Genomic DNA, 61,129 nt, shown 5'->3' on the forward strand with positions numbered 1-61,129 from the left:
AGTGATTTTCAGGGAACAAGGAAAGATAACCATAAGGTCTGACTGCCTGCGGGGTTGGGCAGAATAGAACCATATTTTTCTTCTTGCAGAGAGCCTATAAACGGACATGTGAGTAGGAGAGATATCGCTGAATTCTTTTCCCAGCAAGGAATGTTAACAATTGATACCCTCGGGAAAGAATGCATTCCTGGGAGGAGGTCTATAAATGGCCACTCTGGGAGTGTCTGTCTTATGTGGTTGAGATAAGGACTGAAATACACCCTGGTCTCCTGCAGTACCCTCAGGCTTACTAGGATTGGGAATTTCAGCCTGGTAAATTCTAGTCAGACTGGTTCTCTGCTCTCGAACCCTGTTTCCTGTTAAGATGTTTATCAAGACAATACGTGCACAGCGGGACATAGACCATCATCAGTAATCCTAATTTTGTTTTCGCCTTGTGATCTTTATTGCCCTTTGAAGCATGTGATCCTTGTGACTTACTCCCTGTTCATACACCCCCTCCCCTTTTAAAATCCCTAATAAAAACTTGCTGGTTTTGCAGCTCGGGGTCATCATCATGGTCCTACCAATATGTGATGTCAACCCCCAGAGGCCCAGCTGTAAAATTCCTCTCTTTGTACTCTTTCTCTTCCTCAGACTGGCTGACACTTAGGGAAAATAAAAAAGAAACTACGTTGAAATACTGGGGGCTGGTTCCCCCGATAGAAGGCAGGGGCACTTCTAACAGCATGCAATCTAGAGTAAACCCAACTTCCTTAGTCTCTGACAAATCACTCAATCAAAGCCCAAATTCTATAATAGTTTCCTTCTAATACCCTCCTACGGAGATACCTTATAGTGTGTTTTTTTTCCACACTGCAATAAGTAATAAAGCCAACGTGCTCTCAGGAATGTTCCTGTATATTTGTGGAAGGAAGGAAGGTCCTGTGAAAATAATGTTCCTAATGCAACATTCACTAATTAAATACATTGCTATCTACTCAAGGGTTAACTGAATTTAATGGAGCTCTAAGCTGTTTATCTCTACCTTATAAAGTTCACTTCATCGAGTTCTTATTTAAATTTAGTTATAATCCAGCCTCTCCCTGGAACTAGCAGTTAACAAATTTATGAAAATATTGTACCCAAAGATGCCTGTCCAGTTATTTAGGGTATAAAGGTATCCTGGCCTTTCCTTTATCTGGTATGAGTCAACACTGCTCAGAGAGCACACATGTCCAAAGCAAATGTCACTTCACGATGAAACTTGGTAAACAGGCTGAGGCCCCCTTCCCCCTTTCATCTTCTATTAGCTTCGAAGATTAGGTAGATCAAATATACTCCTCCACAATCTGTGATCTACAATCCAAACTTAATACTCTTAATTATAATCATGGAAACTGGCATGAACACCCAAAACTTATTAATTTGATCACTTTGATTATCTGCCATATGCTATCCTGAAGTTACGAGGGATAAGATGAGGTATAAGTCCATTGTTTATTTACTCCAAGAGCTCAGAATATAAATAAGAAGATGCCAGGTTCTATCTCACTATATAATGCAAGAGTTTATATTTTCATTTATGCATGAAAACTTTAATTTACCTCATCTATAGGAAAGAAAGTACCTTCTTTTCTAAGCCCTGAAGGGAAAAATATTCTGCTTCTTGCTTCTCCCTAATCCTGCCCTGGCAAATACCTTAATACAAATGCTGACAGTCTTGCCTATTACCAATTCAAATGAAATGCAAAGAAGAGCACATGAAAGGATATATCCCACTAGAGTTGGTGACAATTGCCCCATTCTCAGGAAAAGTCTCTGGAGGTTGTCTCACCATCCTTAAGTGAAAAGCAAGCTGGGTTTATGTCCTCAACATGTTCAGGTTCTCAGCATTTGTTGGTTGCTTGATTCATTTCAATGGAATGAGGTTACATCAGTGTCATCTGCATTAAAAGGTGTTTATTACCTGCCTCTATTGAGTGCTATGCTGTGTTGCAATGCAGAGCAAACAGGTTTTCTGCAACTTGGAAATCTCTGACAATGACCCAGAATGCTGATATGGACAGATGGAATAAAGACAGCTGAGCAAATATTGAAGCAGTCTAAGAATTAATAAATAATATTAACATTTTGTACAAGTACATAACCTTAACTGGGAATGGTGGCAGGGAACCTTGAGGAGTGTATGCACAGACTGGATAGGCCATGGAGAATTCACAACCTTTTTTCTAATTAATCTCATGCAATATAGCAGGCTGATAAAATAAATCTGACTTTCCCACAGCATATTCTGAACCACTTTGGAGACTTGGAACTTCCCCAGGAAGTCAGGTTCTATGAGAATTCTCAGAGCATGTCAGTTACTCATTGCTGGCTAAAGGCAAAAGCTCTAGCAGCTCTAAGCCCTTTTCACATTAAGGGCATAAAACTAATTTCCCTCCTTCGCCTCAACCAAGCAATCAATAAGAAACAATACTATATGTAAAACATCCTACAATGCAGAAAGTGCTTTTATCCTGTGTCTCACTTTTGAATCTCACAACAGACAGGCAAGACGTATCTATCAACCAATAAATAATTATCTAGTGCTAGTGGTGGCAAGTCCAGCGCTATATACCTATACACAGAATCACATGATCATCTCCAGCCACAGCACGTTTACAATCTTTTTATAAGGCAAGATTGTGAGTGTTCAATAGATTCTTAGAGAAATGAAGATTAATGAGGACAGATCTGGTTGGAGAAGTGTGATCTAAGATGAAACGTGAATGAAATTGGGAAGGATGCCAGAGTTATGGCTAAGAGAAAGTAGCAGGGGCAGTTGGAGAAAGGGTAGAGGAACCCTTAGAAAGACATGATTGTGTTAATGTGAAATCTGGAAAGTAAAAGGGAAGTGGCTATTTGGTCCATGCAGCACCCAGGACAACCCTTAGTAAATATAAGACGTACTCAGTAAAGACAAAACTGAAAAAGGAAGCTGAGCCTTAACTAAGCAGCAAACTTTCCCCAGTTTTAATCAAATGGATAATCACTGGTTCTTCTGTAGAAGACAGAAGCTTCTTCCCCAGTACTTCCCCAACAGAGTGGAACTGTCAGCACAGTTCCTATTTTGTGAGTAGAATAAGTTCTAATTTTTTTTTATTCTGTGAAAAGTGTAGCCATTGAAAATTTTCAATAGGCATATGAAAGCAGTGTTTAAGGAAAATTAATACGGCCATGATATGTGATTCAGGTTAAAGGGAGAATGATGTTAGGGAATAGGGCTAGAACTCAGGTGCATCATCCAGGTGAGAGAAAATGAAAGCCATTGGGGGAGTTTTCAGTGAGGAAGAGAACAGAGGTACATAATAAAATAAAACAATTTAAAAGTTACATAGTTTAAGTTGATAGAACTTGATTATCAATAAGATGAAAAAGAAAGGAAAATATACCAGATTTTACTCTATGATTTATAATCAGAGGAACTCAGAGGCAACATTGTTAGTGACAGAAACGGTGATGAGAGCCAAGGAGGTTGTAGTTGAAAAGACAAGATTTTGGAGGAGGTAATTCTTTCCTTCATCTCCTCCAATGTGAATGACAAACAGTGGCTGGTTTTTTACCATCTTCCTGAAAATAAAAGGCTCTATCTCAAAAAAAAAAAAAAAAAAAAGAAGGAAGACAAATGCCCAGAAGTGCTAAGACACATGGCCAGCAGAGACTTTTCCAAAGCCCTTCACTTGGCTGGACTAGGTTCTAGGCCTTAGAGCTGACTGTGGGTGGATTTGGTGCTTATTACATAGAGTATTTCTGTGCCTGAGATGCAATCACTATCACCTCTACCTCCACACACATGAACCTAGTCTCCTGACTTTAGTTAGGAAAGAAGAGAACAATGCAACTCACAAGAGGAGAAGGATGAGGACAAATGTTTAAAATAATTTTTCAAAGGCTGTTGGCACATTTTCTAGATGATTATTGTCTGGTGAACCTAGTGAAAATAAATACTGTATTGAGATAATCTGTACTGAGTGGATTTATTTCCTTTTGATTTGTCGGAGAAAGGAGGACAGGTAGTGAGCTGCACCCTGGTTTCCGTACTTCACGGTACTGTTTTATCTAAGTTTTAAAAAACACCTCAAATTCAACTAGCTGTGGCATTTTTCTCTGTGCTCATATCACTATGCCCAATTTAAATTTTTTAAATAAAACAGGAAAAGATGCTAAACACATTACAAGTTCTTAAAATTACTCCTTAATATTTATTTTGGGTCAATTTAAAAAGGCTTGTGAATCCAAAGCCTTGAGTTAATATTTAGCCCAGGTGTTAGTCAAATTCTAACTTCAACAGTCACCCGCACTTGTAAATCTTGCCCCACGATGGACTACGTTTCCCAAGAGCACCCCCCGAGTTAATCCCATGAAGCGCATTCTGGGAATTGTAGTCTTGGATGAGCCTCTTTTCTCCCAGTCTTTGACTCACGCCCTGATTCCGGTTGAACCCAGGGGCTACCAATTAGCTGGGGCCATGTCCGTGAGTCGTGGTCCAACGGGGAAAGCTGGTGTGGGAGCTTCGTACGATGATTGGCCAATGAATGACCCCGGGGCGGAGCAATGGGGGCGGGCGGAGAGACCATGGTGATTGGACCAGAAGCCCGCGACGGCGGGCGGGGATTGGCTGGGCGCTGGGTCAGGGAAGCCTGGGAAGGGGCGGAGGAAGGAGACGAGAGCAGGAAGAGCAGTGGCGAGGCGGCGGCGGCTGCTGACTCCGTGGTGGCAGAGGCGAAGGCGACAGCTCTAGGGGTTGGCACTGGCCCCGAGAGGAGGATGCGGGTCCGGATAGGGCTGACGCTGCTGCTCTGTGCGGTGCTGCTGAGCTTGGCCTCGGCGTCCTCGGGTCAGTATCCGCCCCCTCGGGCTGAAGGCCCAGAGCCTCCGCCCCCCAGCCTCTACCGCCGGCGGGGCCGTGGGGACTCCAGGCTCGGGACCCCGTTCTCCCTGGACATACCTCGCACTGGCCTGTCATTCGCTCTTTGGCTTTGCTTGGCCTGTGCCAAAGGGGCTATTTAGGAAGGTGGAGTGGGGTGGAAAAAGAAGGGGCGGTCACCCTGCCCACACCTCTCTCCCACGTAACAAACTTTACGCGACTCTTTCTCACGAACGCGGAATTGACTCCAAAGGAATGAATCCTGATACAGGAGCCCGAGTGGAGCCTCCTCGACCCTGGGGTAGAGGAAGGGTCTGGTCTGGAACTCTGGGCTTGGGAATTGTAAGTTAAATAATTGACAAACCTGGAGCTGTCACTTTGGGGCAGAGGAGGATCCATCCAGACCAGGATGTTGACAGTAGTTTGGTGAGTTTGCTTAACACCGGAGATGGTCCCTGGTCTGTTTGTCTGTTTAAAAACAAAGACTTTTGATCTCATTGTAGCCACTTTCTACTTTTTCGAAACCTTCCTGAGAAAGCGGTGACCTGTCACAGTGTTTCTGAGTTGCCCCATGTTTGTTGACAGTCATTTTATGTTTGGGAAAATCTTGGTTTTTATAAGATGCGTTTTATATAGATACAGAAATTAGTGTGCTTTTGAATTGATTTTACAGTTAGCTAATTTTTATTCTGGTTCTGGTTTTCCCCCCCTTTTTTAATGTTTTAATCTGCCTTCATTTGAAAATTTCCATTTTGACAGTGTTCATGAAAACTTCGTCTTTCTAAGTGTTGATAAAGAAAAATTAGTACAGTAAAACTTTGGAATTTTAATCTGTTTCAGTTAACAGGACAGCTGTTCTGTGGCTTGACGTTTTGTGGGGACAACACAGAGTATAAATGTCAACTTTTTTTTTTTTAAATAAATGTCAGCTTTTTTTTAACAGAAAATTTCCCAAATGGTTATCTGAATCCCCAAATTACCTGTCCTAGTTGTAAATCAATGCCATAACGTCATTGTGCTTCTAAAATAAGAGGCCTAAACCTAAATTCTATCCATGATGTGGTTTGAGATACTATTTCAAAAGCACCAACCCTATGCTAATTACTTTACTGCCAACATCATTCTTTCAGGTCCACTCCCCTCCCTCCAGTAGTAGTCATGGTTTTTGAGTTAATGACCAGATCTTTAGACTATACATAACTCTCGAAGCACTTTTAGCAGTTATTTAATATTTGATCAAAAAGCATGCAATGAAGCTGTTGAACTTAATGAGTAGAGTACCTGCTGGACCATGGACCTCCTGCATTAGAATTCCTCTTATGGGTTTGTTAAACATTTGGTTTTAGGTCTAGAACAGCTCAGGTATACATAGATTTAACAACCTCCATGAGGGATTCTTCACACTAAAGAGAACTACAGTAATGAAAGAGCACGGTGTGTATCCCTCTGAATTTAATTGGCAGAGTTTAAAGAAAATTAAAGCATAGAATTTTTTCTGTCTTTGACTACATTCATGTACTTAGAGCTCCATGCCAGTGGAAAAGATATTTGAAGATCAACAGTTGGGGCTTTCAGGATGTTATAATAAAAGGCTTAACAGTGATATATTAAATCCTTGGGTTGTATTGATGTACGTAGAGGACTGTATTCAAGAAATGTCTGCTCTGATTTCCATCATAGTTAAAGCTATGCCAAAACATTTCAATGGTAAAGGCAAAAGCCTTAGCCAGAACTAAAACAATGTAGATGTGCATGCTAAAAGGTAATAAAGGCAGTACTGTGCTCACATGAAGTTCATATATCATAAAACACCTGTGCGGGCCAGGCTCATGCCTGTAATCCCAGCACTTTGGGAGGCTGAAGTGGAAGGATCACTTGAGGCCAGGAGTTCAAGACCAACCTGGGCAACATGGTGAAACCCCATCTCTACGTAACTCCAGGTGTGGTGGCGCACAAGTGTAGTTCCAGCTACTCGGGAGCCTGAGGTGGCAGGATGGAGTGAGCCCCAGGAGGTTGAGGCTGCACTGAGCTGTGATTATGCCACTGCACTCCAGCCTGGACCATAGAGCGAGACCCTGTCTCAAAAAAAAAAAACAAAAAAAACCCTGTGTAAAATAAAGTTGTATAAATGAAGCTATGGATTTTCAATTGTGATTTTCATTCACAGGATTTCAGCCTCAAAGTTTAAAGTTTTACTCCAGTATAAAAATCAAGTTTTTGGTGATAATTTTGTGTTTGAACATTAGTGGTTACCCAGGGCAGGTCGCATCTGTCCAGGTGGAGTATGGTCAGCCAACAAAGAGAATCTTGATTCTATCGCTGTTGGTAGCTGTTAGCTAGTATCATGTTTTAGAGGCATGTAAAAATATGATATAGTCACATGCTACATAATGACATTTTGGTCAGCAATGAACCCCATGTAAGATGGTGGCCCTGTAAGAATATAATGGAACTGAAAAATTCCTGTCACCTGGTGACATTGTAGCCATTGTAACATGGTAGCACACTTTTTAAAAAATAAATTTAGTGTAGTTTAAGTGTATAGTGTTTACAATAGTGTATAGTAACATCCTGGGCTTCACATTCACTCACTCACTCACCCACAGCAACTCTTAATCCTGCAAGTTCCATTTATGGTAAGTGCCCTAGACAGGTATACGTTTTTTAACCTTTTACACCATATTTTTACTGTGGCTTTTCTATGTTTAGCTATGTTTATGTACACAAATACTTACTGTTATGTTACAATTGCCTACAGTAGTCTGTATGGTCACATGCTGTACAGATTTGTAGCTTAGGAACAACAGGCTACACCATATAGCCCAGGTATGTAGAAGGCTATCCCATTTAGGTTTATTTAAGTATACAAAAGGAAATCGCCCGGTGATACACTGTTCAGAACATATCCTCGTCATTAACACGTGGCTAACATTAGAAACATTTTCTCTTCTCTATTAATAAATTTAAAGGAGGACACTAAAAAGATATTTCTTCGTTTTCTCAGGATAATAGTGAAAAATTTCTTATTTTTGGCAGGAAGAGGCAAATGGCTTAACCTTTTTTTTTCTTTGTGCCAAGCAGTGTTAGTCATTTTAGTTAGGTCCACTTCCAGGTATTTCAGGTAATAATTATAAATTCAGAGAGTAGTTTTCAGATAGCAGAGGATGTTTAATTTCACTGTTTTGGTTGTACCTTAAAATATTATTGTGAGTCAGAGGGACAGAGGTGTTACCCCTTTTGACAGATTGAGAAACAGAGGCTGAGCAAGCCTTTGTTATTGAACCATGTGTGTCAGAATTAACATGTGATGAAGCCAGGTTCCAGACCTAGCTCTCCAGGTCTCAGAATTGAAGAAATTTAGAATCGAGAGCATCTTAGGATCTGTACTGATTTAGAGCTAAAGCAGAGAACAGGATATCTGGTCTGTTTTCACCAAACTCTTTAGACTTTCTGTGTTTAAAGGTTATCAGTCTGTTCAATTTACATGATTAATGGAAAAATGATTTTGTAGTGGTCATTTTTCCCTGAAAGCATATCTCTGGTACTTTGCAGTTTTGTTAGCTAATACAATTAAAATAAAAACTGGTCCTTTTCAAAGGAAGGTGTACAATTAACAAAATAATATGAACCATTTGGATGTGATGCTGATGAGTGAGAAATGCATAACTTAATCCTTTTGCATTTTTTTTTGTTGATACCTGTGTTCTGATGAAAACATTACTATTTGCTTTTTATTTATGCATAACTTCAGTCTCTTTAATCCTTACCTGAATACTACATATCAGAAGTTCCTAGGTTATAAACAGCTCTTTAAAAAGTGTTGTGTGAATGTTTATATCAGTTTGAAAAAGAAAATAGCTTATGCTTTGAGACTACCATCTGGAGTAGGCTTTCCCAGTTTAGTAACTGAGAATTATCTTATTCACCAGTAATATTAGCATATAGTCCAGGTTGCGAAGAGAGAGGGAGAGACGAGAAGCATGATGCAATTCACATGAAATAACCCTGATGTTACAAATTTTTGTCTTGGAGTTGGAAAACACATTTTGCTACTCAAATGTCTAACAGCTTGTGCTGTGTGAAATGTACATCTTTAAGTGTATTTACAGGTGTGTCTATATGATTCATCTGTTAGCTACCTATGTAACCTGTTGTGGTGAGGTACTAAATGTAGCAATTTAGTGATAGTGATTTAGAGTTCCAGCCAATCTAAAGTTTCATTCACTATTTGGGGATATTTCATATACGTTTAAACATTTAATGTCTGTTCTTGATATATTAATTGGTTGAAGTTTGTGATTAATTACATATACTTACAGTACAACTTTGATATATTATAGAGATGGTTTTTTTCTTTATCTAAATATTTGCTGAGAATGGAATTTGAACCACATGTTAGAAATTGGGCTTTGGGTAATACTTGTGAAGAAGTTAGCGTGAAGGACAATTGTTAATTAACTGACATCATTGCCTAATGTTATGGGCGCTGTGGGACTAATATGTGGCATACCCTTCTCTCCACCTGCCGGAAGTAAAACATACTTTGAAGGTAATCTAAAAGTAGGTGAATATGAATAGTAGCTGTAATTTAAATTTTCTTTGACTTGACAGCACTTTCATATATGGCAAAACCTCACTAGTGGACTAGGTTCCTCAAATATTCAAAAGAAATATTGTGAGGTAGTTTCTTGTATTTTGTGCATAATTGAGTTGGTTATACTTCTTAGTCTTAACTCAGTACTTTGATAACAAACTCTAACACAGGTTTTTTGTTATATTTGAGAGTTGCAAATTACAAATGATATTTAGGATATGGCCATATGAAGTGAAGTATAAATGACAACTATAGTAGCAAATTTTCTAGTAAAAAATCACATGGTTTTACAGGGTTTTGTCTGCTGGTTAATTTCTCATACAGCTTATGGAGCAAGTAAAACTGAAACTCACTCCTGAATAAAATCAGGTAATTTTAAGAGCAAGAGGGAAACTTAAAGATGATCTGACAGATTCGCTGTTTTAAACTGGCAAGGAATACAAAAGTCAAGCATTTGCATCTGCACATTGAGTTGTTGCATGTGTTTATGTAAGAGCAGGAAGAAGAGTAACAAGCAGCCAGAAGAGTAATAGTCAGAAAACATAGAAAGAGTAACAGAAGGAAAATTAATGTCATCAGACAACACCAAAGCAGGCTGTGTGAATGTGTAAGCAAGGTGTAACCGGTGGCTGTTTTTCATTGTTTAATATGAGTTATTGATTTCTTACTACATAGCTCTCAATTGAGTTAATATATGATAGGACCATGCTGCTTTTTACCTGCATCTGGTTATTTCTGAGTATAGTAGAACACAAATCCTAAATATATTTGTTTTGCAACTCTGCTATCGAATAATAATTCTTAGTTTCCGTCCTTACTGTAGTAGTAAACAATACAAATACTAATTAGCACTAAAATGGGCTGCTCTAACTCAAGATCCTGAGCAGAGAAACAGAATAGGTGGAAGCCCAGAGTATGAAATCAGAGATTTATTTTTGTGAACTTAGTAACTCATTCTCAGAAATAGACTAAATAGACCCACAAGAATTGGATTGAATGTGAAGAAATACCTGTTTCTGTTGGTGGAGGCTGTTGGTCTTCTACCTTTGTAACAGATGAAGCTGATGTCTTTCCTGGAGAAAAAGAGAAACTAAACCCCCAACTCATTTTTTTTTCCTTTCACTTGATCTTTTCTGAACAATTGCTGAATATAGCTAACTTTAATTCTAGGTTTATTTATCTAATGTTTGATTATTATTTGCTATACTTTTCAAAAGTTTTCTTTGAATAATAACTATAATTTCCCAACAAGAAAGATTACTAAATTGTCTTAAAATTTCTTTGCAGATGAAGAAGGCAGCCAGGATGAATCCTTGGATTCCAAGGTATGTACGAAAATGTGTATTGGCCAGTATTTGCTGCCTGATTTAAAAGCGTGAATTATGTATCTTAGAAAGGATATGAGATCTGCAACTTTTGAGTAACAATTGAATTAAAAAGGACAGAAAAAGACAGATGGTATTAGTATTAGTTCTAGTTTCTCTGGAGGAAGAAAAAATTACTGACCTACAAGAGGGAATAGTAAATACTTCATTTCAACTTGAATGTGCTCTGTGTGTGTGTGTGTGTGTGTCTAAGTTTGAGGATTTAACCTGTGTCATTTGTTTCCACTTTCCAGTTTTCAAAAATAAATCCAGTGAGCTAATGCACTTATTGGTTGATTGAGCTCTCCCATGCAAGTACTAACCAAGCCCAACCCTGCAGTCAGTTATGAGCTCTGATCTTTAGATTTGAGGGAATGTAGATAAAAGCAGGAAGTAGAAGTATAAGGTATGTTGGGGGCATGTGGAGGAAAACCTAACCCAGACTTTGGGAATTAAGGAAGGCTTCTGGGGGAAATAACATCTAAGTTGAAATTCAAAAGGGCTACAAGTTAGGTGATGAAGGAAGGCATGTGATGGACACATGCCAAAGCCTGTAGAGATGAATGAGTGTGGCACTTCAAGGAGCTGAAGGAGATGTGATACCTGGATTAGTAAAAATAGTGGTCAAATAGGGTTGGGGAAAGTCTTGGCATTGTTGATAACTAAAAATACTTTATATTCTCAGACTACTTTGACATCAGATGAGTCAGTAAAGGACCATACTACTGCAGGCAGAGTGGTTGCTGGTCAAATATTTCTTGATTCAGAAGAATCTGAATTAGAATCCTCTATTCAAGAAGAGGAAGACAGCCTCAAGAGCCAAGAGGGGGAAAGTGTCACAGAAGATATCAGCTTTCTAGAGTCTCCAAATCCAGAAAACAAGGACTATGAAGAGCCAAAGAAAGTACGGAAACCAGGTAGTCTGGACATTTTCCTTGCTTTTTTATTTATTTAGGAGACAACTGAAAATTTTAAGCTAATGAGTAAAGAGGCCGAAGAAGACTGGCTTCACTGATTATTACCCACAAATAATATATGGAGTGTAGTTTGGTGAGAATTTCTAGATTTTAATATACCAAAGTTATTCACTTAACAGATTTGACCCAAGTTACATAAACAGAATTCAATAGATGAGATTGCATTTATCTTTTTATTAATATCCTAATGTTTCTTTTTGGACTCTAGTATGTAAATACATTTCTCACTGAGAAATTTTAAAAAATAATCTGTCAGGTTCGCATACAAAACAGAAACTCAGGAAGAACTGTCTAACATGCCACCATGGTTATTTTCAGGATTGTGGTAGGATTATTACTACAATAACCTTGTTGATCATCCTAGGTAATGTGATTTAGGTGTTTATCCCTCAGCTGACGCTTGTGTGTACTTCCATCCTATTCTAACTTTCACAATCTTGAAACCTCTACTTTTCAATTTAAAACTTGACCTTTTTCACAATAGTCTTCTAAATATTAATCCTTTTAAAAATTATTAATGTATCCATTCTACCATGTCTTGCTGCCCTTCTGTCATTTATTATTTCAATGATCACTGCCTTATCTGTTTATTATTCCATTGCTAACCACTCTCAAGAACTGATCCAAATTTGAACTTTTTAAAAAAATAGAATTTTTTTTTTTTACTACAAATATACCATTCTCATGAATAGAAAACTATTTTTTAAAAATTAAAAGTACCTGAATCCCATCAACTAGAAATAACAGCTACTCGCATCATGGAGAATATTCTCTCAGGATTTTTTTAGGCGTATCAGTAGTTTTAAGAAAAGTAAATTGGGTCAAAATGTGTATTCTATGTTGCAGCCTGCATTTTGCATGTAACAGTTTACCATAAATGTTTTTCCATCTCATTTAGCTTTTTTGCAATTTGATAATTAATGGCTATAAAAAATTTTGTATGTAAATATACAGTACCATAAACCAAAATGTTTACGTTTTGCTGGGAGATCATTTTAGATGTATCTTTGTGCCTATCTGTGAAAATTTCCTTAGAATTCTTAAAGTAAATTTGCTGAATTGGATGTAAAAGTTTAAAAGGCAGTTGATACACATTGTTAAATTGTTCTTCAGAAAAGTAATTCTGTTTACTTCCTCTGAAAATACCGTTTTTCCTGTACCTCACCCAAGTGTGTATTACCATTTTAAAATTTTTACTAAATATTATAATTTAATTCATTCTTCATTTTTTAATTAGGAATTTTTTTTTTTTTTTTTTTAGTTTTTATATTTTTAGAGACATGGTCTCACTCTGTCACCCAGGCTGGAGTGCAGTGGCACAATCATAACCCACTGCAGCCTTGAACTCAGGTGATCTCCCACTTTGGCCTCCCAAAGTGCTGGGATTACAAGCATGAGACACTACACCAAGCCTGGGAAATTTTTAAACATGCAGAAAAGTAGAGGGTAAAATGACGCCCCTTACCACCCCTCACTCAGCTTCAATAGACATCAACATTCTGCTGGTCTTTTCATCTTTACTACTCTACACACATTTGCCCTTTTTTTCTTTCCTAGAATATTTTAAGGCAAATTCTGCATGTGCTTTTACCTCTCTGTCTCTCTCTCTAGTAAGAATTTTCTTTTCAGCAAAATCACAAAATTAGCCATTACTCCTTTATTACCTAATACCCAGGCTGTTTAATTTTTCTAGTTGCTTCAAGTGTCTGTTTACAATTTATTTGTTTGAATTCATTTCCAAGCTAAGACCTAGGTTTCTCTTAATCTGTTGCTGTTCTCCCTCCCTTGTTGTTTTTCTTTTTTTTTGAGACAGAGTCTTACACTGTTGCCCAGTCTGGAGTGCAATGGCACAACCTTGGTTCACTGCAGCCTCCACTTCCCGGGTTCAAGAGATTCTCCTGCCCCAGCCTCCTGAGTAGCTGGGATACCAGGCGCGTACCACCATGCCTGGCTAATTTTCTTGTATTTTTAGTAGAGCTGGGGTTTCACCATGTTGGCCAGGCTGGTCTCGAACTCCTGACCTTAAGTGATCTGCCCACCTTGGCCTCCCACAGGGCTGGGATTACAGGCGTGAGCCACCACACCCAGCCCCTCCTTTGTTTTTAAGTGTCATTTTATTTGCTAAAGAAAAATGCAGAGTCCTTTGTGCTATACAGTTTCCCACGTTTTGGATCTAGTCGGTCATGAACTTGTAATGTCATTGAGCTTGTTCCGTTATCTGCTGTTTATTCTATAAACTGGGAGTTAGTTCTAGAGACATGAGTAGATTTGGTTCTGTCTTTTTATTGAGAGTATTTCATAGGTAGGTGGTGGTATGTACTTTCTATTGCATTACATTGAGAGACATGTAGTATCTGATTTTTCCACTTTTACTGATGTTAAGATTAATCAGCGAGGTCAAGTGGTATCAGCCTGATCTCACCATTCTAAAGTTCCTCACTGATCTTTTGCCTAGGGGTTTTGGCAACCATTTATGTTTGTTGCCTGGATCTTTTATTTATTAGGGGTTGCAAAATGATGACTTTCTAATTCTTCCATTCCTCCTGCATTTGTTACCTGGGATTCTCTTATAAAGAATTTTCTCTCGTCAAGTCTTTGATTACCCTGAAATATAGTCTCATTCAGGGAAAGCTAGATAAACTCTTATTTCCTTTGAACTGTTTCAAAATGAAAATTTGGTGCCCAAGCAGTCTCCAAAAGAGACTAATGAGTATGTTTTTGTTTGTTTGTATTTGTTTTGTTTTGCTTTGTATTTGAGCATTGTAAGGATATAGGAAAAACCAAACCAAGGTGTGTTTTTCTTTCTCTTTCTCACTGAGTTAAACACTTCTGACACCAGATATGTTATGTATGTTTCCCCACATACCAAGTAAGCAATCAGTTCTGCAGAGGATTCTCCAGCAGAGACCAGCAGGATGTCTGCCGACTTAATTCAATTCTGAGACTACCTGGAGATAGCATTAGATCTCACAAGTTTAGGGCTCAGTCTCACAAGACCAGTCCCCGCTACTTGAGATGCCAATCACAAGCCCCAGGTTGTCTGTGTTTCTGACAGACTGGCTATAAATCAGGGTTCCCAAAACCCTCTTCTTGGGTTCAATTAATTTGTTAGCACTTAGGACTCTGGGAAGCATGATAAATGGGTAAATGTAAATATAAATTTACATTTATTATAAAGGATATTACAAAGGGTAGAGACGAAAAGCCAGATGGAAGAGAGGCATTGGGCAAGGTATGGGAGAAGGACTGCAGAGCTTCCATGCCCTCTCTGATCTGACCACGACACCCACCCTCCAGGAATCTCCATGTGCTCAGCTTTCCAGAATCTCCCAGAACTCAGCTATTTTGGATTTTTATGGAAGCTTTGTTATGCAGGCATGATTGATTAAATCATTGGGCGTTGATTTATTGGCTCAACTTTTAGCTCCTCTGCCCTTCTGAGGTTGGGGGATGGGACTATTAATTCTAACCCTCTAACCTAATCTAATGGTTGGTTTCCCTGGCAAGCAAGTCCTATCCCAAGGCTATCTAGGAGTCTCCAGCCACCAATTATCTCATTATCATACAGAAGACATTCTTATCACTCAAGAGATTTCAGGGATTTTAAGAGCTATGTTTCTGGAAACGGATGAAGATCAAATATTTTTTTCACAATATCACAAGCATCATTATAAATTCATGGATTCTTACATATAGTCAGCCCTCTATATCCATGGATTCAACCAAATATTTGAAAATATTTGGAAAAAATGGGTGGTTGCAACTGTACTGAACATGTCCACACTTTTTGTTCTTGTCATTATTCCCTGAACAATGTAGCATAACTATTTACATAGCATTTCCATTATATTAGGTATTAGAAGTAGTCTAGGGATGATGTAAAGTATACAGGAGGATTGCGTAGGTTATATGCAAGTACTACATCATCTTATCTAAACAACTTGAGCACTCATGGATTTTGGTACCACCAGGCCAGGTCCTGGACCCAGTCCTCCAGCGATACTGAGGGACAGTCATGTGTCACTTAACAATGGGGATGCATTCTGAGAAATACATCACGAGTTAATTTTATTGTGGTGCAAATATGGAGTGTACTTACACAAACCTAGCTAGTGTAGCCTATATATCAGCTATATGTTATAGCCTATTGCTACTAGGCTACACATTTGTTTTTTTTTGTTTTTTGGTTTTTGTTTTTGTTTTTTGAGATGGAGTCTCGCCGGGTCGCCCAGGCTGGAGTGCAGTGGCGTGATCTCGGCTCACTGCAAGCTCCGCCTCCCAGGTTCACGCCATTCTCCTGCCTCAGCCTCCCGAGTAGCTGGGACTACAGGCGCCTGCTACCACACCTGGCTAATTTTTTGTATTTTTAGTAGAGATGGGGTTTCACTGTGTTAGCCAGGATGGTCTCGATCTCCTGACCTTGTGATCCGTCCGCCTCAGCCTCCCAAAGTGCTGGGATTACAGGTGTGAGCCACCACACCCGGCTGCTTAGGCTACAAACTTCTACAGCTTGTTATTGTATTGAATACGGTACTCAGTTGTAACACAGTGATAATTATGTGTTTATCTAAATCTATCTAAACATAGAAAAGGCACGTAAAAATATGGTATAAAAGATTTTAAAATGGTACACTTGTCTAGGGCACTTCCCATGAATGGAACTTGCAGGACTGGAAGTTGCTTTGGGTGAGTCTGTGAGTGAGTGGTGAGTGCTGAGTGAATGTGAAGGCCTGGAACATTGCTGTACACCACTGTAAACTTTTATAAACAATGTACACTTAGGCTGCACTAAATTTATTTTCAAAAATTTTTTTCAATAGTAAATTAACCTTAGTTTATGGTAACTTTTTTAGTTTGTAAACTTTTATATTTTCGTTTATAAATTTTTTAGCTTTTCGACTATTTTGTAGTAACACTTAGCTTAAAATACAGACATTGTACAGCTATACAAAAATATTTTCTTCATAATCCTTATTCGATAAGCTTTTTTCTATTTAAAAAAATTTTTTTTTAACTTTTTAAACATTTTTGTTAAAAACTAAGACAAACATACATATTAGCCTGCGCCTACACGGGGTCAGGATCATCAATATCACTGTCTTCCACCTCCACATCTTATCCCACTGGAAGGTCTTCAGGGCCATTAACAGGCATGGATCTGTCATCTCCTATGATAATGATGCCTATACTTCCTGAAGGACACACCTAATGCCGTTTTACAGTTAACTTTTTTTTTTTTTGTTAAGTAGGAGTACATGCTAAAGTAAGGATGAAAAGTATAGTAAATATGTAGACCAGTAACAGTTGTTTATTATCACTATCAGGTGTTATGTACTGTACATAATTGTATTACTACACTTTTATACAACTGAAAGTACAGTAGGTTTATTCACACTAATTTCACTACAAAAACACGAGTAATGGATTGTGCTACATGTTATAACGACTAGGACATCCCTAGGTGATAGGAATTTTTCAGCTTCATTATAATCTTATGGGACCACCGTGGTATATACAGTCTGTTGTTGACCAAGAAGTTATGATGTGTCACGTGATTGTATTTGTGTTCATTGCAATCATTCTTTTTTGTTGATTGCTCAGAATTTTCCTCTTTTGGCCATTGGTAATCATTCCTTTGTCTTTTTGACTAGATCCTGGTGATCTTTCGTAACTTTTTTTTTTCCAGGCAGAACAAGGATGTCCTAAACTTATTTTCTACATTTCTTGACCCAGAAATGAATGTCAGCTCTTTCTCCAAGGAACCCAGATTCCTTTTAGTGGGTTAGATACTGTAAGCACCAGCCGTCTGCATTGCTAAATTTTCATTACTTATAGGTCTTTTTGGTGCATTGGGTTAGGAAATGTATCTTTCATACTGATAACTTCCAGTTCAAATTAAATATTACAGGCAAGATAACAAAAATCAGATTGACAAATTGAACTTATAAGAATCGGAGATCCTAACCTACTATCAAGCTTGGCAAATGTTTTCAAAGATAAAATTATCATAAGACGTGAGCAGGATGTAGAGAAGTCTGTGACTGCCGGAGCGGGTCCTATCTTTCCTCAATTAGACTGTGCTCCAGCTCAGAGTTCAACACTCGAGGCCTCTAAGTAATGCCTGTAGAGTGTCAATTCCATGAAAGAAAGCTGTTTCCGACATGAGACATCACTGGTTTCTTCTCTGATAATTACATAGTGTATGTGCTATTTTCTAGAGAGTCATGCCTACATACATCCCAGGTTTTTGTATAATGAGCAGTGTAGACAGATCAAGTTCATCCTGCTGAAGCATTTCATAAGTAATGACTCTTCCAATAGTAAATACCTTCGGTGTGTTTGCCAGAGGTCTCTCTTTACCATGTTTCTAAGGTGATTTGATGATGCTTGGAGAGAGGTATCTGCTCACTCTGTTTTGGCCCAGTAAGAAGAAAGAACAGATTGCAGGTCTGCTGCGAGCCCTTTCCACCTTATCAGAGTTTTTGCTTCTTTTTTGTTATCTCCTTTCACGGGTGCTGAAAATCTTAGTACCTAATGACATTAATGTTACTTTGTTTTATCATAATAAATATGTATATATAGTTTCAAAATAACAGTGGCCCTTACCACTAACTGTGGGACCACTGAATGCAGCCCAAGATTCCTTTATGGTCCTCCTTCTTCTCAGTATATATTTTGCTAGGGATTTGTAGTAATACAGTGTTTTAAAATCACTAATAATTCTCTGGCTATATCAACAACTTTATAAACATTTAGATTAATTTGTACCAGTTTTCACTTTTCAGTAACGATTTATACTTGTTTTTAATTTATTCTTAATACGTGAAAATGCTTATGTACTTATGCATATATAATATATAACATAAATTGCATATATATGGCTCTGTGTACAGTTCCAGCTACACTAGAACTGGTTATGTGACAGTTACTCTGAAACTTTTGCCCTTTGTCAGCCTCTCAATCATGTTGCTACCATATTAATCTTTCTCAAACTCAAATTTGACCCCATAACTCCCCTGTTTACAGGTCTCCATTACTTCCCTGTTTGCCTGGGAGGTGAAGTATGCAGTCCTTAGCATGATTCACAGAGCCTTCAGTGTACCCCTCCCCTAAGAAGCCTTTTTCAGCAATACAAAACCCTTTTCTGTTCTTCAAACACAACATACAGTTTATGCCCCTGGGCCTTTGTACAGGTTCTCCTCACTGTTTAGGATGCCTTCCTCATTCCCTTGCCCAAATCCACTGTCAAATTTCTGTTCATTCTTAAAAATAAACGTAGGTTTGTCCTTTCTGAAGTGGTTCCTGAACCAAAGTGTTTACTATATGTAAGAGCTTCCTATCTGGCCTTCCTCCGTTTGCTCTTTCCCCCACTGTCAGTTCCCTAACAGCAGCCAGACTGAGACTTCTTCCTGCTGAGAAACCTCCTTTGGCTTCCTGTCCTACTCAAAATAAAATCCAAACTTCTTCTATTAACAAGGCCTGACATCAGGCCCTTCCTGTCTCTTTAACTAACTCTTCTGCCACTTCCCTTTACGTGACTCCCGCCATAGTTGCCCTCTTGCTATTTCTTGAACATTTCACACTTATTCCCAGTTGTGTTGGGGAACCCCAAGACCACACCCTCAGGTGCAGTAATTTGGTAGGAAGTGCTCCTAGTAAATCTATGCTGACTCAAAGGACTCTGTAGAGTTGTGTTCACAGCTATAATTTGTCACAGTGGAAGACTAGAAGGCAAAATCAGCAAAGGAAAAGCATGGAATGAAGTGTAGGGGAAACCAGATGTAAGCTTTCAAGGGTCCTCTCCCAGAGGAGTCACACAGGGAGTTCTTAAATCCGGCAGCAACAAGTTAAGATAACGCATGTGAAATGTTTTCTACCCAGGTAGCTTATAGAGACCTAGAGTTTTTATTGGGGGCTGGTTAAGCTGGCAGTCTCTTCCTGGCATGTACCAAACTTGCAGAAGGAAAGCAGGTGTTCAACATTGTAGAGTTTGGGTGAGCCACTCTTATCTGTAGGATGGTGGGAACTCTCCAGAAATCTAAATTTCCAGATGCTAACCAAGGGCCAACCTGGTAAGCCAACCTTCTCAAAGAGAGAAGTTTATGTCTGTTTTGTTAAGTCTTCTCTGCACAGTCTACTCCCTAGGTCATTGGCCAAGGCATCTTTATAGCAGAGTTACCAATAAGACCTAGATGGTAGTAAGACCAGCCTGCAGTGTTGATTTTAGGTATGCCTTTTAGGAGGCCTGGACTTAGCCAGTTAAAACAATTCCCATTTATCATAATGGCCTATCTTAGAAAATCAATAGGCTTCCTCCTTAAGTTCTTAAATTAACCTTTCTAATCTTTTCACCTTTTTTTTTTTTTTTCAGACGAAGTCTCGCTCTCGTCCCCCAGGCTGGAGTGCAATGGCACGATGCACGATCTCTGCTCACTGCAACCTTTGCCTCCCGGGTTCAAGCGATTCTCCTGCCTCAGTCTCCCAAGCAGCTGGGATTACAGGCGCCTGCTGCCACGCCCAGCTAATTTTTATATTTTTAGTAGAGATGGGGTTTCACCATGTTGGCCAGGCTGGTCTTGAACTCCTGACTTCAGGTGATCCACCCACCTCGGCCTCCCAAAGTGCTGGGATTACAGGCGTGAGCCACCGCGCCCGGCCTATCTTTTTTAAAACACATTTTACCTATTATTTGTTTTTGTACGTGGTCTTAAGTTTCTGTATTAACTTTCTTTTTTTTTTTTTAAATCAGCCGCAGCACAACTGTGGCCTAGTAAGTGGAAGCTGACCTAAAAGCTTTCCAGGGCTGAATCAGTCTGATGAGAGTCAGAGTACAAGAAGTTCAGTCCCAGGCCGAGCACAGTGGCTCACGCCTGTAATCCCAGCACTTTGGGAGGCCAAAGCAGGTGGATCACTTGAGGCCAGGAGTTCAAGACCAGCCTGGCCAATATTGCAAAACCTCATCTCTACTAAGAATATAAAAAATTAGCCAGGTGTGGTGGCATGAGAATCGCTTGAGCCTGGGAGACAGAGACAGAGGCTGCAGTGAGCCGAGATCATGCCACAGCACTCCAGCCTGGGTGACACAGTGAGACTATCTCAAAAAAAAAAAAAAAGAAGTTGTTCAGTCCCAGAGGGTATGCATGGTAACCCTGGAAGCAAACCATCAATTACAGATACTCTGTTTCCAAAACTCAAAAGAGTTCAAATTCCAGTCCTCTCTCACTGGCAGCAAAAAGCAAGGAAGTTGTGTTCCACTAACACATTTTTTTGCAGCTTCCCCTGATCAGGATTATTCCTCTGGTATTTACAAAATTACAGGTGTTTAACATTTTATTTTAATTTTTACAATACGTCTAGATGCAATAGCCACAAAATATAAAGCCATTTTAAAAATTTTCTTCTTTTTTTTTTTTTCTCCCTACTGCAGTTTACTCAGCCTCCTAGCAGTAAATTCAGTGTTTGCACTGTTAACATTACAGCTGCCAGGGAAGACCCTGGAATGCAGTGGAGGAAGGGAGGCGAGGGAGGATATTGTAGCAAGAGCAGCAGCCAGGCTGAAAAAAACTGCTGGATTGTTACCTCCCCCAGTTTTTTTGTTTGTTTTCTGGTTTATCTAAAATTTTGTTCCAGACCAGATTTAACTTTTTAAAGAGAGCAGTTCAAACTTGTAGCATTTTTGGTTTGGCCCATCCTTGGGAATTTGGGGGTCCTTTCTCTTCCCATCTAGAAGAGAGAACAAAAACTACAGGCCTCACCTGCAATACACTGCCTTTTCCCTCATTTTAGCCAGCAGGACTAAAAGCAGTCAGGGGCATCCAGCAAGCCAGCTTTTCTGGAGCTGGATCTGTCACTTTCAGATTCTATGGCTCTCAACAAACAGCAGCTCAGCTACTGCTTCATACCATGGATGACTCCATGACCACTCAGGCCCCAAAGATTGATCATATTCTGCCCTTTATCCTTCCTCTTCTCAAACAATGCTTTCACCATATATCAGTGAGTCAGGGTCATTCTAGCAAATCCCACTTCTGATGCATCTGTGTCAGGGATCCCCTAGACCATCCCCAGGTTTAATGATTTGGTAGGGGGATTTGACATATAGTTGCCTTCACAGCTATGATTTATTACGTCAAAAGGGGGCAAAGCAAAATCAGCACAGGTGCAAGATACATGAGGGGAAGTCTGGAGGAAACAAGGTAGAAGCTTCCAGGGGTCCTCTCCCGCAGAACTTCTGCAGGATGCACTTAATTCCCCCAGCGGCAAATTGTAACAACACATGTGAAATGTTGTCTACCAGGGAGGCTCATTAGAGACCCAGTGCCTGGAGTTTTTATTGAAAACTAGTTTGTAATCACCCTCTGCTAGCATGTACCAAAACTGTAGAATCCCAGAAGAAAAATGGGTAGTATTGAGTGTAAACCACATGTTTGTACGGTTTGGGCTCCATACACTTTTATAAGTTAGAGTAGTGGTGTGTCCAGAATTTGTTCCTTCTAATGCCCAGACTTCAGGGTTGATTCCCTCCTCAAGCAGAGGACAATAAATGGGTAACTTGTTCCCCATATTCATGTAGATAATAGCTCCAGCTTTGGCTAATATATCCCTCCCTAATAAGGGTACTGGGACTTCCAGGCATAACAAAGGCATGTGAAAAGAGCAAAGTCTCCCAATTACAACTGAGGAGGTGGGAGAAATACCTGGTTACAGGCTGTCCCAGGATTCCTCAGATGGTAACGGTCCTCGAGGACAGTTGTCTGGGACAGGAGATTAACACTGAGAAGGTCACGGTGTCCAGGAGAAAGTCAATTTCCTGGTCCTCAATGGTTAAACGTACCTGGGGCTCAGTGAGGAGATGACATGAGCTGGCGCCTGCCCTGGGCACCCTCAGTCCTGTTGTTGGATCATCTGGTTGGGGGCTTTTGGCCCAGAGAACCTTTGTCCTCTGGGACAGTGCACCTTCCATTGATTGCCTCGGCATAGTCAGGCGAGGGGGCAGCTTGTTTCTCATTGGACAATCTTTTAAAGTGTCCTTGCAAACCACACTGATAACAAGCCCCACCAGGTGATTGGCCTGCTCCATTTTCTGTCCTCTTTGAACGACCAAGGTTTGTTTGTCTGAGGGCCATGACCAAGGCTGTGGCCTTTCTCTGATCTCACTTTTCCTTTTCAGCCTGTTCCTCTTGGTCCCTATTATAGAACACCAAGGTTGCCAGGTTTAGTAATGCCTCCAGATTTTGTTCAGGGCCCAGGGCTCGCTTTTGGAGCTTTCTTCTGATATCTGTGGCTGATTGGGTAATAAACTTATCCTTTAGAATCAGTTGACCCTCAAGTGAGTCAGGTGACGGGAGTATGTTCTCTTAAGGCCTCTTGAGGAAGGCAGAAGGATTTTCTTCCTTTCCCTGAGTTATGGTGGACATCATTGAATAATTCATGGGCTTTTTCCTAATTCTCCCTGGTCCTTCTAGAACACAGGTCAGCAGATGTTTATGACTCCATTCCCCATGATCTGAGTCTAGATCCCAGTGGGGATCCATACTGGGGATGGCTTGCTGACTGGTAGGGAATTTGTCCCTTTCTTCGGCTGTCAGTCTATCATTTACTTGACTAAGATACCAGGTATCTCCAAACTCTTGGGCTGCAGCTAAAGCTGCATTCTTTCCATTAAAGGCCAGGGTTTGATCTAGCAATAACATAACATCTCTCCAAGTGAGATTGAAGGTTTGCCCTAGACCCTGTAGGACATCTATATACCTATCAGGATTATCTGAAAGCTTCCCCAGGTCTACTTTGATCTGCTTTAAATCAAAGAGGGAGGAGGGGACATGTACCTGGGTTGGGCCAAATTCCCCTCCCCCTACAGCTTGAAGGGGACATCACCAATAGTCCGGGGGCAGGGGGTGGGTGGTTGTGGTCCTTTGGAGATTTCTTTGCTTGTTTCTTTCTGGGCAGGGGAGATTAGAGGAGGCTTATCATTAATAGGAAGGGGAGCTATAGGGAGGCTAGGATATGGAGGTAAGCTGAGAGGTCCTCCTGTGAGATGTAAATTGTAAGCTTTGCATAGTTGTGGATTCTCCTTCAATGAAAAGAAAGCTTGGACATAAGGTATTTCACTCCATTTGCCTTCCCTCTTACAGAAAAGGTCAAGCTGCAGGATAGTACTGTAATTGATACTTCCCTCAGGTGACCATTTTTCCCCATCAGAGAGAATATTGGGGCCAGGCCATAGTGCAGAAAAAAATGAGCTGCCTCTTTTTCAGGGTTTGTGGGTCAAATTGGTCCCAGTGGCTTAGGATGCATTTCAAGGGTGAGTCTATTGATGCCTGTTTCCCATCTGAAAGAACCGCCTGTGGTTTTGGTTTGTTTGTTTCTCTCCCTGCCCAAGAACCCACAAGGGTCCCTGGACCCTCCTGATCGGATAATTGCACTCACTGACAAAGCAGCAGAAACACTAGTTTTCCTCCTAGACCACAAAGAGGACCAAGGAAGGTCGGATTTAGTGGCCCTTACCAACGCATTCTCAAAAACCTGCACCCTTGCCTGTTCTCCTAGACCACAAAGAGGACCGAGAAAAGTCGGATTTAGTGGCCCTTACCAATGCATTCTTGAAAACCTGTTAAGAGTCCTAAGCATTCTCCTGTTAGTAGTGGGACTTTACCCATGTCCTATAAAGATGTTATGCCCCAAAAATGAGGTGGAGGGCCATACCCTAAGGGAGGGAAGGGATCTCCAGAGTTGGAAGAGTGATGCCTTTTGTCCTCACTTGAATAGGAAGGATATCATTTCTGAGGCTTCCCATATCCTGGCTTCAGGAATAGCTTTTGTTAGGCCTGCTAGCCTGAGGAGGGATCCTAAAATTCCAAATAAGATAGTCCCCTGCCCTGATGGGGCTTTGGGCAAAAATTGTATCTTTCTGATTAGTGAGCCCAGGTGCCTAAAGAAGGGAATAGAGTCCTGGAGTATATACTAGAAATCATTCTCATAGGAGAAACTAGAAAAACACCAGAGACAGGGAGTGGTTTTTAGAAGCGGGACTAGCCTCAGACAAGAGAGGTGAGAAGAAGTTTGTCTGACAAGCATTAGGACCCAGGGGGCAAGGGTCAGGATAGATGGGCCAGTCTCACTTGGGTGATGTGACTTTGAGAGTTCTGCCCATGGCCGGAGGGTCAACCAACTTGTTATCGGAACCCCAGAGCTGAATAGCTTTCCTCTCTGTCGACCCTCGGCTCAGCCCAGAAGTACAGGGAAAGCAGAAGCTGGTTCCAGGGAAACCAATGCTCCCAACTCCGAAGAGTTGGGGGTGGTTAGAGAGCTCTTTCCCAGAAAGCCTGACATCCATGTCTTTATTCCGGCAGCCGCACTGGTTGCTTTTAACTGGCCAACAGGTGCCGGTATTTAGCCCCTGAATTCTAAGGAAAAATAGGACAGAATAGCAAACAAAAGGGGTCCGATGGTACTCACTGCTTGGTGATTGTCCCTTCGTGGGTGCCAAAATGTGTCCAGAATTTATTCCTTCTGGTGGGTTTTTGGTCTCGCTAACTTCAAGAATGAAGCCACAGACCCTCACGGTGAGTGTTACAGTTCTTAAAGGCGCGTCTGGAGTTGTTTGTTCCTCCTGTGGGTTCGTGGTCTGACTGACTTCAGCAGTGAAGCTGCAGACTTTCGCAGTGAGCGTTAGAGCTCATAAAGGTGGTGCGGACCCAAAGAGTGAGCAGCAACAAGATTTATTGTGAAGAGCGAAAGAGCAAAGCCTCCACAATGTGGAAGGGGACCCGAGGGGGTTGCCGCTGCTTGCTCGGGTGGCCAGCTTTTATTCCCTTATTTGGCCCTGCCCACATCCTACTGATTGGTCCATTTTATGGAGCACCAATTGGTCCATTTTACAGAGAGCTGATTGGTCTGTTTTTACAGAGAGCTGATTGGTCCGTTTTTACAGAGTGCTGATTGGTGCGTTTACAAACCTTTAGCTAGACACAGAGCACTGATTGGTGCATTTTTACAGAGTGCTGATTGGTGCGTGTACAAATCTTCAGCTAGACACAGAGTGCTGATTGGTGTGTTTACAATCCTTTAGCTAGACAGAAAAGTTCTCCAAGTCCCCACCTGACCCAGAAGCCCAGCTGGCTTCACCTCTCAGTGGGAACCCTTCCAAAATCTAAGTTCCTAGATAGCAGCTGAGGGCCACGTGATAAGCGGTCTTTCAAAAGATAACTAGTCAGGCTTGCTGTGCTAACTGTTTTCTGCATATCATCTAAACATTTGTTGATCATGAATGAATAATTAAATGGCCATCATAAGGAGAATGATTACATTGTGGTATTCCCTATTATAGAATACTCATAGCCATTTTAAAAGGAATGTGTTTTGTTGTAAATAAAAAAATCCATCAGACAATGGCAGAACCAGAGGTTTATTTGGCTCATGTAACTAGAACTCACACATAGGCAGTTCAGGACTTGTGCCATCAGAGACTCCAGCTCTCCCTTTCTTCCTGTTCAGCTCCTCAGTAGACTGGCTTCATCCTCATGTTTGTTCCATGTGGTCAAATCTCATAGTGGCTGCACCTTCAGGGCCTGGGTCCTCAGGAAGAAGTGTTGCCTGCATCAGAAGAGCAGAAGCATTTTCGGAAAACACTAGGAGAATTCTGAAACTATCACCTGGGAAGAGGTTCCAAATCAGTAATGAGGCAGTCTGCCCTGTCTGCCACCTACAAGAATGTCAACGATATGTAAAGCAAAAAAATGTCCTATTGAAAAGTAGTTCAGTTAGTATGATCCTCTGTTAGTCACAGTTTCTCCAGAGAAACAGAACCAAAGGCCATTTGCTTGGAGAATTTCTTCCTTATAGGGTTCAGTCTTCATTCTGCTCAGTCCTTCAACTGATTGGGCGAGGTCTGCCCACATCATGGAGGATAATCTGCTTTACTCAAAGTCCACCAATTTAAATAATAATTTCATCCAAAAATCACCATCATAGGAACATCCAGAACAATGGTATACTCAGTATCTGGGCACTATGGCCCAGCCAGGTTGACACACAAAATTAACCATCACAAATCCTTTATGTGAAAAGAAGCGATTTGTAAAAATAAGTTTACAAATGAAAAAGGTCCAGAACTTTTTTTTCACTAACTGTCATTACCTCTAGACAGAAATAACTTGAAGTGATAGGTAAAGATAACTGTCATTTTTCTTTAATTTTGTATACTTTCTTACTGTTTGTCTCTGCAGTAAACACATCCTTATAGCCTTAAAAAAGAAAAATAGAGTAATCGGCATCTTGGTCTATCTCAAATGGCACAAAAGGAACTAAGTTTAAACTGACTACATCTTGCTTAAAATTGGGTTCTGAAGCAAGTTGTTGAGCAATAGAATGGCATTTCTACTTAATTGTTGCTTAAGTGGGGATGGCAGGGAAGGAATGACCTTTAACCTAGCGATCATATTAAACAGAAGATAGAAGAATAGTCATTGCCTGCAACAGGTCCTGACTTTCATGAAAAGGCTTTTTTTGTTATTGTTGTTTCTTTGGTTTGATTTGGTTTTACAAGAAAATTATTTGTGCAAGGAAACTCATTTAGGAGACCATCCTTATAGATACCAGCCACACCACAGCTTTGAAAACTCACCTGTCTTTAAAGCCATTGTTTAGAGAAACCCACTGTTCTTAAATAGCAGCTTTCCTGAGCAAGTTTTACTCTGGATGGTTTTTGACAGTGCCTGTCACCTGATTAACATGAAGTTTGCCACTTTATTCTGGTCACATGGGCCAGTGATTGTGCCGCTTTCTCATTGTATTTTAAAATGATTAGTTGCTTCTCACAGAAAGAGCTGAGCTTTGTATGAACCCTGATCTTAATGTTTTGTTCATTCTACATATGAATACGTCTTCTGAAAAATACATTTTAATCTGTAAAGCGGTGGCTTTCTTCATATAGTGTGTGTTTATTTACAAAGATAGTTTCTAGACCTTATTTAGAAGTTTTCAACTTTCGGTGAAAGCAGTCTGTAGCACATTACATACCATTGGTATTTTCCCCAAAATATTACTACAGCATATTCCCAGACAGCAGTAAAATATTGCCTATATCATTTGGCCTATATCACCTACTTTGAGTCAAGTACTTTGTTTCCTTTAAACTGTATGTGCTGGTACTTTGTTCTTAGTCCTTGGGAGATTTTTTTTGGTGACAATCGTTTGCTTGGTTGAGCTTTTATCTTGGTGTTTACTAAAATTGATGAACACTATGACAGTTGTCTTGAGGTTGGTAGCTTTTTAACATTAAATAATGATTTCTCAGCTATCTTTGACTACAGGTATATTTGATTCATATGCTACTTAGTACTCTATGTTTGGAAGTACCAGATTGTTTCAGAGAGACAGCATGATTAAATAGATAATTTTCTTATTTAAAGATCACCTATGTAAACTGTAAAAGTTCTTAAAATGAGAAATTTGCAAAGCTAAATTATTTGTTTATCTATATAGATCAAGAAATTAACTTTTAGTTTTTTGTTTTGATTTTACAATTTAAAGTGAGAAAAAGATGTGCTTATATTCCCCTAGCCTTTAATTCAGTAGAGAGAGAGAGAGAGAGATCAGCATTCTAGCTATGTTTACCTTTTTTATCTCTTGGATTCTTTCCTTCAATGTTCAAGCATGCTGTAATATCTTATCTCTTAAAAAAAAAAATATTGTGTCCCTTAGTCCCCCTCCAGCTACCATCCTACTCCTCTACTCCCCTTTATAGCATAATTCTTTGAAAGGGTTCTCTATAATCACTGATTTCCCTTTCTCTCTTCCTGTTCTGTCATCCAGCTCCAGCAAGGCTTGAGCCTCCTCCAGACTACTAAATCTACTCTTCTCCACTAGTCACATTCTAATTGCTGAATACCTGGTCGGTTCCTGATCCTCATCTTAACCCCTCACTAGTATTCTTTTCCCTGAAGATACTTTCTTCAGTTGGCTGCTGGTTCCTTAGAATTTGTCTGATCTTGAAACATGAGCTTGCCTCAGGACTCAGCCTTTGATCTTCTTCCCTGGCTCCACTACTCTCTAGGGACCTTTAATTCCTTCCATGTTGGCGATGCCCCGGTTTTCGTTTAATGGCTGCCCCATAGTGTATTTACCCAGTTTCCTATCAGTAGATCTTTGAGTTCATTTGGTTTTATGTTTTTAAAATTAGGATACTGTACAAGTATTCTCTTGCACATAATCTCTTTGTGTGTTTATGGGAGCATTTTTTTAAGTAAACATCCTGGAAGTAGAAAAGCTGGATCTGAAGGTATGGACCTTTACATTCTAATAGATATTACCAAATGCCCCTCTTGAAGAGATTGTATTAACCTATACACTTGCTAAGAGTATGAAAGTGCCCATTTACCCATCCTCTGGCCAACACTGCATATTTTCAGTTTTGTTTTGCTTTTTACTTTTTCTTACTTTCTTGACTGATTTTAATTGACTTTGCAAGAGCAGATTTCTACTAGTTGAAGTGTAAAGCATTCTGTTCATTATTACAATAAGTTCTGTACTATAAGTATCTTCCTCTTGAGGTCTAAATAGATTGGGATACTGTGTCATTAATTGTAGAGCCAAAATATGATTCATTATCTAGAAAATGTGAATTTTTACATGAAGCTGCAGAACTGAGAACCCATTTTTCTCTTTCATGGTGTGAGATTTGATTGCTGGTTATCGCTAATTTAAATTGCATAACCTGTCAGCTTCATTATACCAGAGCAGTGATTGTTTTTAAAATTGATACTCTTCTTGTGGAGGTTTTTAAAAGGATGGCTTTGAAATTATTGCAGGATTTCTCCATAGAAAGAAAATTAACTGAAATTAAAACTATTGTGAGGAGTTTCTGTTTGAGATAATCAATTTGAAACTAGGGAGTCCCAATCAATAACTTTTGGAAGATTTTAAAATAAGTTTAAAAAGTGGTAACACTTTTGATATTGTGATTTCCCTTGGAGAAGGTAGCTGAGAGAAACAAATTTTCTTTGTAGTAACTCACTAATGAATTATTTTGACAGGTAGCAGTTTTGACTAAATTGATGAAGCAAGTGCCTCCTGGGGATTCTTCCTCCTTATATCAGTGCTGAATCAGCAGTAGATGAAAACCTTTTGTTGTCAAAAAATTTTTTACTCTCTCCAGTTTCTTTTCTGTCATATAGTTCATCACATGAAAGGGAATTATTTCATATATTTGAAACATTTAGAAAATATAAGTTTTGGCAAACTAGGATTCCTATGATAAGCTATTTGTTTTTAAGACAAAGATTTCTATTATAGAAGTATTAATTCTTTTAAACCATCATTTGCTATTTAATTTGAAATTCAGGTTTACAAACTGCAGTTCCGCAGATGCTTTCTTGGCTCACTGCAACCTCCGCCTCCCAGGTTCAAGTGATCCTCCTGCCTTAGCCTCCCAAGTAGCTGAGACTACAGACGTCCACTGCCACACCCAACTAATTTTTTGAATTTTTGGTAGAGACAGAGTTTCACCATGTTGCCCAGGCTGGTCTCGAACTCCTGGGTTCAAGTGATCTGCCCACCTCAGCCTCCCAAAGTGCTGGGAATTACAGGCATGAGCCACCGTGCCTGGCTTTCAGACAGTGTCTTTCTAAAGCAGCGGCCGATTTGTATCTAGTAGCAGTGTATAGGGATGTCCTTTCCAAATTCTGTAGTCAGAATGACTCCTCTGAAGTTGTTGCTAAAGGATTTCTTGCCTATACATTGCATCAAAGATCCTTTCTTTAAAACATAGACAAAGCAAAGGTAAAAAAGTTATTTGCCTCTTATTACCAGGATGATGAGTGACATTTACTTGGTGTAAACCATTTGAAATTCATTTTGTCTTTCATAGCTTATTGAAAATATGTTTTAAATTAATATCATAGGATATGTCTTTTGTTTACACTGGAAAGAAAGAAGGGATACTTTCTAGCCTTCAGAGCAGGGGTGCCCATAATAATAATAGCAGCTGTCATCTCTTGGACTTTTATTACCCAAAGTGATAGGCACCATAATGAGTCCTTTACATGTATTATCTCAGTCAGTCTTTGCAAACAACCCAATGCAATAAGGACTGTTATTCCTATTTGGAGATAAGGAAGTTATCTCTAAGTAATCTTAAGAGATTAAATAATTTGCTCAAAGTGCACAGCTAATAAGTGGTAGGATTTGCATCAAATATTCTGACCCCAGAACCTATACCCTTCATGACCGAGCTCTGCTACCCAATTAAATTCTCCATTTAAAAGCAACCCAGTGGAAGTTGACATGGGCTCATACCTATTGTGTATGGTTTTAGGCTTAGTCCTGGACCTCTGGTCTTCTCATATACCTCTCATGCAGCATTCTTATGCATACCCTTGAATTCAAGTGTTATCTGTGTACTGGAGAATTTTTTTTTTTTTTTTTTTTTTAGCTATGACTGAAAAATGTTTAAGACATTTTCACTTGTGATTTTTTGTTTTTGCTGTTTTTTTTTGTGGGTTTTTTCTTTGTTTTTTGTTTGTTTTTTTAGTAGCCACCTTGAATGTAGCAGTACCTACCCAGTAACCTACTCCTCCTTTAGAATTCTGTATCTTAGTAAGGGCAGCCATCTATGTACCCCTAAAGCACCTGGGTGTCTTCCTTGACTCAACTTTCCTCTTATCCACACATCTAGAAAGTGGTACCATATCTACCTCCTTAGCATCACTTGATCACATCCACATCTTCCATTCTATTCCCCTCTCCGGGCTACCATTGCCTTTCAGACTACAGTTACAACCTTTAAACTGGTCACCTTGCATCCAGCCTTACTTCTTACCTACTTTCCACTCTTTTAATAAAATGTGAGCATGTCACTCCTACGCAAAACTTTTCAGTGAGTTTCCATTTTTCTCAGGATAAAAGTTCAAACTCCTTATTAGGACGTGTAAGGTCTTCCCCAGTATGGCTTCCTCATTGCTGCTTTAGCCTCTTCTCTTGTCCACTTTGCCACTCATTTGATTCTTGTCACCTTAGCACCTATCTGTTTGAGTACTCCTACCCACCCCACCCCTGAGCCTTTCATTCACTGCTACTCCTGCACGCCCTTCAGGTTCAATTGAAACCTCAGTTCCTGAGAGGGGAGGCTTTCCTTTCCATAGCATCCATCACACATTTGCTTAATATCTCTCTTCCCGGCTAGGCAGTAAGTTGTGTGTAGCAAAGATCTCTGATCCACCTCATTTCTAGCACCTAGCATAATTTTCAACACGTAAGAGATACTCATAAATAATTTATAGAATAAATTACAGATGCAGTCTCTACCCTTAACAAGCTCAAAGTCTAATGGGAACTAGAGTATGGTAAAGAAGTAACTTCCATACATGTGATAAGTACTCTAATAAAATGCCACAGGATTGCAGAGGAGTGTGTGAGTGGTTAACTTTGCCTTGGGGGGAGCATTTGCCCTATGTAACTCTGTATTACTGAAGAAATTGACTTATGGCATTCAGAAACAAGGAGAGCTGTGCTGAGCAGTAGAATTGATTCACTTGCATTTTGCCTTATTTTTTGCTTACTTTTTGGGCAGGAGTTTTACAGTAGACCTTTAATATTCTAAGGTTATATATCAGGAACTTCAGAAAGTCTAACCTAGACACAGGTGCTAAGTAGTCAGCTAGCCATGCTCACTAAATTGACTAAACCAAGTCCTCCCTAATCAAAATCATTGCTAGCCCTTTTATGTTCCCAGTTACAAATCAGGCATCATGAATCTTTGCTTCAAATTCTAACAGCCAAAATTGATGGCATTGAATCCATGAATACCAGAGGTGTTGTTCATGTTTAGATTTTTATTTCTTGTCATTCCAGCTTTGACCGCCATTGAAGGCACAGCACATGGGGAGCCCTGCCACTTCCCTTTTCTTTTCCTAGATAAGGAGTATGATGAATGTACATCAGATGGGAGGGAAGATGGCAGACTGTGGTGTGCTACAACCTATGACTACAAAGCAGATGAAAAGTGGGGCTTTTGTGAAAGTAAGTATTGCTCAGTAGGAGGCAGATCTGCAATGTTTTTAAGGCCTTTTTCTAGCCATCCTTTTCCACATTGGTCAGAAATGGCCAGCGTTGCTGATGTTGTTATAGCCTTAAAGAGTGGACTTAAGAGTGGGAAGCATGTGGTGTATTTATTTTCAGGCTGTCACTCAAGTTACCCTCACGTTTTATTTAGAGATGGTTTTCCATTGGTATATACAGGTTGTTTTGTTAAACCCTTCAGGCAGGCTGGTAAATTAATTAACATAAAACTTTTGGGGGGCAGTAAAGGAAACTGGGCCGTTATGGAGAAGGTTAATAGTGATTAGAAGAAAAATAACTAACTTTTTAAAAATACTTAAGGTGAAATTTGCTATGCCAAGGTAACATTTGACAAATATAGTATATTTAACCATCTTTAATATAAATGTCATAAAGATGCTGACCTCTGAGGAAAGCTATTTTCAGGAAAAACTTTCTAACTATGAAAAAACAACAGAAAATCTTGAAAGTTATAAATGCCAATTTTTTAAAAAATAATGCCTGTTATAGAATATTTGGGCAATCCTAAAAGAGCACATCAAATATAGTCCATCTTTAGATATAGGCCAGTGTGACTGGGTACTCCAGTTAATGCACCAGAATTTTTTTATATTATAAGAAGAATTTGCTTCTGTTTCTATATATACTGGTTCTAATGAAATATGTTTCTTTTGATGAGTTCTTACAGTTTCAAAATAACTTTTGAAAAATCTATAACAGTTCTATGATTTTCAGTGCTACATCAGTATGAAAAATTGGTGAACTTGAACATTAAATCAGTTTCTATATTTAATAATCAGTTTTTTACTAATTTCTATTATATAGTTAATCGAATATTTTCTCCTTGTAAAGATATACAGTATTTCCAGTAGAGCTAAAGTGTCCTTTGGCTCCAACAGTATTTTTCTGACTACTGTGTTCTAATGTCTTGACCTTATTTTAGCTGACGTTGGCATATTGTATTAGTCCATTCTCACGCTGCTGTAAGGAAATACCCGAGACTAGGAAATTTATTAAGAAAGGAGGCTTAATTGGCTCACAGTTCTGCAAGCTGTACAGGAAGTATGATGCTGGCATCTGCTTGGCTTCTGGGGAGGCCTTGGGAAACTTACATGTGAGATGCAGCCATCTCGTATGGTGGGAGCAGGAATGAGAGAGATGGTGAGGAGCAAGGTGCCCCATACTCTCAAATGACCAGATCTCGTGAGAACTTACTATCACAAGAACAGCACCAAGGGGATGGTGCTAAACCATTCATGAGAAACCATCCCTACGATCTAGTCACCGCTCACCAGGCCTTACAGGTGAGCGAGATTGTAATCACCAGGGATTACAATTCAGTGTGAGATTTGTTGGGGACACTGATCCAAACCATATCACATATCTGAAATTTTAGTTGAATTATATTTAAAAAGTTAACATTACTAACAGAAAAGTACCCTCTGAGAGTGGCTTGGTATTGGTATTTCTATAAGAAAATGATTTCAATGAATTATATATATATATTTTAAGTTTTATCTTGTGTCATGTAAAGGCCACACTTAAGTGTTTTTAGAATCATATTTGGGAATAGTGAAAGATCATTCATTATGTTTGTATGACTGCCCAAAAGAAAGAATACTGATGATTGATAATTGATGTAGAATTAAAATCCATTTAAATGCATCTGACATTTTGTTTTTAGCTGAAGAAGAGGCTGCTAAGAGACGGCAGATGCAGGAAGCAGAAATGATGTATCAAACTGGAATGAAAATCCTTAATGGAAGCAATAAGAAAAGCCAAAAAAGAGAGTAGGTAGCACTGCTAAGTCCACTTTTCCCCCAAGACAGGCCACTACTGAGACAAATAGCAACTACATTCTTTAAAAAATGCACTGCCAGAGACACAGAAGATTTTTTTAAGTTCCATTACAAGAAAACGTAATATGACTTATGGGCATTAGTAGCATTGCTTTTACCACACTTTAGTTTGTTAAGGTAAAATTGTTACACATACTAATTACAGTAACAAACAGTGAGTAAAATGGCAACGATTGACTCAAGTTGTAGTAGTTTCTAAGAACCAAGAATGCATATACTATTTAGAATTCAAAATGACATAAAACAAAAAGAATTGTTGTCAAGTACATTTTTGTTTTTGCTTTGTAATTTTTGACTGGAATTTAGGAATTTGTGCTTGGAAAAAACAGAACAAGTGATTATCTGGTAACATCTTATGTCTTTTTAATTTCAGCTGACATTTTTATAGTCTGCAAAGATTTAAAAAGAAAATTGCAACAGTTATTATTAGATCATATACTGGACACCATCATATTCTCTTACTGCAAATCTGGTTAACTTTAATAGAAGCTTTTAGAATTACTGTTAGTAAAATTAGACTATTTCAAGATATTAGGATAACAGGGAGAACTGGGACCTTATATGAAAAACAAAATAGCTAGCCAATCTGGGCAGCATAGTGCAACCCTGTCTCTAAAAAAAAATTTAAAAATTAGCCGGGCATGATGGTGCACACTGTGGTCCCTGCTACTTGGGAGGCTGAGGTAGGAGGATCACTTCAACTTGGAAGGCAGAGAGGCTGCAGTGAGCTGTGATCGCACCGTTGCACTCCAGCCTGGGCAACAGAGGAAGACCCTGTCTCAAAAAAAAAATACAAATAAAAATTTAAAAAAAGGATGTTTTTTACATATAAAAGTAATATGACTGAATAGAAATAACATTATCAGAGGGGGTGGCTAGGCGCAGTGGCTCACGCCTGTAATCCCAGCACTTTGGGAGGCTGAGGTGGCCAGGAGTTCGAGACCAGCCTGACCAACATGGTGAAACCCCGTCTCTACTAAAAATACAAGATTAGCCAGGCACGGTGGCGCACGCCTGTAATCTCAGCTACTCAGGAGGCTGAGGGAGGAGAATTGCTTGAACCCGGGAGGTGGAGGTTGCAGTGAACCGAGATTATGCTATTGTACTCCAGCCGGGACAACAAGAGTGAAACCCCATCTAAAAAAAAAAAAAAAAAAAAAAAAGATTATCAAAGGGGTTTTGTAACATAAGGAAATTATTTGTGTTGCATTTTAGTAGATCAAAAAAACTTAATGGCAGTTTCAAAACATTACTGATTTCGTTTTTAATTGTTTACATTTAAAGAGCATATCGGTATCTTCAAAAGGCAGCAAGCATGAACCATACCAAAGCCCTGGAGAGAGTATCATATGCTCTTTTATTTGGTGATTACTTGCCACAGAATATCCAGGCAGCGAGAGAGATGTTTGAGAAGCTGACTGAGGAAGGCTCTCCCAAGGGACAGACTGTAAGTACATTCTCAGTGAAGAATCTCTCTGCATGTAACACTTGTTAGTTTTAAAAGCAATTTACTCTCTATCTCCTGACTTCTTTTAAAAAGTCAGACTGGAAGATAAATACCAATTTTGTGGCTGACCATTTTATCAGTCTTCTTGGACAGTCTTTTTCCTTAGTCTAGGAACATTTATGGTCATGGAAGACCTTTTTGCAGTTGTGCCTTGCCACAGTTACATTTGTACTTCTCCAAATTAGATCTGTAGAGAATGAAATTGGAAGATAATTACTTTTTATCTGAAATTACTCACCATTGCATTTTTCCAAAGTTCAGATGTTGCAGCTCATGTTAATCTTGATGTTTTTTTTTAAAAAGTATTTTATTACAGAAGCAGTACATGTCCATTATAGGAAACTAGAAATACAAACTAACAAAACTAAGAAGTACACATCACATATGTACCACCCAAATATGAGTAATAATATATTAGTGTATGCATATCCTTCTGTAATCTTTCTGTTTGTGTATGTATACACGATATTTTTATTAAAATGAGATATCACTGTCTGTTGTTCTGGAACTTCACCTTTTCATCTCAGCACATTTTAAGTCATATAACACCCACACTATGTTCATATGATGTTGAACCCAAAAATTTTCTTTATACCTGTTTTGTCCAAACCAGTATTCAATCCAGAACTCTACCTTACATTTGGTTGTTATCTAGTATACCCCACTGCCTTTTTTGTCTATATTACAGGTAGGGCCAGTTTTTCTGCAGAATATCCTACCTCAGTTTGTTTTTTCATGGTGGCTTTTAGTTTGTTTCTTCGTCACCTGTATTTCCTGTCAATAGGATGTTACAGCTAAAGGCTGATGAACACAAGTAAAATATTTTTGGCTAGACTGCATTACAAGGGATGTTCTGTATTCTACGTTGTATCACATCAGTTGATAACATATCTGGTTGTTTCCCCTTTATAATGCTAAGATTGACACCTGGATTTTGGGGGCCATCATATTTATTTAAAATTCCTTCAATAATTCAAGTTTATTCAAGCCATGAGACTTGCTTAAAGATAAATGAAATATCTAATCACAAGGAAAGTCTGTTTTCAAACTATATAAACAATAACAGGAGTCATAATGGTTGTTTTCTTAGAACTGAATACCTAACCATTCTGCAGCTCTTTCCTCGGTATTGTATTATAAACAGATTATGTCTTAATTGTTCCCCTTTGTTTTCAAAGCTTTTTCTCTTCTTTGCGTGAATCAGTTTATATAAAAACATATATCTTCTTTTTTTCAGAGGTATTCTGCTCTGAAGAACGGTTTTACTTCATAAGGCATCAGTTCCCTCTAATATTAGAACCTTACAAAGCCACAGCACTTTATATGTTGCAAAGCACTCTCTCCATGAAAATTAATTCTAGTTGATGCAACAGACAAAACCCGAAAATCACAGTGGCTTAACACTACAGAGAGTTATTTCTTGCTCATGCTAGATTTGATGTAGCTCTCCTGTTGGCATCACTCTTTTCTGAATTGTGACTCCTGGTCATAGGCTGTTTCTATTATGTGGCTACACTGATTGCTACACGGGGCTTCCACACCATGATGAAGTGAGAAAAGAGAGCCTCAGGATTCATTAGGATGTTTTCAGGCTTACATCCCTGACAGCCATATCCCAGGCATGTGATTCTACAGAGAGGCTGGAAAATGTAGAGGAGCTCATGATTTCAGTGAGCACTCCAGTCTCTGCCACAACTGCCTTTGTCACGTTAGCTTATACTTTCCTATCATCAAGGGTGATCCATAGAAGGCAAAGGGTTGAAAGGGTTGAACTTCACCCATGCATTGTTTGTTCCATTTTTTTGTTTTTATTTTTAGAAAATCATGTGTGCTCTAACATTGTAGAGCAGCCTTTCTCCCTTGACCTATTCAACTTGACCCCTTGCTCCTCTTTTTATATCTGAGTTAGTTTATCTTGGTAATTCATATCTTGTCTGTTTTCATAGTGTATTCCTCTCTGCATATATAGAGAAATATGCTGATGTACCTATAACAAGAGTTGTCTTCATAATGGCTGTTCATAAAGATAAAGTCATGTTTACGTGTATTCAGCTTTGTCTTTCTAGTTAATATTAAATTGTCCTCAAGCTAAACTTTTTGTCTTGTTTAAAGTTACATTTGGCTGGGCATGGTGGCTCACGCCTGTAATCCCAGTACTTTGGGAGGCCAAGGCGGGCAGATCACAAGGTCAAGAGTTCAAGACCAGCCTGGCCAACATGGTGAAACCCTGTCTCTACTAAAAATACAAAAAGAAATTAGCTGGGCATGGTGTCAGCACCTGTAATCCCAGCTACTCAGGAGGCTGAGGTAGGAGACTTGCTTGAATCTGGGAGGCAGAGGCTCCAGTGAGCCGAGATTGTGCCATTGCACTCCAGCCTAGGCTACAGAGCAAGACTCTGTCTCGGAAAAAAATAAATTAATAAAAATAAAGTTACATTTAATTGTGGCTGGGTACAGTGGCTCACCCATGTAATCTCAGCAGTTTGGGAGGCTGAGGTGGGTGGATCACTTAAGGTCAATAGTTCGAGAGCAGCCTGGCCGACATGGTGAAACCCTGTCTGTACCAAAAAGTACAAAAACTAGCCGGGCATGGTGGCATACGCCTCTATGTAGTCGCAGCTGCTCGGGAGGCTGAGGTGGGAGAACCACTTGAACCCAGTAGGCGGAGGTTGCAGTGAGCCAAGATCATGCCACTGCACTCCAGCCTGGATGACAGAGTGAGACCCTGTCTCAAAAAAAACAAACAAACAAACAAAAAAACCCACAAATAAATAAAATTTTTTTAAAATAATGTTACATTTAATTTAATTGTGTAATGTGTAAAACCCTGAATGCTTTTCCAGGGCTCTTTAATCCATGTTTGTACATACTTGAATTCAAATCTTTTAGCATTTAAAGACTCTTGCATTTTTTCATAGTATATAAAACTGTGTCTGTCTGTGTCTGTCTTGGATAAACCTTCACCAAAGCAAGATTTCTTATTTTTATCATTTATTTCAGGCTCTTGGCTTTCTCTATGCCTCTGGACTTGGTGTTAATTCAAGTCAGGCAAAGGTAATACTGTTAAAACTTTATTGCATATAACAATTTGAATTGAATAAATGTGTGCCTGTGTTCAGTTAAACATGTTTTGTTCTTTCACAGGCTCTTGTATATTATACATTTGGAGCTCTTGGGGGCAATCTAATAGCCCACATGGTTTTGGTAAGTAGACTTTAGTGGAAGGCTAATAATATTAATGTCAGAAGAATTTGTGGTTTATAGTGGCCACAACTTTTTCAGCTTTGATGATCGAGATTTGCTTGTATTAATTAAGACCAAATATTCAGTTGAATTTCCTTCAAATTCTTGTTAATGAATATAACACATGGAATCTACATGTAAATGAAAATTGGTAGAGTCTACAATTTTTCTTTAAAATGGTTAGTTTGGCTGATTGCCCCTAAAAAGAGAGATCTGATAAGTGGCTCTTTTTAAATTTTCTCTGAGTTGGAATTGTCAGAATCATTTTTTAAATTAGATTATCATAATTTTTAAAAATGTTCTTTAGTTTTTCAAAATCTTGTAAATGGTGGCTACAGAAAAAGAACATGAAATATTGGCCAGGAGTGGTGGTTCACGCCTGTAATCCCAGCACTTTGGGAGGCTGAGGCGGGCGGATCATGAGGTCGGGAGATCGAGACCATCCTGGCTAACACGGTGAAACCTCGTCTCTACTAAAAAATACAAAAAAAAGTTAGCCGGGCTTGGTGGCGGGCGCTTGTAGTCCCAGCTACTCGGGAGGCTGAGGCAGGAGAATGGCGTGAACGCGGGAGGCGGAGCTTGCAGTGAGCTGAGATCTCACCACTGCACTCCAGCCTGGGCAACAGAGCGAGACTCCGTCTCAAAAAAAAAAAGAACGTGAAAGAATATTATACATTATTTTGCAACAATGCCCTAAGAAATGTTAAAGTTCATGAAGTTATTTGTGCAGAATGACTCCAGAGAGCTCTACTTTCTGTTTTTTACTCTTCGTGATTAGCTGTCTTCCCATTTATTCTGGTCATTTATTGCTAGTGACACTGTGCCTGCTTCCAGTAGTCTCATTTTCCCTATTTTGCTAATTTGTTACTTTTTCTTTGCTAATTTGGAAGATTAACTCATTTTTGATAAAATTTTGTCTAAGATTAAAACTGGTTCTAAGCAAAAGCCCTTATAATTTTTCTTACGAGTAAAATGTACACACTTCAAAAATAAAGTTTATGACATCTATTTTGATTGCTCTAGGAACTATATTATTTATTTTCTTGTTCTGAGCTATGGCCTTCTCGTTGAAGTTGCTGAATAAATTACCTCAAAACCTAAAACTTAGCATAAATAAGGTGTTAGTGTCCTTGGATCAAATGACAGCAAAATTCTGGGTATGCTTAGCTTTATTTTTTCCACGAAGAATGACACTGAGATACGTGAAACTGCTGCCTCCTCACGTGAAGTTGTTTTACAGGGTTACAGATACTGGGCTGGCATCGGCGTCCTCCAGAGTTGTGAATCTGCCCTGACTCACTATCGTCTTGTTGCCAATCATGGTATCTATGTTTCCCCTTTTACCTTTTAGGGAAAAAAAAATAAATGGAATTAACTTTAAACATTTCTGTTTTTATTGTTCTATTTGAAGTATTATAAATGGCTCTTTTATGTGGACTCATCTTTAAACTAGTTGAGGTTCAGAAGTACTTTTTTCTTTATATAATTTTGCTTTAGGTTCTATTTATGTTGTGAAAAAAGTTAATTTATTAATAGATTACTGATTTGCGATCTATATAGACTACTGTAAAAACAGCTTCCTTTAGCATTGTGTTTGTCAACGTTTGGCAGCTAGAATTGTACTTCTCTTTCTGGAACAATTCTTCTGATTTTCCTCCACCTTATTATTTTATCCCTGTATTTCAGTTGCTAGTGATATCTCGCTAACAGGAGGCTCAGTAGTACAGAGAATACGGCTACCTGATGAAGTGGAAAATCCAGGAATGAACAGTGGAATGCTAGAAGAAGATTTGATTCAATATTACCAGTTCCTAGCTGAAAAAGGTGATGTACAAGCACAGGTACGTGTTTAAACATCTCACCAAATGTCTTTACTGCATTGTATATTTTAATCTGTGGGGGACGGGAGCAAGCACTTATATCTGTAAGTTGCGTTTTCATTGCCCTGAGCAATTATGAACTACATATTAGAATCACCTGAGTCCCTTAAAAAAATACCAAGAGTCTCACACTCTCAGGAGATTCCATTTGGGTTAATGTGGGATGGGGCCGAGGCATTGAGGGTTCCTAAAACTGTCCAGGTGACTCTCCCGTGTACTGCCACTGAAAAATCACTGCTTGAACAGAGCAGCATTAACACCGATGATGAAGGCTGTTACTAGAGTCACCAATGATGAAAACTGTCACTTTCTCTAAACAAGTCCCTGGAATATTTGCGATATCAGATGCTCTTCAGAGCTATTTGCCATTCATGTTTCTTTTGCTCATCTTAAATCATAATTTCCTCAAGGTCAAGAACAGAAGTAAGCTCGTTTAATGGAAGTTGTATAATGTCCATCAAAGTACCATGTGTGCACACACGTTTCGTGGCTTCTTTTGATATTAAAATAAAAAGAACTTTAACATTTATATTTTTTTCCACTAAGTTTGCAATTATTTCTAATTTAGGACATGTACAGATGAGCATTAGATACTTATTAAGAACGATTGGTTTTAAGACTAGCAGTGGAGTCTTAAGGAAAAAAAAAACAGTGAAAGGTAGATCTAAATGTTAGCTGATAGGAATTATAATAAACTTGTTCAATTAAACATCTTATTTTTACATTAATGTAAAATTTAGTTTACTTAAAATTTTTCTGTTTTACTTGCTTTCTGTGTATCTTGCTTTTTGTGTTTACTTTTCTCTCCTTTCTTGACCTTTTTTGGTTTGAGTGCTTTTTCCTGTTGTATCTCTTCCCCTCTGCCAGCATGATACTACTCTTGTAGTGGTTATTTAGCGATCACAACATGCATCCTTGACTTATCAAAGTCTGGTACAATGAGCACTTTTACCGTTTCCAGGACAGCACAGAGATCTCAGAGTATTCTGTGTGTGTTTGATTTTATATGTTTTGGTACTATGAGATACTGTTGTTTTGTACAGTCCATATTAGTTTACATTTATTTTCAGATTTACCTTTTCATTGCTTTTTATTATTATTTTTTATTTTTTGAGACAGATCCTTGCTCTGTTGCCCAGTGCCACTATCTCGGCTCACTGCAACCTCCGCCTCCCGGGCTCAAGCGATTCTTGTGCTTTAACCTCCCTAAGTAGCTGGGAATGCAGGCATGCACCACCACACCCAGCTAATTTTTGTATTTTTAGTAGAGATGGAGTTTCACCATGTTGGCCAGGCTGGTCTTGAAGTCCTGGGCTAAGAGTTCCCGCCCACCTCAGCCTCCCAAAGGCTGGGATTACAGGCATTAGCCACCACACCTGGCCAGCTCTTTATTTCTTACTGTATCTCCCAGCTTCTAGTAAGTTTCCTTTTTTCTGAAGAGCACCCATTTGTATTTCCTTTAGAGCACGTTCACCGGGGACAAATTCAGTTGTTTTTTTTTTTTTTGAGACGGAGTCTCGCTCTCGCGCAGGCTGGAGTGCAGTGGTACGATCTCGGCTCACTGCAAGCTACGCCTCCCAGGTTCATTCTCCTGCCTCAGCCTCCTGAGTAGCTGGGAGTACAGGCACCTGCTGCCATGCCCGGCTAATTTTTTTGTATTTTTAGTAGAGATGGGGTTTCACCATGTTATCCAGGATGGTCTCAATCTCCTGACCTCGTGATCCGCCCGCCCCGGCCTCCCAAAGTGCTGGGATTACAGGCGTGAGGCACCGCGCCCAGCCCAAATTCAGTTTTAATTTATGTGAAAATGCCTTTATTTCACTTCTACTTTAGCAGGATACTTTGTGTTTTTGTTTTTTGTTTTGTTTATTCATTTGTTTTTTGAGACGAAGTCTTGCTCTGTCGCCCAGGATGGAGTGCAGTGGCACGATCTCGGCACACCTTAACCTCTGCCTCCCAGGTTCAAGCAATTCTGCTGCCTCAGCCTCCCGAGTATTTGGGATTACAGATGTCCACCACCACGCCCAGCTTATTTTTGTATTTTTAGTAGAGACGGGATTTCACCATGTTAGCCAGGCTGGTCTTGAACTCCTGACCTTAGATGATCCACCCACCTCAGCCTCCAGAAGTGCTGGGATTACAGGCATGAGCCATTGTGCCTAGCCCGTTTTTTGTTTTTTTTGGGAAAACAGCTCTCTCTGTCGCCCAGGCTGGAGTGCAGCAGCACAATCACAGCTCACTGCAGCCTCGACCTCTCCAGGCTCAGGTGATCCTCCCATCTCAGCCTTTCAAGTAGCGGGGACTACAGGCATATGCTACCAAGCCCGGCTAATTTTTCTGTTTTTTTTTTTTTTTTTTGTAGAGACAGGATTTTGCGATGTTGCCCAGGTTGTTCTTGAACTCCTGGGCTCAAGTGATTCACCCTCGACCTCCTAAAGTGTTGAGGTTACAGGCGTGAGCCACCGCACCTGGCCGCAAATGGTACTTTGCAATTACAAGTACACGTTTTTACTTTTCAAAAATTTTTAGGTTAATTAAAGTAGCATAGCATTTTCAGGAGTTAAGACTAAATCTTTTAGTTTTTTGAGTCATGAACAGAAAACCATTTTACGACCAAATCATTTCTTGTTGGTCTGATTTTAATTGTGTGCCAGATGGTACCACTTACTTTTGCGTTGTTGATGATCATTTTCAGGTTGGTCTTGGACAACTGCACCTGCACGGAGGGCGTGGAGTAGAACAGAATCATCAGGTAACTACCCTGTTCCTAGGGCTTTGCACCTCAGTTATAGCAGGAAATGATGTTCCCAATATATTTCTTGCTAAGTCAATGCCAGTATCAAACTTCTGTCATTTAAACACCCATCACAAATGAGCTTTCAAGATGTAACCAACCCCTAAGAAAGCTGAAGAATACAAATATTAGTACCTACTATGTGCCATTCACTGCTAGGCATTCACCATGCAATATTGGACAAAATAGTTTTGGTCTTTAACCTTTTGGAGCTTTAATAGGAGTATTAGATATTTTTTAAATGATCACACCAAATATAAATTGTGGTTATTCTTACAAAGGAGATTTAAAAGATACAATAATTGCTTAATGGGTAGGAGGTACCACTTGCCAGGGAAGACTTCTGTAAAGAGAAGTAGCAAACATTTAAGTTGACCCTGGAGATAAGGTCCTTCCAGGCCAAAAAGAATGGTATGTGCACAGGCCCAGAGACAGGAAGGAATATGGCTAGTCTGCCCATACTACAGGAATATGGCTGGTCTGCCCATAGTACATGAAACAGAACTGAGATCATATCAGCATATCCCTGCAGCACTTCAAGGAGCTACAAAGATCAGCATGTTCAGATTTGAAAACAATGGCTTTGGCTGCAGTATAGAAAATGAATTAGAAGACCCTAAGAATAAAATCAGGCAGATCAGGGAGGGGAATATTCCAGAAGTTCAGGTGAGAGAGAATGTGGCTTGGACTAGAACCACGGTAATGGAAGATAGTAGTGGATTCAAGATGTATTTGGTGGTAAATGTAACAGGACTTAGGGATGGATAGGATATAAGTGAAGGGGAGCTGATACCTTAAGCAACCAGTTAAGATGGTATTGCCATTTGCTTAAATTGAGCTGCTGGAGGAGAAGCAAGTTGAGGCCAAGAAGAGAAGATTTTAGGGGTATGTTCAGGCATTGGATAGTGTGTTCAGGGTAGTTGAATAGACTGGATTGAAGCTGAAAATATAAATTTAGGAGTTGCCATCATCTTGATGGTGTGTGAAGCTATGGGAGTAGATGAGATTGCTTAGAGAATGCAAAGTGAGAATGGAGTCCAAAACTGAGCCCTGAAGAACTTTAATGTTCAGAAGTCAACTGATAGAAAAATAACCAGCAAAGGAGACTTAGGTGGTACAAGTAGACTTAGGATGGAAACCAGGAGAGTGTGACATCTTGTTAGCCAAGCTAAGAGTCTGTCGAGAAGAAAGCCATGATGGACTCTGCCAAATGTTGCAGAGAAAGGTGGAGTGAGGTGAGCTGAAATTTAGATTGGCAATATGAACATCATCACTGGACTTGATGAACTGTCTTTTTGATGTAGTGTATGGAAGTCAATTAAGACTAGAATGCAGAGTGAATTGAAGTGCATGTCACCAATTTATTCGAGAAGCTTGGCTGTGAAGGAAAGTAGCTAACAGAACAGTCATCATTGGAGAGAAATTGGGGGTCTAAAGGAGATACATATCTTGTGTGTTTTGGTTTGAGTTTTATTTTTTTTATTTTATTTTATTTATTTATTTATTTATTTATTTATTTATTTATTTATTTATTTTTTATTTATTTATTTATTTATTTATTTATTTATTTATTTATTTATTTATTTTGAGACAGGGTTTCACTCTGTCACCCAAGCTGGAGTGCAGTGGCGCAGTCTTGGCTCACTGCAACCTCCACCTCCTGGGTTCAAGCAATTGTCCTGCCTCAGCCTCCTGAGTAGCTGGGAATACAGGTGCATGCCACCATGTCAGGCTAATTTTTGTATTTTTAGTAGGGACAGGGTTTCACTATATTGGCCAGGCTGGTCTCCAACTCCTGACCTTAAGTGATTCGCCCGTCTTGGCCTCCCAAAGTGCAGGGATTACAGGTGAGAGCCACCGCGCCCTGTTGAGTTTTATTTTTTGATGATGAGATTATAGAATGTGGTTGAGGGGGAACTGGTTCCAAAAGAGGGAGAAGTTAAGTCAGCAAGGAAAAGAAGAGGAATAACCAATGGTACAAGATCCTTAACAAAAATGGGCGGCAATACAGTTGAGAGTGGTGATAATGAATTTCTGCTGATGCTAGTGTGTTTACTTAAGTGATTTTTAAGTAGGGTCAAGAATTTTTCTCTAAACAGTACAAGAGGAATGTATTCCTTTAGACAACAATGAAAATATGCTCCATGTTTTGGAAAGACTTCTTAGTTTTTCCTTTCTCCCAGGTTATCATTAGAGAAATAGACCAAAGAAGTCAAGCTGCTCTTAAATGTCTTTTAAGCAGGCTGATGTTCGCTTTGCCTGTAAATAACAGGAGCCTTGTTGGACCTTAAGTTTAGGCAACACAAGAAATTTCTTTGCATCTATAATTATGCAGTGACTTAATGGTAAATGGTACTATTATTTGGTAAAATAAAACTTCTAGGTGTACTGATTTCTCTTTCAAAATATTGGCAACTGGATATTCTTGTTTTTAAAGCACTGTATTATAACAAGATTTTTTAAATGTTCCTGAAATAATTATTTTGGCTGAAAGTCAAAAGCAGATTCTGTTAAAAACTAATTATTTTAATAAATTCTTTTCTCGTAGAGAGCATTTGACTACTTCAATTTAGCAGCAAATGCTGGCAATTCACATGCCATGGCCTTTTTGGGAAAGGTACTGTACATCCTGTGAATGTTTTATGTAATAGCAAGAGGTGTTTGCATAATTAGCATGTATTGTGTTCAGGATCTACAATTTACCAAAAATAAATTGGAAATAAAATTTCTAGTGCAAGACTATTATATCTTAAAGTGCTGTTCTGAGGCATTTTCTTAGGCAACTTAAATATAACATAGTGTTTGCAGCCGGGTGTGGTGGCTCACGCCTGTAATCCCAGCACTTTGGGAGGCTGACGTGGGTCGATCACGAGGTCAGGAGATGGAGAGACCATCCTGGCTAACATGGTGAAACCCCATCTCTACTAAAAATACAAAAAATTATGCGGGTGTAGTGGTGGGCGCCTGTAGTCCCAGCTACTTGGGAGGCTGAGGCTTACAGTAAGCCGAGACCACGCCACTGCACTCCAGCCTGGGCGACAGAGCGAGACTCCGTCAAAAAGAAACAAAAAAATAGTGTTTGCTCATCAGTATGTTAATTCTTCATTGAAGTCAGCTCTCACTGAGCTCCTACTTTTTGTGTATTGTATGCAATAATGAGGAATGTATTCTTGATGCTGTGCAGTTTTTTGCTAAGACTCTCACAGTTGTCTGTTTCCTTCCATGCTGAATGGAGGCAATTAGAGTTTGTTGAAATTTATTTGCAGAGTTTTTAATTGTCTTAAATGTGATAGCCATGACCCACCTCTTCTCATTGTAGCTGTGTTCTCAATCAAGGGAACAGAACATTTAAGTGTAGAAACTTTATAAATAAATTCCATATGTCATGGAAGAATCTCAAAACTTTTTCATTATTTTGAAACATAGTATAAATCAATGGGTATTTTCACTTACAACTAAATCCTAAAGTAAGGAAGTTTAGATGGACTGTATCACAAAGGTTTTTATAATAGGGAAATTTCATCATGATTTGCCTCGTGATCATACTAGTAGTTGGGGTGTGGTAACTACATTTAAATATTCCAGCGGTTCCATAGCATAGAACTTGGTATTTCCCTCTGTTTTTGTTAAGCATTTAAGAACGTTTCATTCCTCCTCCTTTGGTTCTTGCTCTGAATTACTGTCACTGTCTTTAAAAACTATTTTTTAAATTTATTGTTTCTTTCACATGTATGTGAATAAAGACAGTCTTGACCAATCTGTTTTTCTTTCTCTTGGCCCTTTATCATTCTCCATACCTGATGCTCTGATTGTTTAGTGCTTAAACCCTCTTCAAGTAAACCTTTTAGTTACTTTGTTTCCTGAACTTAAGACCCACTTGTGATCTTATCCTGGGGAAAGTAGTGGTAGAGGAGAAAGAAGAATGAATGCTGCAAGCAGCTTCCCCTTTCCTTGTTGAATCACTGATCTGATCCTAAGCAACTTACTAACTAACCATTTGACTGCCCTGGAATAGAGTGAGAAAAATGATTCATGTTGGGCTTAAAGATTTCTTCTGAGACTAATATATGAGCTGATTTTATGTATTCATGTTTACAAATAAGTCATACATTTGAGATGGCAACAAAAGATATAATTACTAAAATGTTTGCTTTTAAGAGTTTGCTTTTAATTCTTTTGTTTTTTGTTTTTTGTTTTGATATGAGGTCTTGCTTTGTGGCTCAGTCTGGAGTGCAGTAGCAAGCTGTCAATTCACTGCAGCTGCAGCCTCCTGGGCCCAAGCGATTCTGCTGCCTCAGCCTCCCGAGTAGCTAGAATTACAGGCACATGCCACCACGCCTGGCTAATTTTTGTATTTTTAGTAGAGACGGGGTTTTGCCGTATTGGCCAGGCTGGTCTCAAACTCCTGACATCGCGTGATCCACCCACCTTGGCCTCCCAAAGTGCTGGGATTACAGGCATGATCCACTGTACCCGGCCTTTGCTTTTAATTCTAAAATATCCCATGGGGAATTCTAAATTTTTTGGACAGATTTAATGAGATCTGACAAAACCCAAAGGAGATGAGAAAGGAGAAAAATGTAATTGGAGAGAAGGTTACAGCTCTTACTGAAATTGGGATCTGTTTTCCAGATGTATTCGGAAGGAAGTGACATTGTACCTCAGAGTAATGAGACAGCTCTCCACTACTTTAAGAAAGCTGCTGACATGGTAAGGCTTTGTCTCAGTGTACTGAAATGTGTACCATATTACTAATATTTTAATAATTTGTTATATTAAAGGGTTAATCATAACCAACTCATGCTATACATTATTGAAACTGCATATTAAGTATGATTCATGTGAATGTATTAATTAAACAAAGCCCTCCTGATAAAAAGCAATTTTTTTAGGGACTAGGTTGTTGATTTTTAGTTGTTAAGTTTCACTGAGAAGCTTCCTAATTGGGGAAATACTGATTTTTAGTAATGGAGCTTGAACTTACATAATCTACCCTATTTGTATCACAACATGAAATTTAAAAGCTTACATAATAGGGTACTTTTGATAATCATAGTACATAATTTAGGCTTTCTTTGGCTCAGAAAACTGCGTATGAGTACCTAAAATCTTGTATGTCTTCAGTATGTACACTTACCTCTCTGTCAACTATTATACATGTTACTGTAGTTCCAGATATCACTTGAATGCTTCCCAAAGGAATGCTATGACAATCTTTTTAAAGATGTCTTCTGTCTCTCTAAGTTTAGGCAGATTCTAGATTTTTTTCTTTCTAGTCCCAAAACAGTGATTCTCTTTGTTCCATGACACTCCAATAATCCTAAGTATATCTTTGTCACCTGATAGCAGCATTGCTATTATTACATGATTATGCTATTATTACAAGATGTTCCATGATATCTTCCCTCTTTATTGGGGTGGGATGTTACCAATGAAAAACTGCAAAAATTTGACCTGCCTTTCATTTTGATGAAATACTTTAGTCATGCTTTATGTCATAAATTCATGGTACAGATGGTCATAAAGTAAAGAAAATTTAGTTCTAAATGAATTTACTATTTACTCTTTTTCAGCAAATTACCCAGAGCCCCCAGATGTCTAAAAGTCAATATTATGTTTAGTCTGATGAGAAGAAGAAAGTTTTGTTTTGAATTGAAAAGTACTAAGACATGTTTTTGAATAAGCTTATAAATGATTTATTTTGCAGTTATTTATTCTTGCCTATTTTTGAATGCTTTTCAGTCTTTTGTCTGATTTCTCTGCTTTGCAGGGCAACCCAGTTGGACAGAGTGGGCTTGGAATGGCCTACCTCTATGGGAGAGGAGTTCAAGTTGTAAGTGTTCAGTCTGACATTCTCTCTTTAATGAGCAGGCAGCTGGAGAGGTAGGGACGTGTTCCTTAATTAGCTTCCAGTCAGCCCTGGTGGGGCTATTCCATTGTAAGCAAAGCTGAACCTCTTCCTGTTTTCTGAGTTTGTCTCACTACCACCCCACACCCAACAGACACCATCTCAACTGTCTTAGAACAGCTCTGTGTCTGGCACTTTCTCCCAGAGATGTGGAGCTGTTTCTTGTTCTTCCATCTCTGCTCTCTACCCCACCTGCTCTAACCATTTCTCAGGACTTAAACATCTCCTTGCCTACCTTTTTATTCAGGCCTGACAAAATGCATAACTGTCTTCCATTAAGGAGGAGGAAAGCTTTCTGTTCTGCCCTTTGCCCCTTCTAGCTACCACCTGTCTTCTCCCAGCCCTTCACTCAGAGTCAAACTAAGTTGCTGCCATTCACTCTTGAGTTCTTAGCAATCAAACTTCTGCTTCATGGAACTATACTCTCTGTACAGATCACCAGTAACCGCCTAAATGTTGGTCCAATTGACATTTTTTGATTCTACCTCACTTGACCTCTTGCTTCCCTGGTGTTCTGTCTGTGTCTGGGTTTCCTTGGCCATTGCATCTCATCCTTCTGTGCAGCCTCCTCATGTTGGATGTCCCTGGATTCACATTGCGGTTTCCTTCTCTATATGATCTTTCCAAGTAATATGTCCTTTTAATTTGAGGCTGAAACTAAGAGCTAGGTTTAAGAGCTAGGTTTTTAATATCTATAGGTATTCTCTAACACAAAAGACAGTGATGTGTTCTCATTTTGAGGCCTTCCAGTCATTCTAGGACACTAAAATTCAATAGTAACCTTTATTTTAACTTTTCTTCTTGGATACATATGACCTTTGAAGTATAATAATCATGTAGTGTTTGGTAAGGTACACAGGGAATAAATGAATAAGGAGAGAATTTTCTTTCTTTAATTTTAGGAAAATTGAGGTTTAAAAAGGATTAATTGGTTAGCAGAGAAGATTGTTTCTTAATTCCTGGTCTGATGTTCTGCTAGTGTTTATGCTTTCTGAGAGCAGCATACAAATTGTTTCACAAAAACTCTATTTGCTTTTCTTCACCACCTTAAATATTAATCCCCATAGGACTTAATGTGTATTACTATGTATTATAAGAATTAGAAAGTGGCCTTTTTAATGGCTCTTCGGGAATTTTTTTATATGCTTTGTTCATTTTTTTAAATAAATCTCTTAACTTTTGAGTATGTCTGCCTTTTGAACTTTCTCATCATATGACATCTTTTTCTACAGAATTATGATCTAGCCCTGAAGTATTTCCAGAAAGCTGCTGAACAAGGCTGGGTGGATGGGCAACTACAGCTTGGTTCCATGTACTATAGTAAGTAACACTGGAATTAATGATGGATACACCAAGATCTAAATTAAGCTGTTTTCCACTAGATGGCATTATGATATGGATATGGGTGTTATCAAATTCTGGCTGGTTAAATGTTCTCCCAGTTCAATGATTTGTATATCTTGTTTTTTGCTGTAAATTATATTAATTTGTATCAGTATGTTAATTTGTATTAGATTCACATATTTACTCAGTAAGAATTCTTTCATTAGAGTTTTATTCCTCATATATAAGCCTTCTCTGATACTTAGCTAAATCTTAAGTCTATTATCTCGTGTGATTTTTTTTTCTTACAGACGGCATTGGAGTCAAGAGAGATTATAAACAGGCCTTGAAGTATTTTAATTTAGCTTCTCAGGGAGGCCATATCTTGGCTTTCTATAACCTAGCCCAGATGCATGCCAGTGGCACCGGTGTGATGCGATCATGTCACACTGCAGTGGAGGTAAGGTCTTTTCTACCAGCTTGTGTGTAGGGAGTTGATCTGCCCACCAGGAAAGTCTGCGTTTGTAATTCTGGTTTTCTTTGTTTTCTTCTATAGTTCTAGACTCAGCCTACCTAGCTTTGATATACTGAGGGAAGACTGAGGTGTCTGTGTGTAATTATTATACTTACTTATTCAGTCTCTCCCTATTAGAATCAACTGTATAAGGGGAGATATTGGTGTCTGCAGTATTTCTAGCATCTAAGACAGTATCTGATAATAATCAGCATCAAAAAAATATATAAGCTGAGCACAATGACACGTGCCTGTAGTCCCAGCTGCTTAGGAGGTGGATGATGGCTTGAGTCCAGGAGTTCAAGACCAACTGGACAACATAGAAAGAGCCTATCTCTTAAAAAAAAAAAAAAAAAAAAAAAAAAAGAAAAAGAAGTAAGTTGAATGAATGTTCCAAAAAGGAATGCTAGTATCTCCTAATTGGAAATTTTCCTCTTAGCTCTCTCTTAGACCTGGCACTTTAGAGTGACATTGATAAATGCTTAGCAAAGTTTCTAAATCTGTGCTTTAGTTTACTCACTTGTCAAATGGGGCTTTTAACAGGACTTACCTCCTAGGGTGGTCCCTCATGAACCTCATGGGAGGATTCAGAATGGTAATAGACATAAATCATTACAACAGTGCCTGGGCAGAGTAAATGGTAATTTTTGTAGTACAATAATTGTGTACTGTTTTTTTTTTATAAACCTGTTGACTTCTAAAGAGTAAGTGAAAACTTTAAATAAGTATCTCAAACTTTTATGTCTATTCAAGAAAGCTGCCAGAAATTGAAGGAACAAGCTTAATAGTTATCTGCAACCAATGTGCATAAGTGATTTTCTGGTATATCTTTCTTATTTTCTTGTACTGATTTTTTTTTCCCCACCTCACACAGTTGTTTAAGAATGTATGTGAACGAGGCCGTTGGTCTGAAAGGCTTATGACTGCCTATAACAGCTATAAAGATGGCGATTACAATGCTGCAGTGATCCAGTACCTCCTCCTGGCTGAACAGGGCTATGAAGTGGCACAAAGCAATGCAGCCTTTATTCTTGATCAGAGTAAGGTTCATTTTAGTCCTGCCTTAGGTTTAGAATGTACGAGTTCATGCCAGTGAAATGTTTAGTGTATTCAAAAAGAAAAGCTATTAGGAAACAGTCTTTATTATTGTAACTGGAACTGAACACACAGGCTTAAGTTATTAATATTTTACTTTAGCCATCAAAGTTTTATAACTAGAGTTGACTGTAGAAATGGATTTGACATTCATTTTGAAATTAAGCACTTTGCATAAATGTATTTTTCAAAATACAGTGGATACAAAAATGCCATTTTCCCAACACTGTGTAGAAAAGTGTCTCAATAGTCTCATGATTGGTTCTATAGATAAAACATGTTTCACAAAGTAGTGCCTCTTGCATCCAGTGATTGCTTTTAACTCACTATTTTAGTTCAGTAATTGATTTCAGTATTTGTTTTAATTCTTATATCCTAATTCTTGTTTAACTTATGCTTCACCTATCCTCCCTGCTTTGCAAATGAAAAATAAGTCTAGTGCCTTTTCTTAAATGCCTGATTTGTATTTCATTTCTTTTCCTGTAGGAGAAGCAACCATTGTAGGTGAGAATGAAACTTATCCCAGAGCTTTGCTACATTGGAACAGGGCCGCCTCTCAAGGTGAGTGATTAATTCTAAGATAAGAGTTGCACCCAGGGACCTCCTTATGTTATTTATCTCCCATGAACATTAAATCATGTCATTCATCACCTTTAAATTAAGCAGAAGCCTGGTAGGGTGGCTCACGCCTGTAACCCTAGCACTTTGGGAGGCCAAGGCAGGAGGATCACTTGAGGTCAGGAGTTCGAAACCAGCCTGGCCAGCATAGTAAAACCCTGTCTCTACTAAAAAAAAACAAAAAAATTAGCTGGGCATGGTGGCAGGCGCATGTAATCCCAGCTAGTCAGGAGGCTGAGGCAGGAGAATCGCTTGAACCTGGGAGGCAGAGGTGGTTACAGTGAGCCAAGATCATGCCACTGCACTGCAGCCTGGGCGACAGAGTGAGACTCCTCAAAAAAATAAGCAGAGATACTGTGACTTAATTTGTTTACACATTATTGGTATTTATTCTTAACATAGAAGTTTCTAGAGCCAGAGTTTCTAAATTGGGTTGTAAAGTCTTTGTACTACACATTTCCATCAAGCTATGATTCACTCTTTGGTTTCCAGTTTGAGGACAGTATACTGTGTGAAATGGCAATTAAATAGAATATATGATACAACATTAGTCTGAAACCTAAGAGACTTTTCTTTTTCTTTTCAATGTTTATTTTTTATACATTTCCTTTCAACATTCTCTGCCTGTTCCTTCTCCAAGCCTAAATAGTCAAGCTGGACTATTTTAAAATGTAAATAACATTATAAAGTAGAGCCTGATCATTTACATAGGAGTGTTTGTGAAAGAAGGGAGTACAGGTTGAGTGTCCCTTATCTGAAATGCTTAGGACCAGAGTGTTTCAGATTTCGGATGTTTTTTATTTTTTTGTGTGTTTGGAATATTTGCGCATACATATTGTTCGAGCATCCTTAATCTGAAATCTGAAATGTTCCCGTGAGCGTTTCCTTTGAGCATGACCTTTGAGTGTCAAGTTTCAGGTTTTGGAGCATTTCAGATTTCAGCTTTTTGAATTAGGGATATTAAACCTGTCCCCCTACACACACACCAACTTGGTTTTACCTCTCTCTATTCCAAAGCCTTCTGCAGAAGAGCTACACTTCTAGTTTAAATTTTTACTGGACTTTATAACTTGGCTGAAAGGATTTGTTACAAAGTTTGTGTACTACGAATTAAAATTCTTTGTTTTATGTAAGCATGTTAACAGGAGGAGAAAAAAGTTTCGTCTGTTTTAAACATTACTTATTGGCAGTTCTGCATTTAACTTTTGTTTAAGGCTATACTGTGGCTAGAATTAAGCTCGGAGACTACCATTTCTATGGATTTGGCACCGATGTAGATTATGAAACTGCATTTATTCATTACCGTCTGGCTTCTGAGCAGCAACACAGTGCACAAGCTATGTTTAATCTGGGATATATGCATGAAAAAGGACTGGGCATTAAACAGGTGAGTGTGGCTTCCAAACACGTTTGAATCATATAATTGTGATTGGGGAAAACACTTGCATTTGTATAGAAAATAGACTTTCCGTGACATTCTGTTGGATTTCAGGCCACTAAATTATGGGACTGATTTGTAATATTTCAGAAGACTGCCCTTCCATCTCTCATCTTCTAGCACCCACAGATACTGCTGTCCACGCTGTTTTATTTAGGGATTAAGCTGAAGACAGACTCATGAAAATGGAAGTGCAGTGCTTCCTCTGCTGATAACTACTTGTTTGAGAAACTATCTGTCCATCTTCAGCCAAATTCTGTTCTTTTCAAATTATTTTGAAATGAATTAAACGTATTCTACTGATAAATTTATTTCTGATTCTTATACTTTCCTAATGAAGTCTGACATTCTCTGGACTCATGACTTAAGGTTTTTCCTGTGTGCCCTCAAAAGAATTTGGAAAAACTGTGGACCCCCTTGTGCATTTTTAAGCTGGCGTTTAAATTTTTTCTTAAGTTTCAAAGGGTCTAAGTTCTAGCTATTTTAAGCATTAACATTTTTAAATAAAATTAATTACCCTTAAAATATCCAATAGAATCTAAATAACAATAATTTAATACCCACCTACAATTACTAATTTTTTAGAAATATACAAGCAAGTTTTTTAATTGAAAGTTACGTCTTTTCCTGTTTCCCTCAATTTATGTTTTCTACCACGACTTCTGTGGAATGTAATACTAATGTATTTAATGCTTAGGTCTTTTATTGATTACTCTATCATACTTATCTGAAACAAACAAGTGTATAAATTCATTTTGAATTTTATTACCAGTGATCTAAGCGTTAAGAAAAATTCATGAGATATTACTGGTCACAGTTGGTCAGTTAATGCATTGTTGATCAAATCTACAAAATACGTTTTGATAAAACTTTGCTTTTTGTATTATTAATTGAAAATGCATCTTTTAATGAGATAAATGGAGTATTTGTTAAAAATTGAGTAGATTTAGCATTAATTCTGTTTTTCATTTTTTTAAATGTATGACTAGAATGTCATTCATATAAATATGTATATGAAAATGGGAAGAGTTTCACTATAGCATGGTCACTTAATTCTTCAAACTGCCTTAAGAGTTAGATGCCAAAAATCAGAGTGACTTGTCATTAGAAATTATTTTTAATGATCAATCCCCTGACTACTTGATAGGTCCCTCTTCAGTTGTGTTGAAAGCAGAATTGGAAACCAGAGACTTGTGAAAGCATGCATTCCCTGACACTGGAGCCTTTCACTTTTCTCATTTTCTAGGAAGAGTACAAAAGGCTTTACCAAGACTTATGAAATAGGCTGTTAATTATACTCACTTCCTGTGTCACTTAGAGGCCCTTTGTTGACCTGAGGATTGAGGGGAAAGTTAAGTTCACTTTTGCTAATGCGGTTATTTTCTTGACAAAATGCTGCTGCTTTGTTCACATTTGGACATTTTATTTTAATTTCAGTATGTAAATGTTTATATTTTAAACTTACCTTAATATTTAGAATATTACTAATATTAGATACTTAAATATAGTTCAGTCAGTGCTCAGGAGCAGCAAACTCAGTACATTCAACTTCTGGAAGATCTCTGCCACTTAATGTAGTAATTGAAGCTTCTCTTTATTGTCAAACCAGTCATCCAGTGTCCCAAATTAGACTTAGCTTCTATCAGAAAGGCTGACAGGTTTTTGTCTTTTTTTTTTTAAATGGAGATGGGGTACCACTATGTTGTTTAGGCTTGTCTCAAACCCCTGGGGACTGAAGTGCCTTGGCCTCCAAAAGTGCTGGGATTGCAGGTATGAGCCCCTGCACCCAGCTGACTTTATTTTTAATTCAAGTGAAGTTTAACATGTCTAATATAAAGATCACATGCAAGTTATGGCTTTCATGGAGTACATCTAGTAATAATTTACTGACTGTAGTCAAGATTAAAATGATATTACTAATCTGTTTTTATAATAGGTTATAAAACAAGAAAATGTGTTCTTCTAATTTAATTTGTAATACAGTGTATAGCTAATAATAGAAATTCTTGTGAATAAAGAATATGATAAAAGGCATAGTATTCCTTTGATAAGAGTAGGGGGAGGGAACTTTTGTTTAGCTTTTGAGAATAAATAATCATGTATAAAAATCAGTAACTCCATTACTTTGTGTGTGTGTGTGTGTGTGTGTGTGTGTGTGATGGAGTCTCACTCTGTCGCCCAGGCTGGAGTGCAGTGGTGCAATCTTGGCTCACTGCAACCTCCGCCCTCTGGATTCAAGCAATTCTGTCTCAGCCTCCCACGGCTGCCATCATGCCCAGCTAATTTTTGTATTTTTAGTAGAGACAGGGTTTCACCATCTTGACCAGGCTGGTCTTGAACTCCTGACCTCATGAGCCACCCGCCTTGGTCTCCCAAAGTGCTGGGATTACAGGCATGAGCCACCTTTTTATATAAGACATTGTGATCACCTTTTCCGTTTTTTTTCTTTTGAGGTTTAAAACATTCATGCTACTGAAAACAATCAATCCCCCATTTAATATAGTTAGGAAAATATTAAATATGAGGATTGACTATAATTGGAAAAAATCATGATATTATTTGATAAATTTTAATTACACACTGTTGAATCTATTTAATTACCGTAATGAATCATCCAGTGTATGAATCACATGAAGTTTGATCCATGATCTTGAAAAATACAGCAATCCAAAAAACCATTTCAGTTATATTTTTCTAAAAACTCAGACACTAACCATACTGTTACCATTATTTGAAGATGCTCTTCTTTTTAAATAATGACACACCTTAAGGACAAGAATAAGGAATAGCTGAAAGTAACTGCTTATATTTAAATATGTTGGGCAGGGGCAGTCATTTTTGGTCTTTAGCCTTTCTCCCTCATGTCTCATGGAATTCTTTCTTAAGAGTTTGGTATTCTTTGATAATAGGGAGTAGAAGTGAGATTTTTAAGTGAAAATTCCCACCATCCCATTCTATTACATATCTGAATTCAGAACACTCCAAACTGGGCCAAAATTAAGAATGACTGGCTTCACCCTTTACAGAAATATATCTAACACAGGGAAACACAAGATGCCCTAATAAGGGTTTATAATTAGTCAATAAAGGAGCCTTCTCCAGAACCAGTATTTTAAGGTATCTCTTTCGGTGGTAGCCTCTGAGGTGTTTACACCCCAAGGCAATGTACTTGAGGAAAGAGTGCGGTAGATAAGGACTGTGCCTTCCTTTCGCAAAATGGAGAAACTTTGCTGTGTGCATAGGCCTATTCTCTACAGATCCTTTTCAGGAAAAAGCACATATGGAAGCTGCAGAACTGCAGAATCGAGTCCTTTAACATGTCCATGCAAGTACCTCTTGTAAAATCTGTTTCTTTTTTTGGAGACAGGGTCTCACTCTGTCACCCAGGCTGGAGTTCAGTGGCACCACCTCAGCTCACTGCAACCTCTGCCTCCCAGGTTCAAGCAGTTCTCCCACCTCAGCCTCCCAAGTAGCTGGGACTACAGGCAGGCGCCACCACACCCAGCTAATTTGGCTTATTTTTTATAGAGACAGTTTCACTATGTTGCCCAGGTTGGTCTTGAACTCCTGGCCTCAAGTGATCCTCCTGCCTTGCTCTCCCAAAGTGTTGGCATTATAAGAATGAGCCCACTTTGGGAGGCCAAGGCGAGCAGATCATGAGGTCAGGAGATCAAGACCATCCTGGCTAACACGGTGAAACCCTGTCTCTACTAAAAATACAAAAAATTAGCTGGGCGAGGTGATGGGCGCCTGTAGTCCCAGCTACTCTGGGAGGCTGAGGCAGGACAAAGGCGTGAACCCCGGGGGGCGGAGCCTGCAGTGAGCCGAGTTCGCGCCACTGCACTCCAGCCTGGGTGACAGCGAGACTCCGTCTCAAAAAAAAAAAAAAAAAGAATGAGCCACCGTGCCTGGCCTCTGTTGTAAAATCTTGAGTGTCTCTACCCCACTTTGAAGATCACGGTCCCAAACTGAAACCAGACGTTGCTAACACTGATTGAAGTTTTCAGTAGCAAGAAATTAGTGTGAGTTTCAGAAGTCGCCCTTGGAAATCTCTAGGTTAACAGTGTTAATGCATAGATATATGGCTGTATCCAGTGTATCTACACAGCAAATGAGATGTTATGTTGGGGGAAAATTAGTTTTTTAATGAAGTTTTTCAATATTAAGCAGTTAGATAATTAAACGAATTTTACCCAACTAAAGCTTGGCATTTTTGTTTAGGTGAGGGAAACTCATTTTAAAATGAAAACTTCAAAGGTAAAATAAATTTGTCTAATATGTTCACTAAATATTTTTACTTATTTTGACAAGAAATGCATTTTTGTTTCTTACCTATATTATAGGATATTCACCTTGCAAAACGTTTTTATGACATGGCAGCTGAAGCCAGCCCAGATGCACAAGTTCCGGTCTTCCTAGCCCTCTGCAAACTGGGTGTTGTCTATTTCTTGCAGTACATACGGGAAACAAACGTAAGTGGTCCGTGCCTCTTTTTATTAAAATATAAATGATGGAAGGTCTGTCCTGGAGGTTTGTTTTTCAAAAGTTGAGAAGCACAAGGAAGAGTGTCCTGCAGGTATCAGGTGTTCCCTTCTCAGCTCAGGTACCAGAGGACCTTATCAGGGGAGGGATAAATGCAGGCATAAAGCAGCTACTGCAGTTTTTAGGTAGTGTTTGACACTTCTTAACGCTAAAGCATTTTTCATGGAGGCAGATGTTTTCTGGTTTAGGGAAAACTGAGACTAACTCATGGCAGTTTGAAACGGTATTTAATTCAGTAAACATTAAATCAGATGACTCAAACCAGTCCCTTAAAAAGAAAAAGAAAAAAAAAAGAAAGAAGAACCTGAGAACCTGCCCAGGTTGTCGTACTTCAGATTCTTCCGATAGTGAAGCATTAAGTTGAAAACACCACCCGAATTTTCTTCTCTAAAAATAGCGTGAGTTATTTAAATAGGCTAATGGGAGAACCTATATAGGAAGTGGGTTACCCAGTTTCTTCAAAATTACCAACTTTAGTTGGCAATACTGGTATGTAGGTACTCTTGGGTTCTGCCAGCTTTATATTTTGTTTCCAGTACTATAGTTCCTAGAATGGATTAACTGGTACAGCATTTCACTCTGAAAGCCCTAAGATGTTCAGAGCCCTTGTTTCTAACATAGGCTTATTCAGGACAAGAAAAGTTTCTTCAGGACCAGAAAAGGATGATGTTTCACCCTTTTGTTAATGTCTTTCAGTTTTAGATTCAAGAACGGGCTTTCCCTCATGTGTGTCACAGGTATAAATGTAGTCCATGCTGCTCCAGCATCAGTGAAAAGAAATGGACTTGTCTAGTCCATGCAGCTGAAGTCCTCCACAGATAGGGCTCCAGAGCACTGGTCTTGTGGGACTCTAGCCTCCCAGTCACTTACACATGTGTAATGTCAGTTGCTATAATTTCATGGTAGTATGAGTCAGGTGTGCTGTAACCGCTGCCAATTGAAACAATCTTTGTTCCTTTAATTAAAAAGCTGATCATGTGGCAGCCTACTCTTTCTCTTTCAGTACCATTTCAGACCCTTATCTCTCACAATTTTTATTACTAGCTGTTGGTTATAGTCTAGGACTTCATCTTACAATATGCTGTACTGGGTATATTATATCTTTGCTGGTTTTTTTTTAATACAGAAGTATAAAGAAGACAGTAAAAACGCCCCATCCTACCACCTATCTATTCCAACTAAAAAGGAAAAGAGAGTACAAGACTAATAAGTATCGATCATAAGAAAAACAGTACAGAAGAACACAAATCTCCCATCCCAGATTCTTCCCCAGAGAACACAATTAGTGGTTTCTTGTCATTTTTTTTCCAGAAAAATTTAGCACCTGTACCTACAAACGTGTTATAGAGATTTTTCGAATGTAATTTTATTTAAAAAATTATACCCCATGTTTACTTTCTTAATGGGTAAGTATAATAGAAGTCAGAAAGTATCAGTGATACTAAAACAATTAAAATATCATAGGCTAAGAACATAACTTTCAGATTTCAATTCAGATGTTAAATATTTTGTGTTTTAGTTAAATCCT

At 38.8% G+C, this 61,129-nt stretch overlaps 1 protein-coding gene across 3 annotated transcripts; it reads left to right on the forward strand.

Moving 5' to 3' along the window:
- Positions 1–4,672: 4,672 nt before the first annotated feature.
- On the forward strand, positions 4,673–59,693 carry SEL1L (SEL1L adaptor subunit of SYVN1 ubiquitin ligase). Of its 3 annotated transcripts, none has more exons than XM_032180026.2 (20): positions 4,673–4,858; positions 10,770–10,807; positions 11,532–11,763; positions 32,737–32,841; positions 34,565–34,670; positions 36,024–36,186; positions 39,247–39,300; positions 39,391–39,450; positions 40,730–40,811; positions 41,176–41,330; positions 44,065–44,121; positions 46,712–46,780; positions 48,796–48,873; positions 49,934–49,996; positions 51,304–51,391; positions 51,706–51,854; positions 52,783–52,948; positions 53,490–53,564; positions 54,836–55,008; positions 59,403–59,693. In XM_032180026.2, exons 1-20 carry the CDS (start codon positions 4,789–4,791, stop codon positions 59,568–59,570), a joined length of 2,151 nt encoding a protein of 716 aa, XP_032035917.1. In that variant the 5' UTR covers positions 4,673–4,788; the 3' UTR covers positions 59,571–59,693. The 3 variants fall into 3 exon arrangements, with proteins under 3 accessions (XP_032035917.1, XP_032035916.1, XP_032035918.1); XM_032180025.2 differs by having other exon boundaries at positions 4,674–4,858; positions 32,674–32,841; positions 59,403–59,692; XM_032180027.2 differs by lacking the exons at positions 40,730–40,811; positions 41,176–41,330; positions 44,065–44,121; ... (7 more) ...; positions 54,836–55,008; positions 59,403–59,693 and having other exon boundaries at positions 4,674–4,858; positions 32,674–32,841; positions 39,391–39,465.
- Positions 59,694–61,129: the final 1,436 nt, after the last annotated feature.

The sequence above is a fragment of the Hylobates moloch genome, unplaced genomic scaffold (genome assembly GCF_009828535.3).
Source record: "Hylobates moloch isolate HMO894 unplaced genomic scaffold, HMol_V3 SCAFFOLD_16, whole genome shotgun sequence".
In the NCBI taxonomy this organism is placed as follows: domain Eukaryota; kingdom Metazoa; phylum Chordata; class Mammalia; order Primates; family Hylobatidae; genus Hylobates; species Hylobates moloch.

Excerpts from the sequence above, each read along its gene's own strand:
- SEL1L (XM_032180025.2), top strand. The coding sequence starts at position 4,789 with ATGCGGGTCCGGATAGGGCTGACGCTGCTGCTCTGTGCGGTGCTGCTG. Across the intron at positions 4,859-10,769 it reads CTTGGCCTCGGCGTCCTCGG|ATGAAGAAGGCAGCCAGGAT; the intron begins GTCAGTATCCGC and ends ATTTCTTTGCAG. Across the intron at positions 40,812-41,175 it reads TCGTCTTGTTGCCAATCATG|TTGCTAGTGATATCTCGCTA; the intron begins GTATCTATGTTT and ends CCTGTATTTCAG.